Raw genomic sequence first — 72,089 nt, forward strand, 5'->3', positions numbered from 1 at the left:
AGTTAATTTACTGTATTATGAAGTAGCCCTAGCATTAGGTTTTCTTTTGGTTTTGGAATTCCTTCTGTTCCAGGCCACTTTTTTTGATTTGCCCTAATGTTTTGTTTTATGATTATTTACAGTCGTTTCAGTTTAAACCATTGCTTGTCCCTCATAATGAGCCTTCCAATGCTAGCTGGAATGGGCGCATCCCTGGAGTGATGGATTTAATCATTAAACCTCCACCCCTTTCAGAGATATTGTGGCAAGGTGTCCTCGTTTTATTGGATATTTCAGGCAATTCACAACACAGCGAAGCTGAACGTTTTCTCACCGTGATGATATTTCGCACAGCCACCTGGTGAACCCTTCCAGATTTACGTAACGTACGCGCACAAGTATAAACAGTACACCGCTCGTGTAACAGTAGCATCTGCTGGAGCACGCGTCACGTCACGTGAAGTATAAACCTGCCCTAACAGGGCCTGCTGTGGTGTCTGGCCAGAAGCAGACATGGGGGTTGGTATGTTTGATCAGTGAATGGAAAACGTAAGTACTGTTGTTTTAGTGGACTTTAATAAAATAGTTAAGAATTACACACGTGTGACCAGCTTCTTTCTTAATAATAATTCTTTGCCTTTATATAGCGCTTTTCTCACTACTCAAAGTGCTCAGCATTTGCAGGTTAAGGGCCTTGCTCAAGGGCCCAACAGAGCAGAGTCCCTTTTGGCATTTACAGGATTCAAACTGGCAACCTTCCGATTGCCAGTGCAGATCCCCAGCCTCAGAGCCACCACTCCACCAGTACTTGCCAGTACCAGGTGAAGTGCTAGTTTCCTGGAGCTGCTGGTTAGTGCTGGGCGGTATACTAGTTCATACTGAAAAACATTTTTTTTTGTTATGATATGGATTTTTCTTATATCACAACACCGGCTTAAATTGCCTAAACAACGTTCGGAATGTAGCGCAGCGGGAAACTGGGGGACCTTTTTCACTGCTATACTACTACAAACGTATGCAACAGAGTACATGTGGTAGAGGAGATATTGCGTTGTGAAAATGGACAGAGAACATTCCGAAACTGAAGCTGTAGCAAACGATAAAGTTGAACATGATGACACAGAAGAACTTTTGCTAAAAAAAAAAGGAGTCACGTCCGGTGCCTGGAGATACTTTGGTTTTAAAAGGTCGGCTGTGGACCATTATGTTCAAATCTGTGAATACTGTTTCTATACTACTGGTTAATATTGCAAGCCAAGTTGTACTTCTTATATTTTTTTTCAATACTGTGTAATGTACCTGGGTACTGTGTAATAGTGTGACGACATGTTGACTTTATTCTCGATATTTCCACTTTAATCTCGACGGTTACAACGAGAATAAAGTCTGCATGTTGACTTCATTCTCGACATTTCTACGTTACTTTCACCGTTTATGTCAAGATTAAAGTTGACATGTTGACTTTTATTATCGTAATTTGTCATTAAAGTACAGTAGAACATTGTAGACTAAACTTTATCTTAAAATGAATATTTAATTCACTAGATTTTCTCAAACCCCACATTAAATGCTTTGTGTTAAGTGTTCCCCGAGCCATGTTAATTGCTACATGTTTCTTAAATTGACTTTCTCTTGCACTAAGAGGAGGCAGGCGCAGGCAGCACACACAATAAATTCATTTCATGATATTTCTGCTCCCTGAACATTTAGAATGCTAAGATAAATACTTGATATAATTTTCATGATGAAATGCATTAAAGCATGTATTAATCATGTGCAGGCTTGGTGGTTGCACTGCTGCCTCGCAGCAAAGGGGTCTCTGGTGTTCCATGCCTTGAATTTGCATGTTTTTCTGGTGGGTTTACTCGGCGTGCTTCAGTTTCCTTTCAAAGTCATGTAGGATGTGGGGTTTTGTTATGTATTATTGACCCTGCTAGTGTATGTGTTGCTCGTATTCACCCTGAGATGTGCTGGCATTTGCACACAATGCTTGCTGGGATGGCCGCAACCCTGAATGGATGGCATAATTAAAATTGTATAACAAAGATTTTTTTAAAAGATCTGAACACTCCATGGTCTAAATTTATAACTAGTTTTAATTTCACAAAGATGTTTATCGTGTGGTGATTGGTTATATGGAGAAAGAAAAAGGAAGGATAGGAACTGGGGGTTTGGTACGTCAGACAGAGACAATGCAATAAAGAAAACCTGCTCAGAAGAACATCCATTGAATTCTGTGTTTGTGTCTCCGACCACCAAATCACGAACCCAACATTTACACAATATTTATGTTAAACCTGTGCGATAGCCATTCATACATCCAGTTTTTTGGAGCCTCGCCACACCTGCCATAAAGTTCTCTACACTGAACATACACCTGGGGACCCCTTACTAAGAGGGAGCAGCACTACTGCCTCACTACTGTGCATGTTTAATACCTGCTTTAGTGCATTTCATCCTGAAAATGATATCAAGTATCTTAGCATTCTAAATTTTCAGAGAGCAGGAATATCATGAAGTGAATGGATTATGTGTGCCTCCTCTTAGTGTAGAGGAAGTCAGGTTAAGAAGCGCGTAGCGATTAACAGGGCTCGGGGAACACTTAACACAAAGCAATTAATGTGCCACATTAACTTATGACAGGGTTTGAGAAAATCTAGTAAATTAAACATTGATTTTAGGATGAAGTTTAGTTTATGACATTCTACTTTAATTATAAAATAAACTATGAGAATAAAGTGGAAATGTCAACTTTAATCTCGACATAAACGGCGAGAATAAAGTCAACATGTCGACTTTACTCTTGACATACAGTTGCCCTAATACACTTACGTAGGGCTATACCTAGAAGATCTCTCTCCTGGTTCAAGGAATATGTTACCAACCAAGCCTTAATTTTAAAATGGGTGAGGCCTAATATGGTGTCTAGCCAGAAATGGATGTGGGTATGTTGGAACAGAGAAGGAAAATGGAAAAATTGTTGTTTTGATGGATGTTAATAAGTAGTGACGCCCAGGAGGACCGGAGGGCGGTTTGTGCCTCCTCCAGACCGCAAGGGGGCGTCCGCCCTGGTTATGTTGGGGGCCTCGGGTGAAGTGCTTGGAAGCCCAGCCCTGTAGGGACCCGTGGCCACCGCCAGGCGGCTCCCCAGTGCCTGAATATCCCGGGAGCCCAACACTTCCACCACACCAGAAAGTGCTGGGAGGTAGACGACAGGGGACACCCGGGTGGCTTCCGGGTGTGCAGCCGGCACTTCCGCCACACTGGGGTGTGGCTATGGAGGAATGCCGGGAAGCAGCTGGAGCCCATCCGGGTTCCCATTTAAGGGGCCGTCTCCCTCCAGTCATCGGCAGAAGTCGGGTGGAAGAGGACGGAGCTGGAGGGAGGACTAGAGGCGGCCAGGAGAAAGGCAGTGGAACTGTGTGGCCTGGACATTGGGGGAATCAGTGCTGGAGGCACTGGGGTTTGTGAGTGCATGAACATTGTAAATATTGTAAATAAATGGGTGTGTTGGGTGAGAAACCGTTGTCCGTCTGTGTGTGTCTGGGCCAGCGTCACACCTGCAAATTTGTATCCATCTGTCCTTTTATTTTCTAAATCTACCTATAGGATCAGTGGAGCTGGAATCCATCCTTGTGCCTTAAGATTCAATGCTAGTCCATTGTAGATCATAATCATTCATAGAGTCCCCATTTAACCTATTCCAAATATCTTAGGGTTGTGGTATAAAAGCACCTGTCAATGTGAGCAGATCAAAGACACACTTAAACACTTTCTCACATTGCACCAAACTTGAGTGAACATCGAAGTGGGCTTACAAATTTATGGGAGCAAATCAGGGTAAGTGAAGAAAAAACAAAATGGAGTTACTGTATATGCAAACTCCACAACACTGGTGAGTAGGCTAGGATCTGAGCCCAGACACTGGCACTGTGATTTAACAGCACTAGCCACTGTGCCACGTGTCTACTAAGGATTAAATCCAAATGTCAAGAAGACAGAAAATGATGCTGTACAAGAGAAGAAAGGGCTCCAAGAATCCAGAAGAATTCCTTTAACGAAATGGTGAATCAAATACTCGAGAGGACACCAATGGAAATTAAGGGGAAGTGCATTTAAGACTGAAGCTAGAAAGTGCTTCTTTATGAAAAGAGTTCTGGGAATCCGGAACAAACAACATCCTTGACAACCTTTATGAAGTAACTGGATGAGATACTGGGACAGCTTAACTGTTAGCTAAACAAACAAGCTTAATAGATTGAATGGTGTGCACTCGTTTGTCAAATTTCTTATCTTCATAGGTTTGTGTGTTCCTTCTTTAAATGTATCTTCCAAATGATTGGTAAAGGGAAGAAGATTATGAATGGCTGTCCAAGCAAAAGCATTAAAAATCCAAGAGAGGGCTCGCAAAATAGTGTTAAGTGATGGAAAAGGAGGAGACTTGTGAGCAGATATCAACCAAGGAGTTTTAAACAGGGAGAAAGTAGACCGTGTCAGTCAGACTTAAGGAACAGAGGCATTGATTGAAGTGCCAGTCCCATAAAGGGAATATATACTATGTACTGTATGGCCAGAAGTGTATATGGACCCTCCTCCACGTGATTGAGTTAAGGTGTTTCAACCTCACCCATTGTTAACAGCCAAGCAATCTCCATTGACAAACATTGGCAGTAGAATGAAGAGCTCAGTGGCTTTAAATGTGGTACAGTCATAGGATGCCACCATTGCCAAAAGTCAGTATGTGAAAGTTATGCCTTGCTAGGTCTGCCCCAGTAAACGGTAAGTGTCATTATTGTGAAGTGTAAATCTCAGAATCGGAAGGTCAGTTGGAAGAGCAACAACATCTCAGCCAGCCATGAAGGTCTCACAGCACTAGAACAGGGGTTCTCAAACTCGGTCCTGGGGGACCCCTGTAACTGCAGGTTTTTGTTCCAACCAGATTCCTAATCAGTGACAACACTTGATAGCACTGATCTCATTTAATTAGCTGGTATTATTTATCTTTTATTCTACATTCAGAAAAGCACAGCAGCATGATTTTTACATTTATAAGAAACTTAGAAATATTTCTGGTTTTGCTATAGATTTAAATGCTTAACTCTCTTTTTATTATATTTCGCCCTTTCTCTGTGCAGTTTTCTCCCTTCATTGAATCTTAATAATGACAATTAAAAACAAGCAGAGCAGAAACCCAAGGAAACAACACTCAATTGTGAAAGGACGCGACTACTTTAGCGTCAGCCCCACAAAGTAGTAAATAACAGATTAATTAAACAATTAGAACACCTAGAAAAGTAGAATGACAATCAAGATGAAAATACTGTTAGAAAGAAAAAAATACATATAACTGTTTAGTACATTATAATACTTTTTTTTAACCAAACTTAGCTTTCTAATTTGTATATTGTTCCCAAAACAGGGAATCTGGGAAACAACAATTCGCTTAATTAGCCCAGGAGTCCAATTAAAAACAGAAGCTGGTTGGAACAAAAACCTGCAGCCACAGGCGTCCACCAGGACCAAGTTTGAGAACCCCTGCTTTAGAACACTCTAGGCGAGAAAAGGCCATTCAGCCCACCAAAGCTTGCCAATCTTATCCACTTATTTATTTCTATTATAAAAAAATCTTGGGGAGGCAGACTAGGGAGACGAGACGTGATTTTCTCAGAAGACAATTTGAAGTCCTGCAAGAGACACTTTAACTTGCTCCCAGCTCTTAAAACAAGCGACAAGCAAAGCACGCAGCGTGCAGAAGATGATCCGACCACTTCTCCTTGTGTACGTTCAGCCACCCTTACAACTTCACAATGCGAGCAGCAGAGACATGAAGTGGCAAAAAGCACAGCGGCTGTACAAGCTTTAAAATGATTGATGGGCAGAACGACAATAGCTGCCCCCCCTTCACAACGTGAGCAGCGTTATACGTCCTGCGAGAAAGAGATTTAACCACACTCAGGGTCAGAAATAAAGGACAAGTATTGTTTTTACAATGTCACGTGAGACAAGACAGTGAGCCATTATTTAGCAGTTGTTGGATTGCTTTTGGAAGACACACATCAGTTGCTCCCAGCTATTAAAACAATGACATGCGACAAGCAGAACATACAGCTCGCCAGCAGCAGAAAGACAGCAGATGATCCGAGGGCATCTCCTTAGCGCGCGTTCAGCCGCCCCCCCTTCACAGCTTGAACAGCGTTATACGTCCTGCGAGAAAGAGATGTAACCACGCCCAGGGTCGGAAATAAAGGACAATTATTGTTTTTACAAAAGTTTTTAGAGTAAAAGTGAAAATAATGCATATGTAACAATTCCTGGCTCTTCTCTGGACCTTTTCTAGTTCTGCTATGTCCTTTTTGTAGCCTGGAGACCAAAACTGCACACAGTACTCAGGATGAGGCCTCACCAGTGCATTATAAAGGTTGATCATAACCTCCTTGGACTTGTACTCCACACATCGTGCTATATAACCTGACATTCTGTTAGCCTTCTTAATGGCTTCTGAACACTGTCTGGAAGTCGATAGCTTAGAGTCCACTATGATTCCTAAATCCGTCTCATAAGATGTACTCTCAATTTTCTGACCACCCATTGTGTATTCAGTCCTAACATTTTTACTTCCTATGTGTACTATATGATGTTGTATGGTGTAGACCATATAAACTCACAGAGCGTGGCTGCCAAGTCCTAAACCGCAGAGCACTTTAGAATCACCTATTCTCTTTTTCTCATCATTCAGAAGTCAAAACTGTTGCTGGAAGCAATTTCAATACAAGAACTGTGTCTGGAGCTTCAAGAAATTGGTATCCATGGCCAAACAGTTGCACACAAGCCTTAGATCACTAAATGCAGTGCCAGGTGTCAATTGGAGTGGTACAAAGCACACCTCCATTGGACTTTGGGGCAGTGAAAACTTGTTCTCTGGAATGATAAATCACGCTTCACTATTTGGAAATCTAATGGATGAATATGGGTTTGATGGATGCGAGGAGAGCACAGCTTTTTGGACTACATAGTACCTACTATAAAGCTTGGTGGAGGTGGGATAATGGTCTAGGGTTGTTTTCTAGGGTTTTGGATAGGCCACTTGGTTCCAATGAAGGGTACTGTTAATGTAACAGCATATAAAGACATTTTAGACAACTGTGTGGCAACAGATTGAGAAAGATCCCTTTCTGTTCCAGCGTGACTATGCCCCTGTGCACAAAGTCAGGTCCATAAAGACATAGAGGAACTTAAATGGCTTGCAGTGAGCCCTGGTCTCATCCCTATTGAAAGCCATTGGGATGAACTGAAACGCCGATTGTGAGCCAGGTGGTCTTGTCCAGCATCAGTACCTGACCTCATAAATGCCCTTTTGGCTGAAAGGGCACAAATTCCCACAGACACACTCCAAAATCTTGTGGAAAGCCATCTCAGAAAAATGCCCATAACTTTGGAATGGAATGTCCAACTATATATTTCATTTTACTATGTCCACGTTGTATTATGTACATAGGACAATAAACTTAAACATACATACTCACACCAGGGAAATTTAAAGTCATCAGTTAGCCAATCATAACAATCCACAGGATGCAGGATGAAAACTGCCACATGTAGAACGTTCAGACTTCACACAGATGGCAGTTACACCTGGGGACCAAAGCCAGGACTTTCATAACAACAACAACAACATTTATTTCTATAGCACATTTTCATACAAATAATGCAGCTCAAAGTGCTTTACATGATGAAGAAAGAGAAAAAAGACAAAATAAATAAGGGAACACTAATTAACATAGAATAAAAGTAAGGTCCGATGGCCAGGGAGGACAGAAAAAACAAAAAAAAAACTCCAAACAGCTGGAGAATAAAAAATAAAACCTGCAGGGGTTTCAGGCCACGAGGCTGCTCAGCCCCCTCTAGGCATTCTACCTAACATAAATGACCTCACAATCAGTCCTCATGGTATTCAGGGCTGTCATGGAAGAACTTGATGATGACGGTCATGTGGATTTCTGGCCTTTAATACATCATTGTAAGGACATCACAGTGTTTTCATTAGGTGGTGGTGGTGGTGCAGATCACCACCACAGAAAAAAGAGCAGAAGAGAAAGTAGGGGTCAGTACGAATTTTGAATATGAATGCCATGAATAGTAATGATAATTAATTGAACATACAGAGTATCAGTATTAAGTTAAAGTGAAGTTATAAAAAGGCCATGTTAAAGTAATGTGTTTTCAGCAGAGTTTTAAAGTGCTCCACTGTATTAGCCTGGCAAATTCCTATTGGCAGGCTATTCCAGATTTTAGGTACATAACAGCAGAAGGCCGCCTCACCACTTCTTTTAAGTTTAGCTCTTGGAATTGTAAGCAGACACTCATTTGAAGATCTAAGGTTACGATTTGGAGTGTAAAGTGTAAGACATTCCAAAATATAAGATGGAGTGAGATTATTTTAGGCTTTGTAAACCATACGCAGTATTTTAAAGTCAATTCTAAATGACACAGGTAACCAGTGTAGTGACATCAAAACTGGAGAGATGTGCTCGGATTTTCTTTTCCTAGTAAAGATTCTAGCAACTGCATTCTGCACTACTTGCAATCGACTTATGTCTTTTTTTGGTGGTCCTGAGAGGAGAGCATTACAGTAATCTAGTCGACTGAAAGCAAAAGCATGGATTAATTTCTCAGCATCTTGCAATGTTATAAGGGGTCTAACTTTTACTATATTTCTTAAGTGGAAAAACTGCTGTCCTAGTAATTTGATTAATATGTGATTTAAAATTCAGGTCAGAGTCAATAGTTACCCCTAAATTCTTTACCTCTGTCTTGACTTTTAATCCTAATGAATCAAGTTTATTTCTAATACCCTCATTATATCCATTATTGCCACTAAAATTTCTGTTTTCTCTTTATTTAGTTGAAACTAAATAGCGTACAACAGCAGCAATGCGGCACTGTTCTGCACCCTAAAGGCATCATTCTGTCTCTGGTATGTCTGAAATGAGTAGACATCTAACTTAACAAAGATTTTAAAAGTAGGCAGCTACCTAGAGAGGTAATGGCTCAGATACAGTACAGGGAGAATGTATACACCCCATAAAATATTGATGACATGTGGTAAGACAGACTTTGGCTCAATAAATATTACATATGTAAATGTATTGATATTAGCAGGATGGAAGAATGGATGATATCACTTAATGTCTTTGATTGATTTAAAGAAAAAGTGAAAGAGTAGGAAATGTGAAACATTTGCAAAATCACAGAAGTAAGGAATAGCTTAAACCAAAGTAACCTAAAATACCTTGATGTTATAAGTGATCCAAGGCTTGAATTTGTGCCTGCCACTGATGGTCACACAGTTGTCTTTGGTAATCACATGTGCCCTAAGTCAATGTGGAGCCTGGCAACACCAATCACCCCCAATGGTTTGGACAAGATGGTAGAGTCCGATACCTCATAAGTCTTGAGCAGCTCTTCATTTCAGTCTGTGGCCACATGGAACTGGTAAGTTTCTGCTGTTTCATTCATTGCATGGTTCATACTGTTTTGAAAATGACATTTGGATAAGTTAATATTTTTATTTAAAGTAAGTTTTCTGGTTAACTATACAATATACAATTTACATGTTTAACCTAAGATTCCTTTAATGTGTTATTTTCAAATGTGCCAATGCATTATGGCTTGCCTGATGAGGGTAAGTGATCATGCGTCCTTGTGCTTCATACTTTTTTGTTGGTTTTAGTTATTGAATTAATTGGGTTTAATACATACATTTGTGGATTTAGTCATATGTTATACCCTATTGGTTTAAGAATTCATCATGCATAAAGATAATTGGAGGTATTTGACCATCTGACCATAACTAAAAAGTTTTTGAAACAAATGAGTGAAAAAAGTAGTGGTGCTCTATGAATTATGAATGCATTGAGCTGGAAAGATGGATTTCAAGTAGTACAGGACATTCTCTCAATACGTGTGTTAGGCTGACTGGTGACTCTGAAGTGTCAGAAGGTATGAGAGTTGCCCCCTGACCAGGTCTGGTTTTCACCTTAAACCCAGTTTGGCCAGGGAGGAGGCAGACACCAGCTCTGTGTGACCCTAAACTAAATGCGCAGGTTAGAAAATGTGTGGCTGGAACAATAATAGGCATGAGTTTGCCTAAAACATTAATTTACATGTAAACGGCCTTCTTTTGCTATTGATCAACTCAAAAAACTATAATGTTAACAATTAAATGCAAGCATCCTTGGATCCCCCTAAATAAATATACAAAAAGAAAATTGTTGATTGTCATAAGTTTTAATCAGCCTTATTGTAATAACAGCCTTAAAGCCTTCTCAGTTCATTTCAGAGCAAGCCTTACCACAGTCTCATCAGGTGTTACACAGAAACCAACCCTGGACAAGGTGCCACACCATTACAGAGCCAACTTACACAACATCTACTCTTCCTGAGCTGCTAGGCAAAAAGCAGACATTCAGCCGCAACTAATCAGCATTACAAAGTAGGAAGTTAAATGTAGGAATCTCACAGTGAGGTTGTTCCAACTGATACAAACATTGAATTGTGCAGTCTGATATTAGAAAAGCATGCCTGCTATAGATGATCTCTTTAAAAAGAAATCAAATCTCCATGACATTACCAGGACTCATTATTTTTTAAAGAACCATTTTAATTCAAAGGTGGGTTGATAGCGTTTACACATAGCACACCTCAGTACAGACAGTGTATGGTGCTGAAAGGGCATGTGTTCAGATGCTACTTTTCACTGATTGTTATTACAATAGTGACATATTAATGAAAATTTAAAGCAGTATATGCAAAAACAAAGTATCTAAAATACAAAGTTCACTCTTTCCAAAAGTACATTGAACCTGGCTTCCACTGAACAACTGGTCTTCCAGCGCTACTTCAGTACCGTGCACTTGTTTCAGCAGCCATTTCTAAGCATGGAAGAGGCAATGAAGTTAGAAAATTTCCTTGTCTCTTAGCTTAGTTGTCTCTTTCAGGTTTTGCCCAGTTTCAAGATGTTGTTTTAAGATTATGGACCTTACAAACTTACCTAAAACCTTACAGCTAGTCTCAGAGCAGTATTTTGTTATTGTCAGAATGTGTGTTGTGTATACCATGATGTTGTTTGTGTATGCTTGACCTGTTAATTTCATGGCATACTTCATACATACACTACAGGTCAAAGCTTTAGAACACCTCCATTTTTTCTGGAAATGCACACAGTTTTTAATGTCTTGATGTTTCATGAAATCGAGGCATAGAACAAATAAAAAAGGAATCATTAAGTGTACAAAATGTTATTCAAAATTTCGATTAATCAAAGTAGACACCTTTTGCTGATATAACAGCCAAACTGTGGTAACCCTTTTGATTCTGAATGCCAGTTAACTGTGCAAGTCACCAACTCTGTCTCCAGCAAAAGAACCCTAGACCAATACACTTCTTCTTCCATGTTTGACAGCTGGTGTTACACACTGAGAACCATCCTTTCACCAACTCAACAGCATACAAACAACCCTGCATGATGAACCAAAGATTTCAAATTTTGATTCCTCGGTCCATAAGACTTTCTTCTCTTCTGCAATAGTCCACAGCTGGTATTTCAAGGCCCTATTTTGACCTTTAAGGAATGGCCTTCTTACTGCCATTCATCTTGTCAAACCTGCAGCACAAAGTTTCCTTTTCCTAGTAGAAATTGAGACTTGCTTTTTTCGACCACCATTGAGCTGTGCTTGAAGCTGTTGTGCTCTGAGGTGCCTGTCAAGCAAGCTGGAGACCCTCAGAAACTTCTCTTCTGATTGGGTTGTGACTTTGGATCTGCCAGATCTCTTGATCCAGTTTTTAGTTGCCTTAGGATTGTGTAGGACACCATGTTCACTGACACGTTGAATTTTTTAATAATGTCCCTAAATGAAAAGGCTACACTACGGGTAATAATGCTTTGTGCGGTTTCATTTTTTTAATTGCCATTATCACTGTTACTTCAGAGGGTGTAGTAACACATTCTGTTTCAACTCTGCTTTAAGACAGACTGTGGGTTTGCAGTCATAAACAGAAGTTGGGACACCTGTGCAAACTAGAAAGGCTTAATTTATATTAATTGCTGCAGAACATCTGAAGGTTGTAACCTAATAGTTGTTCCCTGAAGAAAGCCCATTTGCCATATTCCGAAATTTCCCTTTTTTTGATTTTTGCTAACCTAGACTTTAAATGTAAACCGCTGGAAGTTTACTATATACCTTTTCACCATTTAGCTCATTCATTGCATTTTAACTGATTAAATCTGAAGAAAAACCGAGGTGTTCTAAAACTTTTGACTGGTAGTGTAACACCGCATTAGGTAATAGATTTCAAGGAATCCTGTAATTCCCTAGAGGTTTAAGAATTCATCATGCCCTGGAAATTTACTAAATCTTTCAGGATGTCCACTCTGGCATTCAGTCATACATGAGTTTCAAATGGTAATTCCCTGGTGTATACATGTAATGTTATGCAAAAGTACATCAAAAAGACAATGAAACATTTTCGCATCAAACTAAGAAATGAGGTCATTAAACAACACCAAATATTAAAAGGCCATAAGGAAGTTAAACAAACACAGCAAGTTAGCATTTTGAGTGTCTTTACTGGATAGTGCCTTTCTTTCCATATGTATACTTTGACAGTTACTTTAACACTATAAGATTTGATTTAACACTGGAGATTTTTCAGTTAAATGAAAAGATAATGGCAAATCTGTGTTGTGTGTGTGAACAGTGTATTCCAAAACTGACACTTTGGTTGACACATGCACTTTTTTGGACTGCTAACATGTTGGAACTCCGAACGAGTTGATCTTTCAGGGCTGAGGTGACAGTTGTCTCAATGCCACTGAAATCTAGTCTTTATGAGAAAATAGCCAATCTAGACCAACCATTAAAAAGTATAAAGTTTGCCAAAAGGCATGTGGGAAACTCTTGAGAGGAAATGGCAGCAAATCCAGTAGTCTGATGGGGCCGGTTTGATTTCTTGCCCTCCAAAGTAAGTGCTATTTTTGGTGTATATCAGCTTAAATGATCCTCTAAAGACATCGGTGTGATTCCATTCTCATCTAGGACCTGACAGAACAGAGAAGCTGTTAGGATTTGAGTTTCTTTTTCATTTTTCTTAGACTTAGGCTAGAAAATATACTTGTACTCATTTCGGGTTTTAATGTCCAAGGATTTCAACTATAGTCAATATATAGCTTAGAATTTCCATTTTGAAGTCAAATATTTTATTACTATCTTTTCTGGCGCTATTTTGGTTTGATGACGGGCACCTCTATTTTGTCTCTTGCATTGCCCATTTCCGTGAGGTTTCTCAGAGGTTGCACCAGGGCTGGTACCGGGGCACCACTATAAAGATTGCCCAAAAATAATCACCTTCTGGCGTCAAAGCTCTTCTGGTCTCTCAACATAAAGTAGGCCTGACCCGGAAACTAATGAAACTGGGCATGTGGCCCACACTCACAAAAACGGGGAAGATTTTACAAATATCAAAAGGGCAAGGGGGACTGTTAAAACCCCTGACCTATTAATGTTATTAACACATTATTACAATAATAATATAAATAGTATAAAGAAACAGAAAGTCCAGACTGGAGTATTCAGAAACCTGAATATTCACAAGCAAAAGTACTTATAAAATCGAAAAAAAAAAAAAAACAGATCCAAATTTCAGTTTTGAAGATGTGCCAAACAAGCATACATAAAAGCACATTTTTCAGTTATAGCGCCGAGGTTTCTTATGTTAAATAGGCCAGGGGTCCCTATCCATTAGGCTCAACATGCAGACACCAAGGAACCACATAGAAATAACTAGTAAGAGATACATAATTAAAATAATACATTAATACAAAATAATAAATAACAAAGCAATATTCACTAAAATAATAAAGTACAAATATACAATTAGTATAATTTACAAGAAAATGAAAAGAATAAATAAAAGGTAAGGACAGGACACTTTAGCCAGAGATGAAACCCTAGATGTCCCATTATTTGGATAGCATGTGTGTTATATCCAACAACACATAACACATCATAACAAATAATGGATCAGACAAGAAAATTCCTTAAGTGCAGACACTGATGCCAACTCAGTTAGTGAACCTATAGCCTGGAACTTAAGTGTAAGATTTCCAACCAGAAACCCACCGTACACAAGCCCACCCTAATTTACTGACTCACAGTAGACAATAAAATAGATGATATTATTCAGGAGGTAAGCATGTTCCAAAAAAAAAAAACAAAATAAGGTCAGAACCAAAAATCAAGTCAGTCATTCATCAGTACCAGAAACACTGGTTAAAATGAAAAATTAGAGGCCAGAGCAAAAATTAATTAACTGGAAAGTCAATAGCAAAAGGTATTTTAGAATGCTGCAAAGGTTTTAATGTCTAATCTGCAAGATCAGATATCCCAGAAATGCCCATGTCGGCCTTTAAACTGTCGTTCCCCTGACATGAACCCCACTTGGACCAGCTGCAACCTACCTGTAACATTTTCTGAACATTTGTTCAACCATTTTTGCATGATAGTGAACAAACAGCAAACAGGATGCAATATGAAAGCTGAAATGAGGTCCATGTTACAAAACAGATAAATATTGTCAAACAAAGCTGAAAAGTTTAAAAGACAGAAAAAGTTTTACAATTATAGTTATTTATTTAGAAATACCCAATTCACTAATAACACTGGTTTTATAGTTTTGTACTCTTGTTTAAACACATTAATACTTTACATTGTCCGTCTATGCATCAGATTGTTTTCTGAACTTGTTTATCCCAATGATGTGTGTTGTACTCCTTCAGCACTAGGTGTCAATTATCATTAGTCATCATAGGTCACACTCACACATAACGGGCTGGTCAGATTTTCTCTTTTAACCTTAAAAAAATATTTTTGAAAGGAGAATGAAGTACCTACAGAAAGATATGAGCAGGTCATTCTAAATCCTGAACAGGCTGAGTTTTGAATCTAGTGTCCAGGAGTTGTGAGAAGACTCTGAGCTGTCCACTCCATACTGAAAGACCATCTAATCAGGAAAGCAGGCAGATCTTTATTATGAGCACTCTTAAGATTGTGGCAGTATCAGATCTTATGTAGTTTGACATACGGCATCTTCAACTGTAAATGTGGAACAGTTAAAAGTTTATAAAACAAATGCTCTCAAGTCTGTCACAGTTTCTGTGAAAACGCAAAGTATTACTGAGAGAATTCCAATCATCAGGTTTCTTTCATTATTCTACATTTGAATTTTTTTGTGCTTTACTTTATTCAGGTAAAAATAAGGCAAAGCTTTTCCTCATCTGATTATGTCTGAATGTCTCTTTAAGAAAGAGAAGTCTGAGAGGAAGGACAACCTCGACCCTGGTCAATTTGCTTCTGCTGGCAAGAAGCCTAACCTCTCCCTCCTTCCCAACGTTCACCACCCATGCATGTTGCTTCATCCAGTTCTTCATTCACACAAATCCTTGATCTCCCACTGACCACCTTGACTCATGGATTTGCATTATGATAACCCACACCATGATTTCTTTCAAGAAATGTGTAATCTGCAGTCACCCAAACCCCTATCTCCAATCTGTATTGCTATGAATACTCCCAAACGAAAATACCGACGCTCAGCTGTAGTCACTCCATCAACGTCCAATGCAAAACCAATCCATTGCCTTCGGTCCAACTCTCGCTGTAGGCCAATTGACTCCTGCAGTCCACACACTATGCCTACCTCAAAATCAGCCCCGCCCAACATTAAAGAATGGACTGTAGCCCGTTTAAAACATGTCCTCCATGAAAGAGGTGTCTCCTTTGCTAAGTCATCTCCAAAACGAAAGTTGTTTTCTCTTTATCTATCCACTTTGCAAGGGAAGCAGAGAGCAGCTCCTCAACAGTTCTCCCAGTTATCATTTGATTCATCTTCTAATGAAACTCTTGTCTCCTTGCCTGATCCAGCTCCTGATCACAATCCTCCTGATGCCTACTCCAAAATCTCAAAGTCTACTGAATATGTTTCTTCCCCGCTTTCTGCTCCTAACCCTAGGTTATCTACTCTGTCATCTTTCCGATGTCCCATTAGAGTAAGGAGCCCCACACAATGCACAACATCCATGCAAGCCTCACCCACCTGCCCTTCGTAGCTCATTTCTAATCTTTCTCTGTTTTTTACGTCAATCACTAGTATGCAGCCGGACTTGTCAGGTTTGTTTCAGTTTATTTCAAACAAATTGTGATGTTTTTTCTATTCTTTACCATTCCTAAAACCAAAAGAAATTATATACACATTTAATTTGTATTGTGAAGGAGTTAAATGGGACCTCATTGATAAACTGTCTTCAAATATGCCAGACATATCCATATATTATTAAAAGACTGATGGTCCCCACAACTCAGAATTGTATTCAGAATGTTTGAGAAAATATCTATGTAAAGATAATTCTTCATCTTTATAAAAACTGCTTAATCCAGTTCAGAGTGTAGATGGGTGAAGATGGTCTTATCAGACTCCATGCAGGACCATTCCCAGAAGAAATATGGTGGTGTGGATTATACTGGAAAAAGCAACATGTGTATTTACAACTCCAAAGATGACCAATGCAAAAAGTGAGGATGCCATCATGACATTTAAAACAAAGCTGGGAAAGAGAAGCTATAACAATTTCATATTGAATCTCGTTTCCAGCACTGCTCTCCTAATAGTTCACAAAAGCTATGTCAGGACACTTGCTGACACTTGAACTGGAAAACTGGGATGGCTGAACTCAAAGCTGTTGTTGTTTTAGTAGCTATATTTATGAGATTCAGATGCAAACTCTTCCTAGCTACATGGTCACTACAAGATGGGTTAAACATGGGACTGAAAAATGCAATGCAAAAATGAATAAACAGCATCGTGAGAAATGGGAATGCCAGTGGGAGCAGTATGAGAGCAGACTAAAGAGCCACATCATACTTGATCAGAGATGCGGCATTTGAAAATGCTGATATACACAATAGTCTGAGTCTACCGAGGAATGGTGCTGACTGAGAAGCCAAAGTTCAAAAGAGCAGAGGCAATCATTTTTATATTAAGGCACCGAAATACACAAAGCCAACAGTCAAGGGGCTAATGGTTTCCCTGTCTTGACCAAGTTAAATTATTGGTCAGATTGCAGAGGCACAATGCTGTGATCACCTTTATGCTAAGTGTGTAGTGGTGTTCAAAATGTGAGTCTGATATATGTGTACCAAATAAAATAAAACTGTACACAGGATTACTTTTTTGATTACTAAACATTTTCTTAATATAAAATCACAATTTAATGTGCACACACACACCTGGTCAGCTAGACATGGTCAGCTAGACAAGAACCCTGATGCTCTGTTGTAGGGAAGGCCAGTTAAAAAAAAACAACAAAAGGACCAAGACTAAATGACAGGATTGAGAGTAGGAGTGCTTAAAACTCTCAGTTTCTCCACATACACTACAGCCCGGGCATCCACTAGTTGGATTATGAGGTTTCAGCAAAAAGGATCCTTAAGACAGTCAGTGGTTTTTATTTTTATGACCACCTTTTGCTGAGGTTTCAGATTAGGCTCCAAAACACCATGTTTATGTTCACATTTTTTAGTCCTAAAATTGCTGAAATAAAACAAAGTTCTCAACCCCGTTTAATCCAGTTCAGGGTTGCAGATGGGAAAAGATAAATCTCCTCACCTTTAAGCACAAGGCAAGGAACCAACCCTGGAGAGGATGTCAGTCGATCACAGTGCTCCCTCTCACACACACATAAACTCTGAGACTCACATATTCCAATCTGTTATTGCCGATTAGTCAGACATGCACATGTTTGGGATGGAGGATGAAAAATGGAGTATGTGAAGAAAACCCTACACTAACATTGGGTATAAGTGCAAATTTTACAGAGAGAATGGCTGAGCAAGGGACTGAAGCTCAGGATGCTGGAACTCTTAAGAATCACGTTATACTGAGCAGAGGAATAATTACTTACAAACCAGGCTTTAAATAAGTAGTGTATGTCCCTGTTGTTATCATTGACATGAATGTTATATTTGTTTTCTCTATTTACATGGACTTCCTCCTAATGTCCAAGACAGACCATTAGATCTACTGTGCTAATCCGAGAATATCGCTGTGTCCAGTTGCCATGCAATTGAGTGACTTTCTGTACTGAGCCACCTCCTGCCTTGTAACCATTGCCAATGTGACAACATGAAGCTTTCTGAGACACTGACCTCTAGGTACAGAGAGCAAAAATGTATAGATTGACATTTGAAGGAAATGAAAATAAAAGGAGAGAATGCTGACCCAGACAGTTTTATGTTGCTCTTTAGGATTTCTGTTTAATTTCACTGCTATCTGAGTCCTAAAATGGGAAGTTATTAAGAGTTCCTAATTGATCCCTCTCTCTTCTGCCTCTACTTTGTGCCTGTTTACTCCTTGTTTGAGCTTGCTTGTGGTTTCTGTAAGTCCACTCCTTTGACAACTGTACAGTAGTAAGGACTTGGAGGTGAGCTGTGGTTGAGAGTCCAGACAGCTGCTCATGAGACCTTACCTAAAAATGTCTTTGCCTTTAGCAACATAGCAATAGTTGCAAGAAAATACATCAGTAGTCTTAACAGAAGAAATACTATCATTGCCACAAATAAGATTATTATAATTTGTCTTTTACTAATCTTTGTATATTTTAAAACACTGCAAAAGTTTTAAAACCATATTTTATACAAGTTTAATTAGAGTTGACACATTTAAAAGTGACCTCTAACTAGACTTTGCTTTGACATATCAACCACAACCTTTTCTGCCACCTTTAGACAAAAGAATGATAAATAACATTTGAAAGACATCATAAAAATGCCTTGTATCAGAGTCTGACATCACTAGGAGTCTTCTAAACTGTGGTTGGCTTTACACTGGCACACTGGTTCATTCCGATAACTACCAGATGAGGCTTCCTTGATGCTCTTCCTCAAAGTCTCAGCACACTGGGGAAATTCCTAAGGACCGGAAAATAGCAAAAATGACCCCGTTAAAAAAAACAGGCAGATCCAAGTAACTGTTGGACGATAAGGTTTACATGCAACATGAGTAAATTAAGACAGTGAAGGTGGTGTGTAACTAACATGCTGGAATACTGTGAGGGCGCAGGAAAAGGATACAAACAGAGGGATGCATATGATATTGTTTTTATTAACTAGGGGGGTTTGCCCCCTGCTTGCTTCGCTCGCCAACCCCTGGGCTGGCGCCACGCACTAGCCACTTTGTGGTTCAGCCGCTCGCGTATGGGGCTGCTGATGTACAATTTAAACAGATTGTTATTTTCATGGGAATTGTTACATACAGTATGCATAATATAACTAACTATTTTACATTACAGTGAGTAATTAACCATATTAAAAATAGTAAAATGTAATAATTTGAAAGTAAATTATGTTTCATGTTGCATTAGAGTTATTTGTTGCGTTATATAATTTTGTTCTGTTTGGATTTAAATTAACACACAAATACTTTTTCAACTTACACTTCAGTAAAAACAATTTTTTGAGTTCAATTTTCATCAATACCGCATTGCATTTTGATTCTGTGTTTGGACTTACATCATGACAACGCAACGTGTATCTCTGCCCGTGAGTGAATTTTGTTTCTTTCTCTCTAATAAATAAACTGACTTGTTTGAATGTTTTGCCTCTGTAATTTTTTAATTGTCTTTGCAAAAGCTATTCTAACGAGAAACTGTTAACTTTTTAATATGAATGGCATATCAAGATCTCCTTTGGTTATTTGTGGAAGATGTACTACATTACCTTTCTTGCATACATCCTTCTTTCAAAAGTAATGAGGGCAGTGAAAGACTGTACAGTGTTAACAATTGTATATATTGTACAGGATATTGTAATTTGATGTTTTCACCTTCTGCACCACCAACTGTTTCAGCATAGTCTATTGATACGCATTTAACCAATTTGCCATGTAACCAATCAACAACTTTTGCGTAAATTCATTTGACTAAATCATTTCTCGGTGCTAGGATTGCCCTTGTACTCATTTCTTCTATTGATAACCTTTACGGATGAAATTCTTCAATAAGTACATAGTAAGTCTTCTTTTCTTGGGAACTTAAAGTGCGGAAAACGTTCAAATTTATAAGAGCTGAGAGAGCAGGAACGGTGGCTGGCAAAAGCATTCACACAAATGAGAGGTGAGAGGGCTGTGTGCATGGTTGAATATGGTTGAGAAGAAGGCGTGACTTAAAAAAATCTTATGGCCAAAGTCTCATCTCACGGGACTTGAAATTATCTCTTTGAAAAAGTCTTGTCTCAGGATTTGCTTTTATAAAAGAGAGATTTATTTGATAAGATCCCACATGAGATGTTGGGCATCAAAGTTTAAGAAGTGAGAGTTCAGGGTATTGTATGTAGAATGGTACAAAACTGGCTGAAAGACAGGAAGCCACATTACTGTCTGGTTTGGATACTGCAGTGCCTCTGATTGTAAGGTCCTACAACTGAAAGTGCACATAGCAGAAAAGATCATTGGGACCTCTCTGCTCTCCATTAAATGCGTCTTTATAAAACTTTGCATCCACTAAGCCTATAGCATTGTTAACCCCTCCCATGGTCTCTTTGTCCCACTTCAATCTGACAGAAGGTACTGTAGCATCCAAACCAGTTTTGCCAGGCTCCACAGCAACAGCTTCTACTCCTTGGCTGACTCTGAACTCTGTGCTCCCCTCCTGCCCTCAGATCTTCTCCTAGTAGCTTATTCCTGTACAGTATATTTGTTAAAACACTTGTTACTACAGCTGTTTTTTATTATTGCTTTATTTTTATGTATTACTATGTATTTCAAATTATTACAATCTATTCACTTAACTATTTTTTTTTCTATTCAATAAAATAATTATAATATATTTTTTCGTAGGCACTTTTCTAAACACTCAAGGACACCAAACAATAGATTAAACACACATTATAAACAAAACTAAAATACAAAATAAAAACATTTACCGGCGAGCAGTGGTGACCAGTCCTGCCAGCGTTCGCTCAACCAGAAGTCAGTTTCAGCCTGATTTAATTTTCTATTACTAGTGGTGCTATCCATCCAAGAGACGTTGAAAGTAATCAGCTTAGACCTCAGTGTTGGCATTTGTAGTGCAGTGTGTCTGTCCAGTTGCTATGGCTCTGTTGTATAGAATTTGGTACAGGATTCATAAAACCAGTGCTAATGTTTGTAATCCATTGGATCGCAGAGACACAAGACACTTTTTTCATTAAGGTGGATAGTATAATGTAGTTCTTTACCTGTCATGCACTTGTCTTGTGTTAAAGTATATGTTGCACTACGGTCCTGGGGATTTTTATTTCTTGCCAGTGTACGCTGCAATATAGTGTATGGGTGATATGACAATAAAGACACTTAACTTGACTTTGACTTGACTTGATTTGCAAAGGGTAATGGTGTGAGGAACTTTATCAGAATTGAGTGATGTTAAAACTGATGTCCCTCAGGGGTCAATGCTGGGGTTTTTGCTTTTTTCAATATACATAAATACTTTGGATAGAAATGTAAATAATAACCCAGTAGTACACTTGGTAGTCCAACAATACTACACCACATTCTTCTTTTTATCTTTGTTATACTTTATTTTTAATATTTGTTCTTTTTCTTCTTCCATATGAACAAACTGTTACTAGAATCAAGCTTATTTTTTAAAGTAAGGGTTAATTAATAATTTTAGGAATACTCTGAAATAGAAATAAAAATTTTGGGAGAATATTTATTTTGACTATGTGTGGCCGAGTGCAGGAATGACAAGTTGCAGAAGGATGAAAAGTTAGGGCACCAACCGAGTCATCCCTTTCAATTGAATAAAGTCCAACAAAAACCACACCTCTTGGAGTTTATACGAGGAGCCCTTTGGGTAAATAATATCAAAAGCATTCGGCTCTTCACCGCAGAATTAATGGTCATTTACTGGAGCTCCATCTGGTAGGTCCATCTGATCACAAAAGGCACCTCTTTCCAGGCTCCTTCCAGGTTTCTTATAATGCACAAACTAAAGAGGCAGGGCTGTGTGCCCTCAATGGGTGGTTTCATGGAGCTGCAAGAAGAGAAGGAGAAGAGAACGTTAGCACATTCCTTGATCAAGCCCATGAGGTGAACTCTGACACGCATATGCATGATATAGTTAAACTGTTCTGACTCATTCAGCAAAAAGGCTTCTAACATAAGATATTATTGTTTTTGTTTTTAACCAATCAGTTTTTAACTAGAATCTTATCTCTGTTCAGAATAAACCAACCTTCTTAATCAGTTTATTTAGTCTGTTTGTGTCACCCCACACTAATGGCTTTTCCTGAGCCCACTACAGTGTAAAAAAATCACTGACCACTGCAAACTGGTAGAACACACGTAAGAACGGGACAAATACACCAAACGACCTCTTCCTCCTTAGGAAACATAGGTGAATCTGACTTTCTTGAAAACAGCGTCTGTGTTAGTAATCTACTCAAGCTTGTCGCTCAGATATATACTGTAGTGAGATACTTGTATGTCCTAACCTCCTCCACATTTTCACCATCAATGAGAATCAAGGGCAGACCAGGGGTAACACTCCTGAAACCTACAATTATCTTCTCTGCTTTGCTGATTTTGAGCATCAGGCGGTTCAGTTTCCACCAATCAACAAAGTCCTTCACTAGTGTCCTGTAGTCACTTTTCTTCACACCCCTGATACCCAACTATGGCTGTGTCATCGGAGCATTTCTGCAGATGATGTTGAATCCAGTATTGTATCAAAAGCCTGAGATGAACTGGGTAAACAGGAGGGGAGTCAGTATAGTACCCTATGGGAAGTGTATAGTATTCATGAACATGTCCCAATACACACTTATTAAGCCACACAACTGTAGTCTACCAGTTAAGTAGTCCGTCATCCAGAACACATCAACCTTCATTAAATAGAACTTCCAAGCAGTTTGGAATCTTTTCTGGGAATAGGCTCAATTCAGCAGATAAATTACGACATTGTCAACACCTCTGTAACTTGGTAAGCAAACTGCAGAAGGTCCATTACTATCCTGACCAGAGGTCACATGTGAGTGAATAGTAACCTTTGTAAGATCTGCATAATATGTTAAGTCAGAATCACTACTTGGTAGTCTTTTGGCTAGATTATTAGGGGATCTGATACCATACAAAATGTTTTCCATATAGCAGGGATACTTTGTAGGATCATACTCAGATTGAGGAGACTCTGAAAAAATTCACACAATGGCCCAGCACACTCTTTGAATACAATCAGGCTGACTCCACCAGATTCAGCAACTTTGCCTTGCCTGGGTTCCCTTAGTTATTTTACTAAATAACATTTTTGATTTTGTTTAAATAACTAAGCCTTTTCTCCTGAATCTTTTCAATTCTTGCTGTTATTGTTTTCATCCCTACAATAAATAGCAAAAATCTCCAAAGCAGCTACAAACGTTGTCTCCTAAAACAGGCAAACCAAAAGAGGAAAATCAAATCCTCAAATCTAAAAATCAATAACCGAACAAAGTTAAAATATCGAAAAACTAGTAATCCAAGCAAAGAGGTGAAAAGTCAAAAACGGGAGGGGGGGGGGGGGTCAAACAATACAAGCGTGGAACTGCTAATAAATCTGCACAGAACTGACGCCACAGGTGGTTCATATAGGCCTCCTTAGGTGACATCTGAAGCCCTCTTTAATGCATTAATAGCTGGGAAAAGTGCCAGGGTGGAATTATAAAAAAAACAAGCAAAGAAGGAATTGGGGGAAAATTTCAACATGAGCAAAAAAATGAAACATATAAAAAAGGCAAAATTGCACTCCCAACAGTTACATACTTTGCCCCCAGATCACCTCACATATTTTGTTAATCCATGCACAAGGTAACTGGTGGGCTGCACCTCCTGGTGCAGGACATCCTACTAAATAATAAACAGTGTTGTCTTCTTTTCAGTAGAACAAAAGGAGCTGCTCTTCCAAGTCAAACTCCGATGGATCCACAGATATATGCATGACATGGATGGGGAAAAATTCCCTTTTCAGCAGATGCTTCCCGAGGATAGCTGCACTTTAGCTGATGGAGTCTCAGAGGAGAGGGGCAGTCACCAGATAATGATGGCTGCAGAACTGGAGGCAAACTTCCTTGACTTTAACACACAAATGGAATTTTTCAATATGAAAACGCCCAGCCATGAACATATCGGCACTTTTATGGAAGACACCTGTCGACTGGATTCATATGAAAAAGAATCAGATGATTTATGGTCCTCTCCAAAGATGCAGTTTCCTCAGTTGCACAGTTTAAATGTAAAGACACTACAATTGGAGTCATTGCAGCCAGGACCCGACAATGATTCTTACTTCAGGAAGGCTGGAGGAGATCCAACATTTTCAACATCTGCCAGCAACTTTGGGACAAGTAAGTGTTTCTGAAATATTGGGAATAGATCTTGGAAAAATCTAGGGTTGTGTCTATGTAAGATCTATGTTTAATTTCTAGGTATCAGTGTGCAGCTCCACTACGTGTCCGATGGAGGAGGATACAAATGACAAAAAGCTGGTGGCACAGGTGTTAACTGATCTCTAAAACTTGTCTCTAAAAGTTCTGCTTCAATTTTAGTCCACTCATTGACTTCATGAAGCTTGCAAGCTCTCCCTATTTCAGATTGGGTTTTCTTTTGAGTTTCCAGGAACCACTTCCTGTAGATTTGCTGGTTAGGTTAATTGATGGCTCTGAATAGTCATGGTAAAAATGATCATGGGGTTAAAACAGTGTACCCTGAAAGGAACTGGAATCTCATACAGAGATGTCCATCCTAACTTCTGTAATGGAAGGACAGGCAACACTTTAGGAAGTATTGGGTTCACAATAATTGTTGGAGGCATATTGTTAAAATGGTCTCCTTCTTTCCAAAATGATGTGCTCACTCATTACAACTTCTCAATTCTGAAGGTGGTAGTGGAAAGTGTTACAATGAATATGCCACACATCCTTTCTTCCTAATGTAAATTCTTAAACCAGTCCCCAGACACTCAGCTAACCCGCATATCTGACACCTTTCATGTCATTAAAATTGTAAAAAGTATATAAAGAACATTAAAAGACATTTTACAAGGGAGACCATTCAGTTCAAATATTTTCAAATGCTGCCAGGGGCATAGCTCATAGCTTGCTCAAAATATTCTCACAACCCTTTGTCTTTAGAAGTACCTTCATAATGTCTGACTCCAAAACAGTCCTTGTGATCCACTGTTTAACTTAGAAAGGATTTGGCCCGTCACATTAGGACATTGACTTTTTCGATAATGATTAATGGAAAAGTACTCTTAAGTGTCAAACTGAAAACACATCTCTGCAAAGTGGTCTAAATTAATTACACATATAAAACACAATAATTGATCCCAGGTAGTTTTAGAAGCCGTAGAATTACTTCAATGAAGGTCACTTGCCTGAGGCTTCAATTGATTGCAGTATAAATGCACCTGAATGTGGAAGGTCCAAATTGTGGTCAGTCAGTTTGGTGGCCTCAACTACACAAAGAAAACCATGGAACACTTGAAGCAACTGCATAAAAGGTGATTGAAAAGCACAAGTCAGGGGATGGAGACAAGAAAATATCCAAAACACAGAATATCCCTTGGAGTCCAGTTGACAGCTCAGCTGTTATCTGCCAAGAGCAGTCCGATTCCAAAAGTGAGTGTTCCTGTAAGAAAATGACTAGTGAGGGAGGACACCCAAAGAACTACTAGAATTCTGAAAAAATTGCAAGCAACAGTATCTGAGATTGGAGAGACAGTGCAAAACACAGCTGTATCTGGTTGCTTCAGCAGTTGCAGTTTTATGGGAGAGTGGCAAAGAGAACAGCCACTGTTTAAACAAAATGCATGTGATATCTCTAGATATTACCACAAGGCCTGGAAGAAGGTTCTATGGTCAGATGAGACAAAAATTGACTTTTTTGCCATTAGACTAAACACCATGTTTGAACACAGAACACTATCAAAAAATCACCATGCCACAGTTATGCATGGTCATGGCAGCATCAAGCTATGCAGGCGCTTCTCTACAGCCAGCCCTAAAAGGAGTGGAGGGCAAACCAAATGCAGAAAAATGCCGGAGGAAAACTTGATACAGTCTGCAAGAAAACTGCACCTTGGAAGAAGACTTGTTTTCCAGCAAGACAGTTACCTCAACTATAAAGCCAAATCTACTAAAGAATGGCTGACAACAATGTGCACATTTCAATCCAATTAATAAGTCATGGATGCACTTGAAAAAAACTATTCATTCATGGTCTCCATGCAACCTGACAGAGCTTGAGCAGTTTTGCAAAGAAGAATATGAAGAAATTGCAGTGTCCCAATGTGCAAAGCTGAAATAGAGAAACACAGATTCAAGACTGTCATGGCTACCTAAGGTGCATCTACTAAATACTGACCTGGTGGGGTGAATACACATGCAGTTAATTATTTTGTACTTGATATTTGTAGTTACTTTAGACCACTCTGCAGAGATCTATTTTCACATTGATATTAGAGTATTTCTGTTGGTCAATGTCACAAAAGCTATCTTAAATCCACTGTGATTCAATGTTGTGAAACAACAAAATACGAGAACTTCCAAATTATTTTGGCACTGCATGCATTTCATTGCTCTCTATTCCTCTGTTTCAAGTTCTTCCATGTCTTTTTAATCACCTTTGGCCTCATGTATAAACGGTGTGTACTCACAAAAATGTTGCGTAAAAACGTTTCCACATTCAAATCGCGATGTATAAAACCTAAACTTGGTGTAAAGCCACGCATATTTCCACGGTAGCTCATACCCTGTCGTTTGCAAGTTCTTTGCTCGGTTTTGCAGACTGGCAGCACCCAGCGTCAGTGTAGTGTTACTGTTCCTGTGTGGTTATCCTTTATTTTTTAGATCCACATCCCTGACACAGCTTTATAAATACACTGAAATGAACTGCATATTGTTTATTGGTTTAATGCATGTAATTGTAATTAACCTGTAACAATATAATGGTCCACGGAATGGTCAAACTATTCCAAATACCATAGCTGCTTTAGCGTTGTTACTCTCACTGCACCTTGGATCCCACATCAGATCATCTTTTTCCATATTACTCTCACTGCACCACTCTGAGTATTTATATCACAGCTGTACAACAGCTGATCGGAAAGAGAATTATCGGTATACAGCATCAAGCACACACTGCCTCTGCCATGCTGTCTATTGAACTGCTCCCATACGGCAAACGCTTCAGAGCCTTTCCTGTACGGACCTCGTGGTTCAGAAACAGTTTCATCCCAAGAACTCTAAACGCACTCCATCAGTCCATCAAGTGCTCCTTGTAGAACTGTTTGTATTTAGAAGTACAAATAAACCTCACTGTAAACTTGCACTACAGTTATAATATTGCACAACCTGAGCCACTTTATAAAGCACGTATTTACATATGATGATGATATCATTTTTAAGATGAAATGCAGCAAAATATGTTTATTATATTATACAGATAAAACTTTAACTACACGGTGCCGCAGCACTAGCAAGCCACTGGCGCTCCGTTTACGGATTGTTCCTGTGTCGCACTGTATTCTTCCTGGGGGAAGGATAGATGGATAGAATAATTAAATGCGTACAAAAAGATATTTTGATGTTCCTTAAAAGTTTTGAAGAATCAGCGTTCTAAGCTTACAGATGGCTTAACGTCTATTACAGAGCTGATTGTGTGGCAATTGGGTATTTGGAGAAAGAAAAGGAAGGACAGGAATTGGAGGTTAGTACGTTTGAAAGAGACAGTACTGCTACAATAAAGTATTTCATCAAAGGTCACGCATGGCGCAGCAAGCATCTTGCATGAAACATGAACACTCACTGTGCCACCGTGTTCCCATGTTTAATAACATGCTTTAACTCCTGTCATCATGAAAATGATATCATGTATACATCTCGGTATTTTAATTATTCAGAGAGCTGTAATATCACAAATGTAATGGATTCTGTGTCCTGTCGGAGGAAGAGAAAGCCTGGAAGCACGTACTGATTCACACACATAGAGCACATAGAAAAATCAAATGCAAAAGAAAGCATTTAACATGCTACTTTAGTTACAATGGGATTGAGAAACTAGTAAATGAAAAGATTTTAAGATTAAGTTTATGATGTTCTACTTTAATGACAAAAACAACTACATGATTAAAGCGGACATTTAGAGATTAAAGTTGACATTTCATGCTTTTTCCCCACTGTGTGCCTTTTTTTTTCTCTGCACCCTAAGCTTTCATATGACACTCAGACGGTGGGCTACGACTCGCCTTTTCATGGTGACTTTGATATCTGACAACTTCTTTTTTATTTCGGGCATTGTGTGACTTTGTGAATGTGAGCTTTCGAGTTTCTCCGACACTCTATGTTACTCGATCAACTTCCTTTTGTTTATACTACTGTTTAAACCAACAAATAGTACATTTTTCTTTGCCTCCACTTGGTGTTCGCTGAAATTCTTCGATTTTCCCTCTTGCTTTTGCCATTGCCTTTTCACAGAACGCTGAGCTTAAGGGCTATTTATATTTAGATTTGCGTATTCAAAGAGGTGTAATTCTGGGAGGAGTTGGAGCGGGACAGCAGGTGCGTGCATGTGCGTTACTTTTCACGCTGACCGGGATTTATGTAGCGAATGAACGTGGAATTTGGCGAATGCACAGATTTATGCATCTGGATTTTTTTGTGCTTAAGCACATTTCCGCTTATGTCCGTATGCCATGTTATAGTGTGAATTCTACGCACGGTGTTATACATGAGGCCCCTGGTGACCACAACTGCATATAGGGCTTTACATGCAGTCTCAATAGCATGAATGTCTCTGGTGACTATTCCTATGAAGTCAGTAAAAAGAGAATGGAGGGTCACGAGGTTGCTGGAAAGGGGTGTGTGGCGCTCTCAATATCTTTGCAAAAAGGACAAAGCTCCAAGTCTTTAGATTCCTGGTGCTTCCTGTTTTGCAATATGGTTGAGAGACATGTATGCAATCCAGTGGCCTGAGATGGAGACTGGACTCCTTCGTTACTGTGTCTCTTTGGAGAATCCTTGGGTACCCCTGGTTTGACTTTGTGTAGAACAAGTGTTTACTCTTGGAGTCCCAAATGAGGCACATTACCTGCATTGTGAGGGAGAGTTCGTTATTTCTTGTGGGTGATCCAGCTCACAGGATCCTCATTGCTGAGGACCCGAGCGGCTAGACCAGATCAGGTGGACGCCCATGTAACACCTGTCTGCAGCATTTAGATGGCCATTTCTGGAAAGTGGGACTGGAGCACATGTCTGCCTGGGGGTTTGGCAAATGGGATCCAAAGCCCTTTTGTCATGTGGTGGATGCGACAACAAGCTGTACCAGTGCATGCTCCCCGGCCTGACCTGACGTCACTCGCATATTATACTATGCACATCTGTTTACAATATGAGTTTTACACACCAATGTCTAGCTCGAACATTTTTTAAACTAGAGGGCTTTGCCCCTGCTCGCTTCGCTCGCCAACCCCCATTTTTGTTTTTCCGGATACACACTTTTTATGATTTTTTTTTCTTTGAATTGTTGCTATTTCATTAGTTTCTCTTTTATTTCAGAACTTCTGTAAAAACAATATTTGGAATCTTTCGAGTCCCAATGTGCTGAATCTTTTTAATGAGGTCAGTGAGACATGTGTTTAATGACTTTGTACCATAATTCAGGATAGGTTTCTCTATTTGGAATTTCAGCACAGACAAAACGATCAATATCATCAGCAGTTAATAATTTTTTTTGCAAAGTAACCAATAAATGCATGTGAGTTAAACCCCGTTTTTGAAATTCTCTGACTTAAATTTCAAAGCCTTACAATATTTGCATACTTCTAACATATCACCTATGTCCATATATTCGATCTCTATTCGCCTTTTAATAATTTCTCTTTGTTTGCACTTAAGCGATGTTTACTTTCTTTGTTTTGACAATGTCGTTTTTTTCTCCTTTTATATTCTTTATCTTGCTCTTCATGTGTTTCGCACCTACGTTTTTTTTTGAGTCTTTTGAATTCCAGTTTTCATTATCTCTAACCTGCTCTGCATGCGTTTGGCCAACTTGTTTTTTAACCTTTTTATGACGTTTTACTTTGTTTTCTACTCTGTCTTTTATTTCTGACCTCGCTTTGTCCTGCTTTTGTTTCAATTACACCTAGTCCTTGGTGATTACTTTCCCTTTTTCGAGGAATAATTTCCATTTGATTGTGCTACTGTGATCTTTACTTTCTTTTTTTATACTTTCTAATTTTCCTACTTTCATATTCTCTAACTTTGTCCACATGTGTATCGCGCCAATGTTTTTTTTTTGAGCCTTTCGAATTCCACTGCTTTCATAATCTCTAACCTGCTCTGCATGTGCATAGCACCAACATCCGGATTGGATGTGCTTTTTTTCAATTCCACTTGTTCTGGGCTGATAATTACTTTCCTTATTTTCTGAATTTGCACCTAAATTATTCTTTTTCTTTTTTCTCTTTTTCTCTCCAATGCTTTTGAGTCTCTTTTCTCTGCACCGCCTTCTTCTTCGCTTAGTCGTCTATGTTTCATTTATAACGTATTGTCCTTATATGCTTTATATGTGCTGAGAGCCCTGGATCTGCGTGTGCTCAAAGCCAAAACACGACTGAGTGTGTTGCTGCCCATGCTCTTATTTGGATGTAAGTAGGGAGTGTCTTACAGGAATCTCATATTCTACGTCATCGCAAGACAGTCCTGGGTCAATCTCATGACCCAAAGTCTCATGTTTAAGATCCCCGTGAGACGCTCCGTGGCCAATCTCTTTAGTCTTGCGGGTCTTTTAAGTGTCTTCCGTGATCTTAATGTGAAGATCATGTCTTGTCACCCTGCTGTTTCTCTCCAGGATTTTTTTTTTTTATAACAGAGATGTTTTCTGAATATCTTTTTCTTTCAACAGGTTTACAGGAACAAGACAGCTTATTCCTCTCACCAGACAACCAGGAGTCTATTGAAAGTATGTGCTTTTGGGAAAAACAGGAAACCTCTGTGCAGAATGCAGATGTGAGAAGTTCACCTCCTGATCTTTTGGACATGAGGGCAGAGTCTTCAAGACTGTCAAAATCAGATGACATTGAGACATCACACAATTCAGCACAAAGTCAGGTGGGCCTGCTACTCTGCCAAGTTTGTAAAAAGAGTTTTAAAACAAGATTGCAATATGATGAGCACCAGAAAATTCACACTGAAGAAAAGCCTTATTCTTGCACTGAGTGTGGCAAAAAATACACATTGAAAAATCATCTTCAGATTCACACAAGGATTCACACTGGGGAGAGGCCGTATTGCTGTGATGAATGTGGCAAAAGGTTCACAGTGAAAGATCATCTTCGAAGACATGAGAGAATTCACACTGGAGAGAAGCCATATTGCTGTACTGAATGTGGCAAACAATTCAGGGCCAAAAGTCATCTTCAGCGGCACAATAGAACCCACACCGGAGAGAAGCCATACTGTTGTACAGAATGTAATAAGAGATTTACAATGAAAAGTCATCTCCAGACACACGAAAGAGTTCATACCGGTGAGAAACCATATTGCTGTGTGGAATGTGGTGAGAAGTTCACACAGAAAAGTAACCTTCAGACACATGAAAAAATTCACACTGGGGAGAAACCATTTTGTTGTACTGTGTGTGGGCGGAAGTTTGCCCGAAAAAGTAATTATCAGAGGCATGCCCGAATTCACACTGGCGAAAAGCTGTACTGTTGCACAGAGTGTGGCAAGACGTTCACGCGGACAAACTCTCTTCATACCCATGAGAGGATTCACACTGGAGAGAAGCCTTATTGTTGTACTGAGTGTGGCAAGCGGTTCGTAAGGAAAAGCACACTTCAGCGACACAACAGAATTCATACTGACAGAAATCTATACCAGATGGACTGAAACATGGAGTATGGAATTACCATATCGGAGTTGTCAAGTTTATACTTGATTGTGTGATAGAAAGGTCATGTGATTTATCCAGTTGAGAATGGCTACTTTATGCTTTTCATGTCAAGGAAACATAACAGCAGTTGATACATCTGTGTATGAACTTAAATAAATGACCTCTTTACGCTAACCCAACCTCTGCTCTTTCTAGGTAATGGAAATTATTCTGATATCAAAGTACCTCAGTCGTCTCATTTGTTTGGCCCTTGTGCTAAATAATATGTTTACTAGTCTAGTGCTGAAGCATCCATCTGATATTCCACTGGTCACTTTCTTATTTTTTACACTTAATTCCCATTAAAGTCTTCAAATATTCCAGTTGTTTGAACCTCACACATATTGCCACCAACATTACTAAAAGATTTTATTTGAAATTTTATACAAGGAATTATACTCTTGTTGTGTTACTGAATTAATTTCTGTTGTGAATTAGCTACTTATAATTATTCCAATATCAATCAGTTGAAGTTATGCATGGGAATAGTAACTTAGTGTGTTACATAATACCGGGGAACAGTCAGAACTTGGAAAGTTCCACTTGTAGCTGCAGATTGCAGAACAGAATATCATTGCTCTCCTTTCTGTTACTTAATTGGCTTCTGCAATTGAATTTATGCTCAGTAGAGCCATGTTACCTTCTCAATTAGTCTGCCCATACAGTTTCCTGTTAGAAAGATGCAAACCCCAATAAATTCGAAGGTTGAAGCAAACCAGCATGTACCTCATCATAAGTTTTCAGTTTAGACCAAGATCAAGGCTTTAGTAAAGCCCAGTGGGTCCTTGAATAATTGTGTGACAGACTGACTAGCAAAAACTGAATTTCTTATTATCATGTCATTTAAACCTATGTAATACCATTTTGGTTTCTCATGGGTGCCACTATTTCATGGGTTCTGTTACTAGGACCTTGTTTCTAGTTGCTGGGGGGCTCTGTTTTGTACATTACGATATCTGGTGTCACCTACACAATAAATTAAAACCTGCATAACACTCCATTCACAACATTTTTGACTGCCATGTTGATTTAGTTTCTTTTTGACGATCTCTGTTTTTGTGGTAGAGTTCTATGGTAACCCTTTTTTGCTTTTAGATACTTGACCTTAAACAGATTACCCTCATATGTTTATACTTAACCTCAGCCAATAAGATATGAAGAAAAAAGTTGTTTTTATTTATTGATTAATTTTATATCTCCAATTCTGCCCTAAATATAAGCAGAGCAAAATATGAGTGTGAAAAAAATATCAATACAATCTTGACAATAAGCAGTTTATCTTGTGTGCAATATACTTGGTACCAGGTGGCTCTCAATCTTAGTATGTTGATTTGGTTTTAAGTCCAAGTCCGGCGTAGTCTTCTCCTCGCAGAGACAGCAACATGGTGTCTGAACAAAGGGACCAGTAGAGAGAGAGAGAAAGCATGTCTCTGTAAGCCTCAACTTACGCTCTTCCTAATCCCTTCCATGATTCCTGGTGAGGGAAGGGGGTGTGCTTACCCACCTTCCAGAGGCTCCAGATTTTACCTGTGCCTTGCACTCCAGACTTTCTTCCTGTGATGAAAGGATCATAGATCTAAAGTGACCCTGCACTGTCACACTGGCCCACTCTCTCCCTCCCCATCACAGATGGCTTAAAGTACTTAAAAGAAATTCTTGTCAGTGATCACATTCCTAGAACTCAAAAATTCCTAAAATGGCTTACGTTCAGAAGGAGTTTTTTTTTCAAGCAACCAATTCAAACTCTTCAGTGGCATTTACAACTAAAATTAAAAGTATGACTCAAATGTATTCAAATAAAGACAATGTAACGTGTTTTTTCCCCTCACCATATATGTTACTGATTGTTTTTCTCGCCACTGTACTCAGTTAAAACCCATTTTTCTGAACCTAACTGACTCAATTCCCAATCCATTTATTAATTCATGCTGCTCACAGTATGATTTTGGGCATTTATTTTTAGTTTTGAACTCATATATTTTGCATCTTTTCCAGTGCCTATTTATTTTTCTTGGGAGGCAGCATTTTGTAGGTTCTTTGATACTATTGACTATTTCTTCTCAGAGAGTCAAGGCTGGGGGGCTGTCAAAAGGCAGGGCCTGTTAAAGCCCATTGCGGCACTTCCTGTGTGATTTTGGGCTACACAAAAATAAACTGTATTGTATTGTATTGATTGGTAGTTTCCACCAAAGAATGACAGAAGGTTTTGACCTATGATGTTGTCAGATCAGCAATATAAAGGTCTGTGCCATTCACTACTTGGTTATGCAAGATTGTTGTGGATGTGTGCTTTGCTTCTTAATAGCCCTTAAATAACAGACCTCTGAGATTTATTTTTTGACCACCATTTTTGTTTAATGTTAGGGTTTTGGTGAAAGAGCACACCGATACTGAATTCAGACTTTAGCTTCCTGGTTCATTCACTCATAGTTACACTCACATGAAGTGGTTTGGCATAATCATAACCTCCATAACCTCCATGTCTTTTTGCATACAAACAACTGTAAACCTACTTTTGCCCACCCTTGTATATTATGGATTCAGTAGATACAGAACTTGTTTCAAGTTATGTTACGTTGCAGCCTTGTGCTAACGATCACATTCTTTTTTTTTCACACATTATTAACATTCACTACTCCAAACTGACAAAGCAGAAAACAGGATTTGAACATTTTTTGCAAATTTATTAAAAATTAAAACCTGAAATATCACATTGACTCAAGTATTCAGACCCATTACTTTGACACTTGGAATCTGGTCCAGGTATGTTCATTTCAGCTTCTCACCAAGATGTTTCTACATTGTGTTGGGAGTCATTCAGTTGTTTGGGCATGACAATCTATAGAAGGACCCCCAGTTTACAATATGCATCAAGCAAAAACCAAGCCAGGTGGTCAAGGAAGTATCTGCAGAAACAGGATTGTGTCTTAAGCACAGATCAGCAACATTGAAAGTTCCTAAGAGTCCAGCCCCCTCCATCATTCTTAAATGGAAAACATATGGAACAACTATGAAACTTCCAAGAGCAGGCCACCCTGCCAAACTATGGGAGAGAAGGACCATTGTAACATGTTTTGAGTCTCGATCCATCAATCTGCCGCTGTATACTGTAAATGGCTGTGCTGTTTGGTGATGTGGCTGATATGCAGTGTTACATGGAATGGTTTGCTGCTACGTCAGGAATAACCTGGACTCCAGATGTTAAACAAGCTTACAAACTACCCAATAGACACTCAAGACAACACAGCCTTTCCTTCTTTTATTTTAAATTTAATTTTTCAAAGTATTCAGTTCACATTTTATGATTTCTTTTCATTATGAGGATTGTATGTTACTTGTACAACTTTCACAAGATGGCCTTATAACTATGAAATGTACAAGCTGAAAAAATTCACATGATTTGTTAAAAAAAAAAATGGATCAAAGACCTCGGTGGACTGATTTCTTTCTATCTCTTCTAGTTGAAATAATCTCCAGCTATATTTTTCTAAGATATTATATCAGAAATATAAGCAACTTACTTTTACACAATTAATTAGAGAAACCCAGAAGTGGTGTGAAAAATCAAGTGGATGGCTCCTGAACCCTGAAAATCTCTGAGCCAGGTGTTAAACTCAAGGTGGGCTTCTTCATTATTCAAAACATGTCACATAAGGCCTGTGATGACCATTAGCTTTCCCCTTTAACAAGGTTTTCACACATACACATTACATCCAAGCGACTGACTGACTATCCATATATAACTAAGCCGGATTACATGCTTCTCCAATGTCCACATTGCACCTACTACTCTCTATTTAGAATGGACACTGCCTACTCATAATCATGACTCAAAAAACAAAGAGTCAAAAAAGGGTGACAGGCAACTCTGCCATAAAGAACTTTAGTGGAGGTGGAACCTTATGAATGCACAAGGGACTGCAGCACTGGCTCTTGGCTGGTCTCCTTTCCACAGCTTACCTAACAGCTACACAATTTTTTTATACATTTCTGCTGACTTCACTGTAGTATATGGCTGGAAGACATTTATATTTCCACGTTTTTTACTGTAATCTCGGTCTATTACTAACAAAACAGAATACATTGTGATGAGCAATGTGGTTCCTCTGTGTCTTTTTTGTGACGGAAATGTGTTGATAAATTCCAGACCACGTCAAGTATATTAATTGTTACCTTTGACCCTCAATAAAATTGCATGTGATACCCTTGCTCTAATCCCATAAGAACTTCTCCCCCTATTACTTTTCACCAAGATATTTACTAGTTTCTCTTTAGCCTGTAATGTTCCTTTTCTAAACGTTCCTCTCTTTATTTCAGTTTGCTCACTGACCTTTCACCATACTCAATTATATAAGCTAAAAAAATATAACCTGGTGAGCTAGAAATATGTTTGTGGTTGAATAGGGTTTGGAACGAAGTGATACACATTCATTGTTTAGTTTGCTTTTTATTATCACAAAAACAGTTTAATCTTTAATTCCTTGTTGTGTAGATCAAGTAACAAGTCAACAGCAACTTCGCATTTCTCGTAAGTGAGACCCGAAATTCACAGGTGGAACGACACAAGGCGGAACTTCAAACACTCTGATAGCTCGTGAATGCTGCATTACAGCAACATAACTGGTTGCTCCAATTAAATAAAATCCAGCAGCCTTGACTCATTTTTCATAATCACACAAAAAAGTCAGGTTAGGGTTGATGGGGAGAGATGAACCGCCTCGATTTTAACTCTTTCAGGGCTGATGTCAACTTTTGTCAAAAGGAGGAGTTGACGATGGTAATCAACTGTAAACTGTGACAGAATCAACCATTACATTTTAGTTGGACTCTCGTTGCTAGAAGTAAAGTTAGATTCATTGGTTTGACCGAAATTCCCTGCACTCTCGTGAGTAGCAAGGCGCACACAACAGCAAAAATGGCACTGACATCTGGCGAGAGATCAAAATGAATGCGTAAAGCAAACTACTGTGTGGATGACGTTTTGCCTGTTATTTCTGACCTGGACTATGAGTTGTAGGACTCGGTTTCTGATACAAGTGATCGAAAACGAATGTGAGGTTCCAGCTTTAGCTGATCGGTCCCCAGCTAGTAGTGGTACTGACAATGTTCGCCAGGGAGGACTGCCACTTAACAATGATAAGAGGTAGAAACCAGAATGTAATGCACTACGACCATGACGCGAAGACAGCCTGGCAGCAAGCCTGCCGCACATTCTTGGCAAACTGGCAGCCACAGCATGCAGCAACAGATGTTTTAGGTTGATTTCTGAGTGAAACCATTGTTTTTTGGAAAAAAATATTCAGCCCTCAAAGAGTTAATCAAGCTTGTGAGAGTGCAATTGCGTGTACCTAGCGTTTCAACGGCTTGGCTGTTTACGTGGCAAAAGTAACTGAAAACAACGGAGGACTGCCATTGCACGGAACAACCTAAGTAAGAAAGTCTCTCCTGAATGATTCAAAATTGTTGTGTCATCCGTTTAGTGTTGAATTTTGTACCTGTGCACTTACCATACTTTGTGTCTTGGTGCTTGAAGAAGCGGCCGTGCATTGTTTCTCGTGTAACGTTTCCCAGGTTGTGTGCATCAATGATTACACGCAAGTACAGATAGAAGTGAAACCGCAAACCTGTTCTAAAATATTAGATCATGCAAATACAAGGTTTACCTTTAGTTATAAATGGCCTTTTTGCCTACTGTCCATTGTCAGCTTTCTACATGATATAAATGCAACAGATTTTGAGATATGGCATTTCTTTGTGCCTATAGATAAATGAGGATTATTTCACAGCAGGTCCTGTTAACTGTTTGATTTGCTTTGTATTTCTGTTCAAATGAATGATTGACAACTTTATCAAAACTGGTTTAACTTGAGCTGTCAACAGCGCTGTCAAGATATTGCATTGTATTTCTCATTTGGTGTTGTTTAACTGTTTCGTTATTTATTTTAGACCACACATACAAATAAATGTTACCAGACTGATGAACTGGATTTCTTTAGATCTAGAAAATTGGCAATAAAAGGATAAGATAAACTTGCCCGTGTGCTCTCTCTGTTCTAGGACTCTGACTGGAGTCTCCGTGTCTGAGGACTATCGAACCACCAACTTCCAGGGGTCACCCCTCTATTCTCTGTTACTCTGTGGAGGTTGAGGGTGGGATTGGCGAGACAGCTTTTGACAGGGCTGGTTTTTGTCACACTGTCCATGTTAATAAACATTTCAAATACAGGAGAACCATAACAAGGGATACACAGTTTGTATTTTAAGTCACTTCCACATATAAATATCAGATCCTTGCTCAGTTAACTTCCAGCGCTCCCGGCTGATTTCTCCTTTCTCACTCTTGTATCCCATTGCGACACAGGCTCGGTTTTTACTAGCAATTCAACTTGTGTTCACTCATAACCCCTTCCAGATAAAATATTTGCAAATGAACTTGCATGTTTGAGTGGGGATTCAACTAAATAGCCCGGGAGTGAAGTCATTCATTTTCCATTCATTCATTTATGTTGACTCCCTCAGACTAAAGACAAGCAGCTACTGTAAACAAATGCTTGCGTGTATCAATGCCTCTTTGGTTTAAAACACATTTCAAGGAAAAAAAAATGTCTATAAAATACTGCACCACTAGTCTAATCACATCATCTTAGCCAATTTTAGATACCATTACAAGCCATGTGAACAGTTCCATAACGCACCACCCTAGGGAGGTGGGCACTATGATGCCCTGCTTTGACGACACAGTAGTCCGGTTACCACCTCCGCTGCTCTCAAGAAGTGCCAGAATTTCCAATCCCCATTCCAAAAAAAAAAACACCTTTCCACGTTCACTTTTATCATTATCTTTTTTCAAACTTGATATCCTGTTAAATGATTTTGGCCTTCCTTACTTTTTACAACTACAACTAATATTTTTAAACTTGAAACCAAAGCTTCTTAAATACACTAAAATACAGTATTTACACTGGAACCCTGTCCAGGGATTTTTCCTGCTTTGGGCTCAATGCTTGCTGGGACAGGCATGAGCTTTTCTACGCTCCTGCTCTGGATAATCACATTTTGAAAAGCCGATGTATGGATAGACATGTCACTTTGTGCCAATCTGAATTGAACTGTCAAATACATGAGCCATTTGAGTAAAGTGTAAAATAATAAAGAGCCAGGCTCAATGTAAAAAGTAATCCAATTAATGAAATTCCAGGCAGGCCACCACCTTTGGGCAGTTTACATGGACTCTCTCTGTCTATTCTAGTTTATTCTTTGGCTCTCCTGTGTCCTCCCATATCTCAAAGATGGATTAGCAACTCTAAATTGAGTGCCCGATGATGCCTGACCCTCTCCAGGTTGTTACATTGGAATAAGTAGGTTCAGAAATTGGATGGACTGTTGAAAATGATGGAACCTGTACAAATCTTTAGATATTTTATGTATGGTCGTTTCTTCATAAATGAATGGATGAATGAAGTGAGACCCCCTCACACATATTGACATTTCAACCACACTCAGTATACATGCCCTCCTTAAAAATATTTTAAAATGTGCCAATCCCAGCAGATGTTGCTGTCCTGACCAACTGTCCAACTAATCAGCTCCCACTCCACCTCCTTTTATATGACCTCAATCCTACCTCCTCCATGTTGACTTCTTGCCACACTACTGTGCCCCTTGTTTTCTGTGCCCATCACCTTTTTTATTTCCATCCATTTTTGTCCTAATTTGTCCTGTTAAGGACCATAGATCCTAAGACAAAGGCAGATTGAAATCCTTCATTTAACAAGATGGCAAGCCACACAAGAAGTTTGTTACACCAAAGCAGAGTGCTGAAGTTTAGGAAGGGGTGAGAAGTATAAAGGGATGGATGGGGCACATGGCACATGACAGCAAGAAAAACCTAAAGGAGCCGAGGCAGCAGCCCATCTGCAGCTCGGCTCTGAGCATGTTGTACAGATGCCCGGTTGACTCATATTTGTCCAGGGTATCATTGGACTCATTAGTCCTGTTTAATTATGTCACTACGTCAGGGTGGGATCGAGTGGTGTTCCTGATGATATCTAATGACAAACGGATTTACGTTACTGCATGCAGACATTCATAGAGTGCCCTCCCAGTGTCAAGGTGACAACTGCCTACAGCAAGTGCCACACCAGACAGGGCAGCCTGTGGTCAAATGGGGCAGACACTCATTTTAGGTAATGAAGCAGTTGAAGGGAATGAATTGAGAGTGAGAGAAAGGGTGCAAGTCGGTCAATGAGAGTGTACAGTGAGGCTAAGCAGTTACAAAGATGGCTGTCAACGCCATTTGCAAGCCAACCAATGCAGACATGCGTGCAGACCAATGAGTAGCAGCCACACTGGAATGCAGAATACGGTGTCAGTTCAGTGGCAGACATTCTAGAAGTGTCCATGCCTCAGTTAAAAAATTCGACTTGTTTTTTTCTTTTTCTTATATCTGCTTCAGCTGTAGCAGCCAGATGGCACAGCAGTTAGCATGGTTGCTTCAGAACTCCAAAGTCCCGGGTTCAAATGCCAGTTCGGTTGCCGTATGTGATATCTGCATGTTCTCCTTGTGTCTCTGTGGGCTTTTTATGACCAATGTGGCTTTTCTCCCACATGCCAAACGTGTGCATGTTGTTAACTGGCCACCCGAGACGTATGTGAACGTGTCCGGAGATGCTAGGGTCACTAGTACTCTGAAATGACTGAGTGGGTGAAAAAATGGATAATTCAGTTGTGCACAGTGTAAAAATAAATAACTTTTGTCATGTGGTTCAGTGGCCTAGTGGAGTTAAACAGCAAGGCTGCCAGTTCACCCAGCACATGACCCTCCCTGAGTATCGTGTCGAGCTTTATGTGAGCTTTTCCAGGTTAACCACTGGGTGCAGCCGTGTGGCCTTGCCAACTCTGAGACCTGGCATCATTTTTTTTTGTACCAGTCTCTGTTTGTTGTAAATTTGCGCATCATCTGTACATTTTTTGTGCTATTTTTTTCTTTGCTAGTCTGATGTTATCCCACATTCTAAAATCTTCAAGTTAACCCAGTATAATTTGCTTTGGCAGTTTGGCAGTGGGGGTGCCCAGGAGAAGACTGGCATTTCATCCAGATTGGATTAATGCCTCGAGTGTGATGTTGCACCACTGTAAAGGAGAAAGTGACTTCAGAAGTGATGAATGGTGGCGATGGGACACTTCCTGGCATATGCTATACATTATGCCCACTTGCTCTTCAGTGAGGGCTTTGATCCAGTTTAAACACAATGATCTTTATTGTTGTGCCTGATAAGGGCATCAATCATCTAGCTATTTAAACATGTCTGATTCATTAATTCAATTCCTGTAATGGATAAAGGACAGACATCTGTGCTATGTAACTCTTGGATGGGTGTTCACTAAAGGAAGGCGCTATATAAACTATGACTTTTTCTTTTACATATATACATACAGAAGCAATCATGTGTTCACCCCACTGCATTCCTCCCTGTTCTTCAAGGCACATGCACACACAGCCAATCTGGCAGAACTGGCATCATTCCTCAGTGAAATCACTGGGTGACAGGGCAGCTTGATGACGGGGTGGAATGGCAGACACGGGACCTGAGGGAACAGAAACTGAACGGCATTAGCGCATCTGACTGCTGGAGGAAGTGAGCCTTCAGAGTATGGCAAGCAGACAAAAAGTTCAGGTGCTACCAATACTGGGCAGACCAAACATTCAAGTGCTGCCAGTGCTTGAGCTGCCAGTTACTCAGATGTCCAGTGTGGTCACTTCTGTCCACTTCTCCCAGCAGTCGCTCATGTCTTTTGTTTCATTAAACTGTCATGTTACTTTTCTTTGTCCCTTTTTGAAAATCACCTAGCATCACAAATGAAAGATTTTTGATTTGAAGGAGAGGGAAACTTATTGACTGAAGTAAAAACCCAGCAGACACATAAGAGCTGTGCAGTGGCTAAAACAGTCCTGCCTGGCGTGTTAAATAAGGAGTTTTGAGAGAAAGAACAGCAAAAACTGGGGATGCAACTGGACAAGCCCTTATGTAAAAAATGACTATCCTAAGAAGACAATTCAGTCCTGGCAAAGCAGCCAAGTGCAACTGGAAGACCGTTCAGAACAGTGACAAGTCATCCTGCTGAAAGAGGAGCAAAATTAAAAGTTATCTTAGGGCAGAAATGTCAAAAAGGAAAGAAAAACTGCAAGATTGAGAAAATTTGGGGAGGAAAGCAACAAAAACAAGATAACTGATTGAGAGAACTGAACAAATGAATAAAAAGAAGACCTGCATTAGAAATGAAGCAAACTAGAATGAAGTTCACCGCCAGGATGAAATAGTCTGAAAAAGGAGAGTGGGGTGGAGTGGAGTGGGGTGGGTCATGGAGGGAAAGAAGCACAAGGAGGGGATGGAATGAGGGATTTGGGATGGAGAATCGAAAATCTGCCAGGACCTCCACTCCTTCTACCCACAATGGAAACGCTGCCCTCAGTTATTTCGATAGCGGCTCCGCAAGAAGTGTCCACCTGCACAGAAGACAGAGACATTAAATTGAATGGTCACTTCATTTAGTAAGCAGGCATAATTTTCATCTGACTCGTACTACAACTACATGGAACACAGCCCAGGATATTCTGGTCTTCATATCATTGAATTAAGTTGTCCAACTTGTCAGCCTGCTTTGCTGAAAATGGATCAGGGAAAGCAATTTTTCTGGCACGAGCATCTTTGAAAGGGGCACAGATATAAAAATAGTGAGGTGAGTCCAAGCTGCAATCCACACTGCGATCACCCCAAAGCAATTGTTGGGCAGGCCTGCTCTGGTGAACAAATCACCAAATCCTGCAGGCATTCTCAGCTGGAGGACCAGATGCTACATTTGGCATGCTTGATCCATAATGTGGTCTTCAAGCTAGGACTTCTTTAAGAAGGTGGCCAGGAATTTCTTATTATCAGGTGGGCTTTGATTCCACTGACAATGGTGGATGACACAAGAGAGTTTACAAGATTTTGCCAGCTATCATTAGATGCTACCATGTCCAATGAGCTGGTTACAATCTGACATGCCCATGATCCACTTATAGCAGGTATTAATGTCTTAAAATTAAGAATTGTACACACTGATGAGTGTAGACTCCATTAAGAAAGATCTGCATCTTTTTTGTGAGAGACTTCCATCTTGATCCTTGTTTTCATAACAATTTTGCTTAGAGAAAACCAATTAACTATTAAAAAGATAGCATTGAAGTCAAATTTGATGTACCACAGTCATCTGAAAAAGTTAAATTCATCAAATAGGGCAGCAGGGTTGGTCCTCAAACCAGGCTGACTTCCACCTTGTCCAAAGCCACCTGTGGTGACTCCCATTAAAACTTTAAACAATACTTTAAGTGGATTACTTGGGTAGTGGTTGAGGGAACAAGTGCCATGAAGTGCCAAACTTCTCTTTTGCTTAAACAATGATAAGAGCTGTTATTTTGTGAGAAGGAAGTATTTTCTTGAAAAACACTAGGGAGCTTCACCCCCTGCTTGCTTTGCTCGCCATCCCCAGCGCCTGTGCTACACGCTAGGAACTTCACGTTTCTGCCACTTGTGTATATGAATTTCACTTTCACCAAACAACAAAACTTTCAATTCTCACGGATATGCCTCTCCATTGAGAAGAAACACTACTTTTCCCTGATGGCAACACGAATTAGATGATCTACAAGTCTTCGACTTAAAGTTTAAAGCCAAACAATATCTACATACTTCTGTCATATCACCTATGTCCATATATTCAATCTCTTTTCGCTTTGACCTTTTTGTTAATATCGCATTAAATTTTCATTCCATGTTTGGAATTATATCATGACAACACAACGTATAACTGTCCGTGAGTGAATATCGTTTCTTTCTCTCTACAAGAAATGTGCCTGACAATAGCATTCACACAAATGAGAAATGATTGAACTGTGTGCGTGGTTATGAGGGCAGGACTTTAAAAAATCTCTTTGCATAAGCTCTTGTCTAGCGGGGCTTGAAATTTTCTTTCATGGGATTTCATTTTCACCAATCAACAAATCTTTTAATTCTCGCATCCTCTTCATTGGGAAGAAACACTACTTTTCCCTAATGGCAACATGAATTAGACGATCTACAAGTCTCAGACTTCGCTGTTTTCGCTGTTCCGTTATTTCGCAAAGTAATAATTTCTGTTTGTTTGCGCTAATGCGATCTTTACTATAATTTTTATTAAACTTTTGAATTTTCATACTTCCATTATCCCTGACCTGCTCTGCATGTGTACCGTGTAACGTTTTTGAATTCTATATGACGTTCTACTTTGTCATCTACTTTTTGTCTTTTATTTCTGGGCCCGGGCATGGTTAAATCTCTTGGCAAAAAGTCTCGTCTTGTGGGACGTGAAAGTCTCTCTCTGAGAAAGTCACATCTCATCTCTCCTTCCAAGATTTTTTTTTTCATATTAGAGAGATAACAAAAATTAATACTTTTATTACATGGGTGTCAGTTTCTCAGATTTCTTAACTTCTTATATGTTTGGGTATAATTTTTTTCTGAACATTATAAAGAAACTGCACCCCAAAAAACAGTCCAAGTAGGAACTGCTTAATTTGGACCTAAAGATTTACATAGTTACAACACAGGCAATAATAATAACAGTAATACATTTCATTGTATAGAACTTGTTCCATGGTCAGAGAACTCAAACTGATTTGTTGTAGTGTTTTTCTCAGATAGAGCTTTGGATGATGATGTTATTTAAGCAACATGGCATTGAAAACAGCCAGCAAGACAGATAGCGTTATGATGAATACAGAATAGTTAGACATAAACAATTATATTTCTATATATATATAAAATTTGTCACATATACATGTTGGGGGCTCTCCTCACGGGCTCAGTTCAAAGTATGTAATAACCTGCAGGGGCAAGAGAGCACACAGTCACCAACATTCTCTTCTCTCACTGCAAAGCCAAGAAACTTCCCAGTTCGGGCACTTAGCTGCAACCTTTCTGGTTCATCAGCAATAAGAAACCCATCTTCCTGGAAGGAGGCATTTTTTGCGACCAAAGCAACCCACCAGACGGAGCTTCTGTGATTGACCCCAAATTCCGAAGCTAGAGCCAAATCAGTTTTTGTTTGCATTGTGCTTAAGGGCCAGAAGCATAATGCCAAGAGGTGTTCCTTTAGTTCTGTCATTAAACAGGACAACATGGATGGTGCCCTAAAGCTGTCATTTCTGCACCTGCACTGTGTGTGTGTGTGTGTGTATATATATATATACAGTATATGTTACATAGTTTACTGTCAAATAATGCAAACCGTACATGACACGAGTTTCACCCTTATTTGGGCTCATCAGGCGTACACACTCCACTGCACCCCTCGCGGGGATCGAACCTCAGACATCAGCGTCAGAGACAAAGTCCCTTTATGCTGCACCACGGCATGTGATAGATAGATAGAAGACTACTAATGTAATCTTACACACTAACTCTTTCAACTAAGTAAAGCCTATAGAGTAGTATAGTAGTATAGGCTTTGTTTTAGGCTTCATTTCCTGTTCAGTCACACTGACTCAGAACCACCAACTACCACATCTTTGCAATGTGGGAGGAAGCCGTCCAAATTTGAGGAAAGCAGGCAAACTCCATACAGACAGAAACCACCAGCTGATCCCAGGTCTCTGGAGCTAGGAGATGGTAGCACCATGAAGCAGCATATCCTCCCAACCCAGCTAAATTACCAGAGACACAGCAAGGTGTTACAAGGAGGTGTTGCTAATGAAATAAACTAAACCCATGGAGTCATTTCTTGTTTTACTCAAAGGAACACTTGATTTGCAGAAATGCTGTGTATCGTCTATGTGAATCTTGTTCATATAACAGAAACATCATCTAAATAAAAGCATAACTCAAAAAACATTGTGTCCACTCACTCTTACCACCTACAATTCTGAACAGCAGCTGCACCCCTGTGCCTCCAAAGGACTCCCTCTTTAAGGCTAAAACTGCTGATGTTTAGTCCTTTGGCATCAATGGAAATTAGTTATTGCCCAAACAAGAACAAGACAGGGATGGCCATGGAGTTATTTACAAACCTGCTTTAATGCCTGCTTAATACATTGTATTTTAGCGTCTGTGAAAAATGCTCCAGTGCTTTTATTTGGTGAAGCTGTTGCTTTTCTGTTTTGTTGTTATTATTAATTAGTTTTTTGAAAACTAATATTTGCGTTCAGGCTGGTACTTGTCTTGGGCCAAGGTGAAGGTTCCATTCTCTGCAATGGCAGAGTTGATTAAGTTTCACTAATCGATGGCCATTAAAATGGAGAACATTTATGTAATATACTGTACATTCCTGGTTAATCATCACTTTGCAGGTGTAGCACATGATGAGCACTGTGGTCCAGTGCCAAAGGAGAGTTGTAGTTCTTCAGAGTTGCACTTTCTTTCAATGAATTACCCCAAAAAAGCCTACCCTGTGCTCACCACACTCTTTTAAATGCTACTGACAGTAACTTTTAATTCCCACCGATTCATTTTTAATCATCTTTGTAACATTATTGATGCTAAGTGTCAGGTGCTGTGCCCTCGACTAGAGGGTCCTGCAATCATCACCTGCCACCTCCTTATTTATATTGCTAGCTATTTCAGCTTCATTTCTTCTATTCTGCCTGAATTATTTCACAGTCGCCTGATCTGAGACACTGCAGTGGACTTCACAAGTATGTTGTATGAACTCAATCTGGACTTGGATTGAAAAGAAATGTAAATGTCAAGACTACTGGAGAAAATGGCCAGTCTTGAACCATCATCGTACACCAAACAATTATGTCCATATGTGGCACTGGACTGTTTTGGTAACTTTAAAAGCAACAAGCTGCAGATAGGGAGGACATCCTTGTAATATATGAGAGTTTTTGTGATGGGCTGACTGACGCCCATTGAAGCACTGCTTATATTCATTTCGCATGTGTGTGTCATTTCAGTCCTGCTTGTTTAACAAAGGTTTTCAGTTCTCGAAAGACACTACCAATTCCTTATAAAAAGTAGAAGAGTTGAAAGGTTGTATTAAGCAATACCCCATCATCATTTGAATACTACCATTTTTTTAAGAGGTCTGTTAACTTTTCAGAAAGATGGTATCCCATCCTATCTCAGCCAATTAGGACACATTAAACTAGAAGGCGGAGCCCGATTTATGTTTCTTATAGATTCCGGGCCTAACCGATTCCACACACCAATGTCTAGTCAAATGTTTGGTAAAGTTACACCCAGTATAATTTTCATGGTCGGCGATTAGTGTTACCTTTTTTCCGTTCTCCATTGGTTTTACCGGGTCCTCCTGCTGAGTTTGTCTTCTTCTTCTTCTTGCGCCGGAAACCCCTGCTTTCCACTGAATCTTTCTCCTCTGTCTCTGCAGAGTCCATGATTCCTTTCTGCATAGTCTCGTTGGTCAGGATATCTTCCTTGTGTTCCTGTTCTTGGAGGATGTCCTCCTGATGATCCCTGGTGATCATTATCGCTTCATTCTCTCTGAGTTCCCATAGCCTTTCCTCTTCTTTAGGCATTCTCATCTCAAAAGTGTATTCTCCCGAGCCTGCTTCCTGGATCACTTCAATTGGCTTTGACAATGCAACTTCAGTACCTAATGGATGGCTTGTTGTTTGAGGTATCGTTTCAGGTTTTGGCAAAACCTGGGCATCCAAAGCACTGTGTCTTCTGTGGCTCCACAGGCGTCCTGAAAAGAGGTAACTGAACAGCTGGGGCAGTCCAGTCCAGGCAGTGATTGTGGCCAGGAAGTTGAGGACTGCGCGGAAAAACCTCAGCATGGTGTGGATTTCACAGAGGCTCCAGTAGAAAATCACCAGTATCGCACACACACAGAGAAAGCTGATCGTCTCAGATAAATCGGTGTGTATCAGAAGGAAGCTCTGCCAAGAGTGAGGTGATGCATACTCTCACAGAACTTTTATGCCGGTTGGTTTGCTAGGCAACCAGCACAGAAAAAACGTGAGATGTGATGTGTATCCAGAGACACATTTAAGCAGCCTAGTAAACTCATGAACTAGATTATGGGCTTCCTACTGTAAAGGAAGGAAGGAAAAGGCAGGCAGACAGGTAATCTACCCTTTGGTGCAGACATAGCCTACTGATTCTGGGCTTGGCCTCAAGGGTGACAACCCTAACCCTCATTTTACTTTAAAGACACAGCAATGACCAAGTAAAGAACATTGAGGCTGAGACCAGTACCATAAGAACCCATCCTCATTGCAACCCGCACCTTACCATTCTTTACAGTCCAAGTAGAAGAATCCTTACTCCTCATCAGATGGTACAGCAACTAGAATATTACATTTGTACCAGATGATAATGATATTCAGTTTGTGAGATCTCTTTTGGGATACACTTCAAAAAGCCTTGGACTCCATGTGTTCAAATTGGATCCTCACTGTCCAGGTTAAGACTTGACCATGGGAATTTGGAGACTATGTCCCTCACTCAAAATCAATCCTCTTGTTCAACGTTTTCAATTTTCAGACCCCTAATCTGGCATCTCATAGTGAAGTGAATTCCCAGACCCATGATGACTTCCACATAATGAAGTTGAGGTTAGATAGTGAAACCCACTAATCAGAGAGTGGCGACATGCTGCACACTGATTAGCACAAATGTAAGTAAGAATTTCACTCTGTTCATGTAACAATAATGATCCTATACAAGTACATAATACAAAATGTTACCCACCAGTCAAGAACATGATGACGTTCTTAATTAACAATTGGCCTTTATTTTATACAGGGCTTTTCATAACGTTCATTATTATCTATGATGCCATAAATTTCTAAAAACAACATAGCAGTTTAAAGGGAATCAAATCATGGAAAGAGACAAAGCATCCTAAAATTAGCTATAAAAAGGTAAACTCAGATTGTACTAAGAAAGACAGCACAACACATGGCTGACAAAGCTTGGTTTTCAAAGCAAAGTGTAGAATGTTCTGTGTGAACCTGAAAGAGGATCCAGCTAAGGTTTAACAAATAAGGTTTAATTCTCTGGGGCTGTGTGTAATCTACAACAAGATCCATATTTAAAAGAATGATTGATTTGAGTTGAATTAGACTTGCAAGTTAGGGTGATTAGTAACTGCAAACTGGCCTTGTTTTGGGTGTTAGTTGAGTGCCTGATTGACTGGTGCCCAGTCCAGGGTTGGTTCCAGGCCTTGTTAAGACAGGACAGGCTCAGCCTTGCCCACCTTCAGCCATGAACTGGATGAAGTAGTTCTGATAATGTTCTGTTACTTTACTTTGAGCTCAATGGGCCTTTAAACTAAACCTAAGAACCACGTTTAGGGTAAAGACGTCCCCATATTATTTTTGAATTTCTGAATCACGATGCTCTGGCAATGTCAGGACTACCTGCCCTTTATGATCAGGTCAATGTGGGAACGCTCTACTGACACCTAATCACCTGGAGGAAGTCTTCTAGTCTTCTGCCCTCTCCCACTTAATGGTCCATATGTTTAATTACCCAGTGGGCAGTTTGCAAGCTCATCACCCCTGGTGGCGATTTATTGTCTCTGAAGCTTTGAATTGATGCCCAGTTACCAATGTTAGCCCTTCCCAGGCCTGTCCTCTATTGTGTCTTTTTGTCCTGAGACCTGACAGAGTACACTCATGCTGTTGCATCTGGTGGCCTTGTCATTTTAGATCTTTGGTTGTGCTCGTTTTCTCCCTCTGAATTGCATACACACAGTCTGTTTAGAGCAGCGAACATGTTTTAAATAGTAAGGTCTTTTTGTTCAGTGTTGCCACCGATTAAGCAGTTGACCTAAAAAACGACTAAAACCAAGCATCTACATGTCCTCTGATAGAAACATAAGGGGAATGGAGGCACTGCAAGATGACTAAGGGACTGGGCTTATGTGTCCGGTGCTCAGACTAGGGATGCACAATTAATTGTATTACAGTCACAATCTCCATTTATCTTTCAATGCAATTGGAATAAAGAACATGATCCATTCTGCAGTGTTTGTATTCAGACAATCAATAGATACAACCATCCATCCATCCATCCATTATCCAACCCACTATATCCTAACTACAGGGTCACGGGGTCTGCTGGAGCCAATCCCAGCTAGCACAGTGTGCAAGGCAGGAAACAAACTCCGGCCAGGGTGCCAGCTCACCACATGGGTGTAAATAAAACCTTCAGTAATAATATTGGAGTGCCTCAGACTGGATGCCTGGGTGACTGTTATTTGCAATAACCAATGAATGAATACAGCAGCGTTTCTCAACCTTTAAGTTTTCATAACAGTTTTAATTGCGCCCCCCTAACGATTTTTTGAAACCCTAATAAAATGTATTCCTATATTTTTAAGTTTTATTATCGACATTTATCTAACTCTACATTTATTTTTCTAGTATCAGAATGTATGAATGAAGTTCATTTGTTTTGGTTTCAATAGATGTATTTTTCATATTTTCGATTCTTGTTTTCTTTTTTTCACATCTTTGCGCCCCTTTTTAGTTAGGGGGCGCGCCCCACAGTTTGAGAACCACTGGTATAAAGTATGTGCCACTTAACCTCAAGGACAAGGTGATACGTTAGTAGAAGAATGAGGAGGTCAAACAACCTCGCAAGTGCATAAAAAAATGCTGCCCTCTCATGTAAATGATGAAAAAAACGTCTAGGTACTAAAAAAGTCACCTCTATTATTGTATGAAACGTTTTTTTGATTATAGATGATAATATCATTCAACAGTCTGTACTGTACACAATTTTCTGCACAAAGGAACAACATGAATGTACAGAAGAACAAGAACATAAGAAATCTGTCAAACGAAAGGAGACCATTCAACCCATCAAGCCCATTTGTTTAGCTAAGCTGTCCCAAAATCTCATCTAGATTTTTCTATAGGATTGTCAACGTTTCTATTTCCACTCCATGTCTTGGTAGTTTTTTCCACATTCCCACAGCTCTTTGCATAAAGAAGTGCTTCTTGACTTCAGTTTTAAATGCACTTTCCCCTTAATTTCCTCTGATGTCCTTGAGTATGAGATTCTCCCTTAAGCTGAAAGAATGTTGCTGGGCCTACTTTATCAGTGCCTTTGAGGATTTGAAATACCTGGATTAGATCCCCACGCAGTCTCCTCTGCTCGAGACTAAAACAGGTTTAACATCTTTTTATTTCCTGGCATGCACCTGGTTGTTCAACTCCGTACAGCCACAAGTACTGGTAGGTCTTCCTTGTACTGTTGTGACCAGAGCTGCACACAATACTCCAGATGTGGTCCAACTAGTGCATTAGTATAGAGAAGCTACTTTTTCCAAAATGAAAATGGCCGAGAGCTACTCATGTTTTCTAACGTTTATTGTCATAGCTTATTTCAACCCAAACAAACTGAATAATCTTGTTTTGCCTGAACAGTTACAAAATGTTGGTGTCCACAACTCACATTTTGCATTAAAACATCACAAAATAATATTTGGTTCACCTGCAAGTGCATTTTGTATGTCTGTACGTATTTTCTAGTGTATCTCACACTATTGAATTAAAACATGAATGCTGTCAAAACAAAACAATGCAATTCCAAATACACAGATATTACTTATTCATTTGTCATTTTGTTCTGAACTTTGACTTCATGACATTCATGTCAGACTCACAGAGGTATGGAGACCCAAACAAAGCAGACATTTTCAGAGCTGCTTGGTTAAGATTCTTCTAGTTATCTGGCTCTACTAAGCTCCAGAAGTGCCGAGAATGCTGTTGAGACTTTTACTAGGTTTACTAATATATAATATATAAAATCCAATGTCTGTCTGTGTTTATGTCTGTCTGCTTTTCAAGACAGAACTACTTAACAGATTTAGGTTGGGTTTTTTTCTATAATTTGCTGGAACATTCCGGTTGATTTTGTGACTTCTCTCATTTCGCTAAGAGTCAGAGTTCGCTTGTGGTACAGATTTATTTGCGTGAATTCGAGAAAAAGGCAGTGGGCCGAGGGAAGGGGCCTCCTCACTCACTCGCCAGCTTTGGGGTGTGTTCCTTAACTCCGCTTAGCTAGCGAACGAGAGAAGAACTGAATTCAACTTTGCTTGATATTTAAAATAAAGTGTTACTTAGGTCTTGATGAGTTTGAGTCCGGATATTCTCTTGAGTGTATGCCATATTGAAAAGATAGATTGCAATTCAGATTTTGGATTGTGATTTTGTGTTAAAAAGATCGTGATATGATTTTTTTGGAAAGATCGCCCACCCCTAATTTGACTAATCAATTTTCAAATTTATGTCGGATTCATTAAGCATTTGGCAAGCTACTTGGATAGGGGTTGTGAGCTACGTGTTAGAGACCCCTGGTATACAGCCATCTGTAGTGCCACTATAAAATATGAGGATGCTATGAAGTCTAAGAGATCTCAAACCACTTTACTAACCTCCATAGTAAGTGAGTGCATCTCCATATTAGTCATTCAAACAGAAGCAAGAAATTGCAGACATGATCGCTCTTGCTATTACTGTAATGAGAAAAATGATTAACGTCCCTGATGGACACTACACAATCCCATCTTGCAATTATTTCTTGATTATGCTTATTTATGCTCAATTAGCACAGTAGTCGTTTCCTTCCTACACTTCATGTGCATAAAAGCACAACCATCCATTGCTTATGTTGGATGTATTCAATGCATGAATGACATTTTCTTTGGAGTTCAAGCTTACGATGGAAAAACCCAGAGAGAATCAACTCTTAACTTTGCTCTGATCCCTGCTGTTTATAACAGAAACATATTTCTACTCTCATGAAATTACCGGTAAATAGAAATCATTTTGATCAATGAAATTATGCCAAGTATGCTTAACCGGAGACACACCTAAAGAGTTTAAAGCTCCTTTTTGCATTCCTTTTTAGACTTCCAGAGCCACATCAGTGATAGAGCATCCACCGAGTTAAACTGCTGGAATCGCAGCAAGGAAAGACACCCTTTAGGGTAGCCAGGACATCATGGAAGACTTGTCACCCTGGCTTGCTGATGGCCCAGTGAAAAGTGGAAAAAAGGATGAATCCCCTGACTGGTGGTTAGGTAAGAAAATAGGAGGTCATCTGTGGAAAACCCTTCCATCCTATTGTACATGGTGTGGATGCAGGCCAACCAAGTACATCAAGTGAAACCATTTGTGAATTCTATCTATCTATCTATCTATCTATCTATCTATCTATCTATCTATCTATCTATCTATCTATCTATCTATCTATCTATCTATCTATCTATCTATCTATCATATAGTGCCTTTCACTCTCTATCTATCTATCTATCTATCTATCTATCTATCTATCTATCTATCTATCATATAGTGCCTTTCACTCTATCTATCTATCTATCTATCTATCTATCTATCTATCTATCTATCTACAGTATCTATCTATCTATCTATCTATCTATCTATCTATCTATCTATGTCTGATGAGAGGGGCCTTTAATAAAATCATGCTTTTTGCCTGCTCTTCCTTGGTCATATGTTGCAGTCGCCATTGCTACAGTGCCTATAATAAGTATTCACTGCCTCGGAGGTTTTCAAATTTTATTGTTATACAATGCTGAATTACAGTGGATTCATTTTGGTTTCCTGACACTAATCATTGGAAGAAGTCTTGTCTATGCTTACAAATATAAAAGTATTCAGCTCTTTAATATGACATACTTAAATTATCACAGGTGTAGCTATTTGGTTTTAAAGGTCACCTGTCTGTACCTGGATTATTTTCAGTTGTTTTGTGTATAAATGCCGCCGTATCTAGAAGGTCTAACTTGTGGTGAGACAGTATGTTGGCAAAATCTACACAATGAAGACAAAAGAACATTGCAACCAACCCTGTGAAAAGGTGATTGAAAAGCACACAGAAAAAATATGACGGAGCTGTAAATCTGGTAGCAAAGGCCACCCACAAAAACACTGAATTATTGTGCAAGAAGAAGACTAGTGAAATGGGCCACTAAGAGACCTCTGATAACCCTGAAAGAATGAAATGCTACTGCATCTGAGATTGGAGAGACTGTGCACAGTCACAGCATTATTGGAGAAAGACAAAGAGAACACCATTGTTACAGCAAATGCACATGGCCTCATGGCTAGAGTTTGCCAAATGTACAAAGGAGACTCTTAAGGCAGCTGAAAGAAGGTTCTATGGTCTGATGAGACCAAAACTGACCCTTTTTTGGCCATCAGACTTAGCACCATGTTTGAAAACTGTCACTATCAAAAACAGATCCTCCCTAACCAGAAGCATCTTGGTGGCAGCATCAGGCTGTTTTGATACTTCTCTGCAACTGGTTGGAGAAGGCTAGTGAGGATGAAGGGTAAAAGTGAACACAGTAAAATACAGTGCAATCATAGAGGAAGACCTGATGCATACTGCAGGAAACCTGCACCTTGGAGATGGTTTGTTTTACAGTAAGACAACGACCCCGAGCCTAAAGCCAAAGCTACAGATGAAAGGCTCTGGAGTGGCCAAGTCAGCATCTAGAGCTTATATTTTTCAAGCGTCTCAGAATTACTCCTATCAATTGCACTAAAGGTCTGACTAGGATATGAATTTGTCCTACTGTACAGTAGGACGTGAGAAGTTTTTACAAAGCATCCTGCACTTAGTTCCAGCAAGGAGTGGGAGTCAACTTCTAAGGATAAGTGAAGTCACAATTTTTTGCCACTCCCTTGCTGTAAGTTGCCACTCAAGATGATGTTTTGTAGTTTTATTAATTCTAACGCTTGGGCTTCACCGCAAAGATGATGATGATAATAATAATAATCAAATTAATAGAAGAAGAAGAAGGAGGAATACATAATAAGGTAGGATTCTGCACTAAGCTGCATGTAATTGTTGCCACTTCACAACAAAATCATGAATAATACTGTAAAGAGTGCCAAATGGAAAGACCAAGACACACACACACACACTGAATGAGGGTTAAGTTGAATAAACGACACGTTTATTTAACAATGGCTGATCCAAAGACGTATTTTCAGAAGAATAACTTTCCTGATATTATGGCCACAGGAGGCACCTCATGAAATGAAAGGTACTGAACAGAAATGGCTGTAAGTTATGTTCACTCTTTCAGTGTCTCCAATCATCTTCCAGAGTTGCGTGCTGTGTCTCTTTCTGTGATTCCCCCTTTATCTCCTGTGAAGTTCTATTACTCCAATGCCCTGGGAGACTCCACCTGCCTTCTTGAGCCTTCCCAGGCTTGTAAAGTGTAACAGAAATATTCCAGGGTGTTCATGGATATGAGAGCTCAGTGTGCCTGTGTGATATTTCACTGTCAGTCACCCATCTTGGTTTTGCAACTCTCTTCCATATTCGATAATCCACCAATATAATTTATACAATGAAAGGTAAAACATAAAAACCTAAAACTATCAACATTATTGATACTTCATTAGGATAAGCATGCGAGTGCACTTTTGGATTGTGAACTTGCTAAATACTGACATTAGAATTAATCATACTCCCAAATTTTTAGGATTCTGTTACATTAAAATGTTTAACCACTCTTTTTTGTTTAAGCAGAACTCCAAGAGCTTTTAGATCCCTTGACACCTTCAATTTGCCATGAACCTATTCAGCATGAACTCCAACAGGACAACTATGAAACGTCAACAGTTCCTCAGGATGAAAATTTAACAAGATTGTCTGAGATAGAAAGTATAAAAGCCTCACTGGAATACTGTCTGTTACCAATGACGGGGACAATGAAAACAGATAGTACTTTAGGACCTCCGGCAATCCAGAATACAGTAGGTCGGCATTTCTGTAAAGTGTGTGGGAAGATGTTTAAGCACCGGCTTAAGTGTGAAGATCACCAGAGAATCCACACAGGGGAGAAACCATACTGCTGTTCTGAATGTGGTAGAGAATTTGCAACTAAAGGTTCTTTTTACCGGCATACGAGAGTTCATTCTGGCACAAAGAGGCATCCCTGTGCAGAGTGTGGCAAAGCATTCACACAGAAAAGTGACCTCCGGAAGCATACTAGAATACACACGGAGGAAAAGCCTTATAGCTGCCTTGAATGTGGCAAACGGTGCAGCCAGAAAAGTGACCTTCGGAAACATCAGGCTATTCACACAGGGGAAAAGCCTTTTCAGTGCAATGAATGTGAAAAGAGATTCACACAGAAATGCCATCTACAGCGCCACCAGAGAAACCACACAGGAGAAAAGCTGCATTGTTGCAACGAATGTAGCAAGAGGTTTCAGGAAAAAAGTGATCTTCAGAGACACAAGCGAATTCACAACCCAGAGAAGCGTCACTGTTGCCCAGCCTGTGGCAAGAAGTTCATTGCAAAACATGAGCTTTGGATTCACCAAAGAATTCATATCAATGGGCATGACGACTGGAAACAGAAAAGTCCATTATTGTTGATTTGTGGGCATACATTCTGGTTTCAAAATACTCAAAACACCCCAAACACCCAAACAACTAAAATCTCTAACAATATAAAGAAGAAATCAAAGAATACAAATTCTGTAATAAATGCTGGATATAAATAAATGTTTGAAAAACCAAGCCAATTAAGAAGAAAGAAATATCTAACTTATAGAAATGGCTGGAAATCACTGCTCACTGGAAGTAAACCGATGGACAAGGAACTGTAGAGCAGCCAGGGGAACTCTGATGGGATACTGCTGTCCAGATGACAGCTCCGATCTCAACGAATACCCCCCGGGTGGAATTGAAGAGTCACATAGTGTGTGGGAGGAACGATCTCCTCAGTCTGTCAGTGGAGCAGGACGGTGACAGCAGTCTGTCGCTGAAGCTGCTCCTCTGTCTGGAGATGATCCTGTTCAGTGGATGCAGTGGATTCTCCATGATTGACAGGAGCCTGCTCAGCGCCCATCGCTCTGCCACGGATGTCAAACTGTCCAGCTCCGTGCCTACAATAGAACCTGCCTTCCTCAAATAGTCACAAAACAAAGGCTTACACCAAGCCAGACACACCATGTTAGTAATGACGAGAGTGGTCCAAACTGATACTCATTGGCAGAATAGAAAATGAACAGGACATACAAAGCTGGGAAGCCACTGTAGCACCAGTTCGTCACTCTGATTTTAAGCAGAGTCAGTGTGGCTACACAGATTTCTCTTGCAGGGCACTGGAGGAGCGTACATACAGATGTGATTTTCAGCACACTCTACAATAGACAGCTGAATTCAAGGCTTCAGTTTCTTTATGATATCATTGGATGAATATATGTGGGTGAAGTGGTGTGACTGGAAATGAAAAATGATATTAAAGAATTGGAGCAGTTGTGATAGCTGGTCGATGAATATCCATGTATGGCTCCACAATCCTGGGCTTGGGCCTAAGGTTCTCCCAAGACCTTCTTGATATGTCCTAAATCCCAGGCCTGCTCGTTGCTAGAGTGGGATATATTCATTCTTCTATGGCTGTGGAGGGTGTTTCTTACACATTTCATTGACCTGACCTGATGTTAGGCTAACTGAGCACTCTAAATGAGCTCAGCATGACTGAGCACGGTCATGTGTTTGAATGTGCCTTCTAATAGACTAGAGAATATTCACAGTGGGTTCCCAGTTCTGTATTGAAAGGTACCAGTCCCCTGCAACTCTAAAGGCGCTTTTCCACTGCATAGTACGGCACAGCACGGTTCAGTACAGCTCACCTTGGTTCGGCTCAGTTCGGCTCGGTTTGCGTTTCGACTGCAGTTTAGTACCGCTTTAGAGTGGGCGGGATTATTCACGTGTCGTTATAGTTGCGCCGCCTCTACTGCCGTGACACCATGGGACTTTTACAACAACACGCAGACGACAACACTTTAGCTCGACGACGCGCAAGGGTAAGCATCTAAAAAAAGCACATCACTAGCTAACTTTTATCACTGTTGCAAAGCATAAAATGAACTTAACTGCCAGTGTAACATTAAAATGCTGATTCTGTATATTACAGATCTTCCACATTTTGCAAAAAAATCGCCGCAACAGACCATCTGTTTGGACATTTAACCGTGCTTCAGAGTGGTGGGATGTGATTGTTCCCGGTTTTACAAACACTCAGTGGCTGGAGAACTTTCGAATGTCAGAAGAAACATTCATCCACTTATGCAACAAACTGCGTCCAGCGATGGAGAGACGGGACACAAACTTCCGCGTGTGTGTACCTTGAAAGAAAAGAATAGCCAGTGATGCAGTAATGACGATTTTCTCCGGCCAATCAGTGACCAGCAGAGTTTACACGACATGTTTTGGTAACGGTTCGGCGCGCTTGGAACCTCGGCTGAGGTGGTACTAAAAAAAGGACCAGGTACCAGGTACTGTTACCAGTGGAAAACCCCCCACCATAAGACCCGCCATAAGACTGAGTGAGTGGTTTGCTGGCCACAAGTTGACACAGAACCCAGGAGGTCAAAAGAAACACCATAGAATTATTTGTGAACCAAATATTTGAATAGAAAAAAAACCATTAAGTACAAAAGGAACAATGCACTTGTCCTCTTGGCCTAACTACACCAGATTTTGATCCCCTGGGGTTAACCTGTGAGGGTGTCTAACACACTATCCCACTCCACTACACACCACCTGCTTCTCCTTCTACTGTCATTCAACTGCTTTTCTTCTTCTCTCCACACTCTAACTAAGGCTCATCAGGTGGGTCTTCTAGGCCTGCACGTGAAATCCCTGGAGGGCACTTGTAGTATCATGCCTGCTGTACAGAAGCCCTCTGACAACATCAAGTGCTGTTGAAGTTTGAGCCCTACACAGAAACACTCAGCTACTCGACTGGTTAAGATGCTCACTGGGTAAGAGGAGGCGTGCATAGCACATCATATCACCCTGTCGTATCCTTACAGGCCGAGGGGCCATAACGTCAACAGGGTGAGCATTTATACAATCATGGAGTATAACAGCCTCTATAGACTGCAGCCTGTTCTCTTTAATCCGTCGCCCACAGTCTTGGTTATTGAATGGACGGCTAGTTATTGAAACTATTTTGTGATTGAGATGGACCATAGCCCTTAGGGTAAAACATTTTGCAGACAACCCAGTCACTAAGGGCACAATCAACATAAATCTTCCTGTAGCACCCATACTTCCATCCATTTTCTCAGGTTAGGTTAGTTGAGATAGATTATCACAGAGGGAAATTTATCAAAAAAAACATTGTAAGCCAAGATACAACAGCTGACATCCAATGTTACTATAAGTTCACCAAATCAAGCTTAATATAAGAAAAATAATTACCTGTAGCAGTACACTAAATAAGGGCAGTGGTTTCCTCCCACGGTCCAAAGACATGTGGGTTATGTGCATTGGTGGTCCTGAATTGGCCCTACTGTGTGTTTGGGGTGTGTGTGTGTGTGTGTCCTGTGCGGTGGGCTGGCACCCTGCCCGGGGTTTGTTCCTGCCTTAAGCCCTGTGCTGGCTGGGATTGGCTCCAGCGGACCCCCGTGACCCTGTGTTAGGATATAGCGGGTTGGACAATGGCTGGCTGACTCAGTACACTAAATAACAGTCTAGAATTCAGCAGGATCCCATCAAGTAACAGAAGTCAACATGCTTATAGCTCTGGAAATAAAAACACTTCTTCAACCTGTTGCTCTTTACCCTTTTATACCTTCAGCCTAATGCCAACAAGTGAAATTTAGGAAAAAGAGGAAGACAATTGACTGATAGAACTGAGTTGGCCTTCTTTTTAACCTGTTTTCAATACAAATCAGTAACAGAGCTCGCTGCAGATGAATAATTTTACTGCAAATTTTGGCAATGTTTTCAAGATACTTTGTATTTATTAATGGTGAGGTTTGCCAAGTCATCATATAAAATCAAATGCAACAACAGATTCAATAAAAGACTTATAAAGAAGCATCATTATGGTTGTCTCCACTTCAAAACTATTAAATTCCCCAAGAAAAAATATCCCTGTCTACCCCTTCTAACAAATGTATTCTGTGTTGAGATTGAAGGACATCATCAATAGATGTGTGTAGATATTTGTAGTGCTCCACAATGTCGACTGTCTCCCCTTTTAATTATTGCTGACAAAGGAGGAGGATGGAATCACCTAAAACCTACAGCCATATCTTTGGACTTAGAGAGATATTGGCTGTATGATGGAAGTATCACACCACTGAGCAACTTCATCACAACAGGTCAGTGCATGTCCTCTGTAACTTGTAGAAGACACACAATGACTTAGTCACCTGCAGATTTCAGGATATGCTTGTCCTTGTGTGGACTCGTGTATAGAGAACTCATGGATGTGTTAAGGGTAACAGAAAAAGTTCTATTAACACTCACTCTTTGTGCTCTCTTAGTTAAAATGGCTAGAATCCAACCCACCAAGTTAGCATCTAAATAGAATTTATCAATCAGCTTTGTCAACTAAAACGTAGGACTAAAACGTCATGACTGTCCTCTGAAAATTTAGAAGAGAGTGGATCAAGGATTCCTAATCTTTTTTTAAGCCAAGGAGACTTTGTGCTGCATGTTTGACAGGGCCAGTGGCAGTAGGACATTTGAAATATAGGCTTTGGACTACTTCAGACTGGACAAAGTCTTCTCTTCATAGTAGAACCGGTGACTTGCTTTTTTCTCCCTGCACTGTTAAGCTGTGTTTGAAGCTGTTGTGCTGTGAGGCGCCTATCACACAAGCTGGTGACCCTCAGAAACTTGTCTCCTGACCTGTCTGCCAGATCTCTTCCTATCAGAGTTTCTTCGAGTTTCCAATTGCCTTTGGATTGTGTAGGACAACACGGTACTCACTGACACTTTGATTTTTTTTTTTTGCAATCTCGCTAAATGAAACGGCGACACTTCTAAGGGTAATAATGTTCTGTCTCATTACACTTGTCAATTGCCATATTCCTGCCATTGTCACTGGAATTTACAACTTTCTACAGCGTAATAATGTCTGATTTATAGTCCAGAGGGTGTACAGTAGTAACATAGTCTACTCTAACTCTGCTTTAAGACAGACAGAGGGGTTTTTAAGTAATCAACAGAAGTCGGGACACCTGTGCAAATTGTTTACTTCAACTAGCAAGGCTTAATTTACTTTAACTGCTGCATAACATCTGTAGGTTGTAGTCTATTAGTTGTTCCCTGAAGAAGGCCCATTTATTTTTTGGTATTTTATTATTAAGTAGATACACTTTTTTGTAATGTTGTAATATTTTATGTATTGTGTAGTATTAGGTTAAGGTTATAAGTAACTGCAATTAGAAAGGCTTGAAAATTATGCCAAGAAGGGAAGTAATAATTAAAGCAATACATTATGGTATAGTTTTCATTTTTAGGTTTCTGAATCATCTACAGTATTTGTTCATAAGGTCTATATGTACATCTCCTCCAGACGTATTTACCAGTCAGGAATGTTCTTGCATATCATACTGTATACTTTCATCATGAATTTATTTACTTGCATTGATGGTTAAAAGCCTTGTAATTGGATTTTGGTATTACCTCTTTCAGTTATAAAAAAACTACAAATGCTATCAACGAGGCGTACATTCAGTATAGTGACTTGTGCTCTCTGTACAAGTAATTTAATAAATAGTGCTCTGACATCTGCTGTTACTCTCATAATTATTTCCCAACACAGCCATGACAGCCTTGACTCTGTGTGCACTAGTCTTCAACTGCTTTGCATGTCTGTTATTTATCCCCATTCTTTTTTTGCAGGTTTTCATCCAGGATTACCCAATGTTTTGTGGCATTCATTTTCCCCTACCATGTAGTGTTGAACAGTATACCACTACTGAAAACTTTCGGGACTAACCAATTTGTAAAACAGTACTATAGCAGCACTACACAAAATTCAGTAACCTTACTACACAAAAATGTGAGTGAAATTACTTTACACTGAAAAGCCAGATCTGCGTCTTTCAAAAAAGGCGCTTCGACTTTCGCGGCTTCACTCTATCGCGGATTTTAAATGTAAGCACATCCAAATATATATCACGGATTTTTCGCTGGTTCGCCGCTTTCTGCGGACAATGGGTCTTTTAATTTAGGTTACCTGCTTCCTCAGTTTGATTGCCCAGTTGATTTCATACAAGGGACGCTATTGGCGGATGGCTTAGAAGCTACCCAATCAGAGCACGTATTACATATTAACTAAAACTCCTCAATGATATAAGATATGCTTCCCGCGTGGCGCTTGTTTTGTTTGCTTCTCTCTCTCTCTCTCTGCCTGAAGGACGGGGTGTGAGCAGAGGGGGCTGTTTACACAGTGGCTGTTTGCCTAGAAGATAGGACGCTCCTCTACAAAATGCCGCTTTATCGCGGTGCTTCTGTATACTTAACAGCAAGTATTGGTTTTTTGATTGTTTGCTTTTCTTAGCGAGCGCTCTCTCTGACATTATCTGCTCTTCACGGTGCTCCTTTGAAGATAAGATATGTTTGCATTCTTTAATTGTGAGAAAGAACTGCCATCTCTGTCTTGTAATGAAGCACAGTTTAAGCGTTTGATTAAAGGGTGTTATTTCATGTCTAGAGGGCTCTAATAATGTTAACAGTGTGGGAGAGTTTATAAGGGCTTAAAATATTGTAGCGACCCGTGGAGGAGTCTTTTAAGATTTCGAGCCGAACTCTGCCGTGCACCTCTCCGAAGCTGTCGGCTAGCGGCTTGCCAGCGTCATGCACGCAACTGCACCCAGCTCTTTAAGAAAGAGAACACTCGTGCCCCATACACCGCACGACTCCGAGTGTCTCGGTAGTTTGCTTAGATAACATCTTAGCAAATAAACAGCTCTGTCCTGTTGTATCTTTTATTACAGAAGATAGTCAGAAACAAAAGCTCAACATTATTGTGCGGCCATTGCCAAGGTCAAGCACGAAGACACATTTCAATAAATTGGTACTTTTTACAAAATAAATAACCCCCGGACGGCGATAACCCAAACCCACCCAACCAATTAAATACAAACACACCATTATTTACAACACAAATGACAATACGTAAATTCCGACATACAATAAGCTTTTTATAAATTACCCATAATTTCCCCGCAAACTATTTACATAAATTACCCATGAGGCGTCACTCCGCCAGCGCTTGCTGCCGGGTTGTTACACAGCCCCTCCTAAGAGGGTTAGTGTCCCCACAACCCTACTCATCACAGATAAAATCACGTAAATGTCCTGGCCGTCGACGGACACGCTTTGTCCTGCCGGAGGTGCCATCACTGGTGTCGGGCTCAGTCCTGTCACTGTCTGACTCGGTGCCGGGGGTGGAGGTTGGAGAACCGCTTATATTTTCGAGTTGTTGTTGCTCTGGGGCCAGTGGGTGGTATGGTGCTAAACGGTCCTTGTGCAGCACCACCCGTCTGCCTCGTCCAGGCATTCGGACTCGGAAAACTACCTCCGATATTTTGTCCAATATTTCTCCCGGTCCTTGCCAATGGTGGGCTAGTTTTGGGGACAATCCCCGTTTCCGTTGCGGGCAAAATACCCACACTTTGTCCCCTGGCTTCAGCGCCGGGCCATGAGCCCGCGAGTCATAAGCCCGTTTTTGGCGTGCTCCAGCTCCCTCCAGGGCCTCCCTGGCCAGTCGATGAACGGTGTCCAGCCGCTCTTTTAGCCGTCTAAAATAATCCATTTCGGGCCCACCAATAATCTCAGGCTCAGGGGGTGAGCCAAACACTAAATCCACCGGCGTGCGAAGTTCCCTTCCAAACATCAGCCCCGCTGGCGTGCATTGGCTCGACTCCTGCACTGCTGTCCGATATGCCCATAGGACCAAAGGCAGATGTTGGTCCCAGTCCCGCTGGTGTTGACTGGTCAGAATTGCCAGTTGAGTGGCCAGGGTGCGATTAAATCGCCGACCAATCCATCACTTTGTGGGTGAAGGGGTGGTCCGGTCTTTTCACCCCAGTCGCTGACACACCTCTCTGAACAAACGGCTCTCAAAGTTCCGCCCTGATCGCTGTGGAGCTCGTCCGAACTCCAAATCGAGTGAACATTTCATCCACGAGTTTTGGGCAGCTGTGGGGGCACTCTGATCCGGAACTGCATACGCCTCTGGCCATTTGGTAAAGTAGTCCATTGCTACCAAAACGTAGCGATTTCCGGCTTCCGTTACAGGAAAAGGACCCAGTATGTCCACGCCAATTCTCTCCATGGGTGCCCCACCAGGTATCGTTGCAATGGCGCGTGAGAACGTTGACCAGGTCCTTTTTGTGCAGTGCAGACGTCACAGCAGTGGACGTGTAGCTCTGCGTCTTGCCGACACCCGGGCCAATAAAACCGCTGCCGTAGTCGACGCACTGTCTTAGCGTTCCCGTAATGTCCGGATCCAGCCGCTCCGTGGACCCATCGGAGGACCTCGGCGCAAAGCCTGGGGAACCAGTAGTTGTAGCCGGTCAATTCCTCCCGGTGCGTGCCACCGCCTGTAGATTACGCCATCGCAACTCCAAGTTGCCCAACTGAGAGTGGAGTATTTTGAGTTCAGGCCCCTGTGACGACACGGTTTGCCAGTCGGGACGTTCTTGTGTCTCCAACCAGCCCTTTACCTTTTCTAGTGCTTGATCGTTCGCCTGTAACTGCCTCAATTGGTCAATAGTGTACGGCTCCCCTACTCCAACAGTGTCATCTATCCTTGCGGATGCGGACGATGGCCCCAGCCCCCTTTCTTCCTGTCGGCGGCAATATCGACATTCATTGCTGAGGCATGGACGCCTGGAGAGGGCATCAGCGTTGGCATGCTGCCGTCCCGGTCGGTGCTGTATCTCAAAGTCATATTCTTGTAGAATCTCCATCCACCTTGCCACCTGGCCCTCTGGTTGCCTGAAATTCAACATCCAGGTGAGGCTAGCATGGTCAGTCCGCAGTGTGAACCTAGTGCCCAATAGGTAGGGCCGAAAGTGCCGTACCGCTAGGATCACTGCCAACAGTTCCCGCCGAGTGACACAGTAATTCCTCTCCGGTCGACTGAGGCTGCAGCTGTAATAAGCTATCACTCTTTCTCCAGCCTCCCCCTTCTGTGAGAGCACGGCCCCAATCCCCACATTGCTAGCGTCAGTGTCCACCACAAAAGGTTGGTTGGGGTCAGGGTACGCCAGGACCGCGCGCTGACGAGGGCAGCCTTTAACTGTTGGAAGGCGGCTGTGCAATCCTCCGTCCACCCAAACTGTTGGCCCTTACTCGTTAGTCGGTGCAAAGGGCTGGCAATGGTCGCAAAGTTTTTTACGAATCTTCGGTAGTAGGAGGCTAAACCCAAAAAGCTCCGCAGTTCAGTGATATTGGCTGGTGGGGCCAGTTGCTCACGGCAGTCACCTTCGCGGGTCTGTAGCCACCCCACTCTCGCTGATTACGTGCCCTAGAAACTGAGTCTGTCGGGAGAAGATTGCATTTCTCAGGGTTTAACCGCAACCCGGCGCTCTGAATGGCGGTCAGGACCTCCCTTAAATTGTGCACCGCCTGGTCAAAGTCTCTGGCATGAATCAGCAGGTCATCTAAATAGACCACACAACGGGTTCGGGGAATGTCTTTTAGGACCCGCTCCATTAGTCTTTCAAAGCGTGGCGGCATTACAAAGTCCAAACGGCATTACCTTAAACTGCCACAGCCCTTGTCCGATGGTGAATGCAGTTTTGGGTCGGTCCTCTGCTGCCAGTTCTACCTGCCAATATCCACTGCGCAAGTCCAAAGTGCTGAACCAACGGGATCCAGCCACATAGTCCAATGCATCATCGATGCGAGGCAATGGGTAAGAGTCTTTTCGAGTGACTGCATTTAATTTACGAAAGTCCACACAAGGGCGCCAACCCCCCGTTTTCTTCCGCACCATGACCATGGGTGCGGCCCAGGGACTGTCAGAAGGCTCAATGATGTCGTTGGTTACCATCTCGAATCAATTCTTCGCAGCTTGGCGCTTTGCAAGAGGCAATCTGTGGGGCGCAACCGAATGGGGCGGCGTGGCCAGTGTCAATGTGGTGTTTGACTAACGAGGTTCTGGTGCAGTCCTCTTCTCGAGCCGCAAAATGTCCACAAAGTCGTTCAATACTTTCTGGAGTTGCTCCTGCTGTGGCGTGCTCAGCTGTTCACCACTTCGATGGCCCAATTCTTCCACAGCAGCAACCGCCTCAGTGGATGGGTGGTCGTGTGAGGAAAACCGTTGGGGAGCACTGGTCTGAGCTGCAATACTCTCCTGGGGGTCTTCTTCAGTCCCTGCATCTTCCGAACAACGGTCGGGAGCCGGTGAGCCGTGGTGTCCAGGCAAATCCAAGCTAACAGCCCTTCCAGGATGATTCCAGCCCGATTGGAGCGACACAGTCTCATTACCTACGCGGAGGATGGCCCTGGACACATCAACACATGCTCCCCAGTGGGCCAGCAAGTCTAACCCAATTATGCATTTGTCTTTAATGTCCATGAGCCAGAATTCGTGGCTGGTCTGGCTCGTCCCTACTACTACAGTCAATAGTTTCTTTCCGGCATTTTTGTCCGCTCACCCGTAACCGCGCAGTTCGATGTTAGAAGGAGTCCAGTCTTTTGGAAGAGGACCAGCTGTTTCGGCAACACTCCTCTCTGTAATAGACAAATAGTGGACCCGTGTCCACTAAGGCACTGCATGGCCGTCCGTCTATAATGCAGTCTAGGTACAGTCCACCTGAAAACCCACAGCGCCCACTTTAGGGCAGTCATTGCGGAGGGATGATGATGGCTGGGCGCGACTGACCTCCACACCCTCAGGTTGGTCCCTTTCTACCACTCGCTCAACTGCTCTCGTTAGCCGGCTTGGGCGTGATGATTGACGTGCCGGAGACCCAAGCTGTAGTACCTCTTCAGCCCGTTCAGCCTCCCGTAGTGCCTCACTCAAATGTCTGGGCGACAGCAGACAGACGTGCTGACGGAGACGCTCTGGTGTAAGGCCCCGCAGGAAAGCATGAACACTGAGTTCTTCCCTTGCTGCTGTCGAGAAAGTAGGGTAACCTTTCCGTACATAGACCCTGATGTCAGCTGCAAATGCTCCCACACTCTCACCTTCACGCCGATGTCGGTTTGTCAGCTCCTCCCTGTTGTGTTCCGCTGAGGTTCTCTGTCCAAAACGACGGGTGAGAGCATCGGTGAGGGCCTGAAGATCACGACACTCCTCAGGCGGCAGGTCGATGAGTACCTGAAGTGCGGGACCCTCCAAGGCAAGGGCCAAGTGTGTTGCAGCTTCCTCGCAGCTCCAACCATTGTGAAGAGCAGCCAGATCCACTTGTGCAAGGTATGGCTCTAGGGCGCCAACCCGCTGTATCGTGGCAGCTTAGCGGGTGACCGTGTGGGGAGGACCGGCCGACTGGTGATTTGGGGTGTCGTTGCGGCAGCTACAGGTTCATTCCGGCCGTGCCTAGAAGATCGCAACACTGTCCGGGGAATACTGGCACCCTCAGGCCAGTTTGTCCTTATTCTCCGTGCAGTTCTGCTGATCAGGCGCTCCAACATAACGCTATTTTCCGAGATGGCACGCTCTATTTCTTCAAGACTCTGTTCCATGACGGCGTCTTCTTAACAGCCTGGTCTCCCACTTCTGACACCAATGTAGCGACCCGTGGAGGAGTCTTTTAAGATTTCGAGCCGAACTCTGCCGTGCACCTCTCCGAAGCTGTCGGCTAGCGGCTTGCCAGCGTCATGCACGCAACTGCACCCAGCTCTTTAAGAAAGAGAACACTCGTGCCCCATACACCGCCGACTCGAGTGTCTCGGTAGTTTGCTTAGATAACATCTTAGCAAATAAACAGCTCTGTCCTGTTGTATCTTTTTATTACAGAAGATAGTCAGAAACAAAAGCTCAACATTATTGCGCGGCCATTGCCAAGGTCAAGCACGAAGACACATTTCAATAAATTGGTACTTTTTACAAAATAAATAACCCCCGGACGGCGATAACCCAAACCCACCCAACCAATTAAATACAAACACACCATTATTTACAACACAAATGACAATACGTAAATTCCGACATACAATAAGCTTTTTATAAATTACCCATAATTTCCCGCAAACTATTTACATAAATTACCCATGAGGCGTCACTCCGCCAGCGCTTGCTGCCGGGTTGTTACAATATATAAAAATAACCATACAAACATATGGTTTCTACTTCGCGGATTTTCACCTATCGCGGTGTCTGGAACGCAACCCCCGCGATCGAGGAGGGATTACTGTAATGGGTGTATTTTGTTAGATGCTTTCAATATGCGTGGAGCTCGCTTATGAACCTTTGAAGTCTAACTCCATAGCAGTGCTGCATCTGTGTGAGTAGCAGAAAACCAAATCACGCTAGCTGAGCTTTCTTACATAAGTCGTCATTTCAGTTACAAGAAAAGAGAAGCCTATGATAATGCTAGTCGTCCTCAACTTGTTCGAAATACAAAGCAGTCAAGGTTAAGATTTGGCAATAATCTGATCCTGGAGATTTCACAGTGCCTGTTGTAAAACGATGATCGTGTGTAACTAATTGCTCCATTCCCCCCATTAGTGTTCTGTGGCCACACATTTATCCAGCATACACATACTGTACACCCGCATGTACAGGCTGCACTATTTTAATACAAAAATGCCTGCACCGCCATGGACCCCTGATGTGCTTCATCACATGCTGAGATCTGTTTTCACTTTGATATTAAAGAATCGCTTTTTGTTGATCAATGTCAAAAAAGCCAAATTCAATCTGCTGAGTGAGTTTCAATATGTTATAATAATAAAATGTGAAAACTTTGAAAAAGGTGAACCATTTTTATAGACACTGTACTTATACCATATTTCATTTCTATTCATTATGTTACACTGCTCGCTTTTCCTGCGGTGGGCTGGCGCCCTGTGTTTGCTGGGATTGTTTTTAGCAGACTCCGTGACCCTGTAGTTAGGATATAACGGGTTGGATAATGGATGGATGGATGCTTGCTTTTCCTTTATTATATGTTCTTGCACTTCCTTTTTATTTTTATATTTTGTTAGTCTGTGAGAAATTAGTTCTTGGGCTTTGCCAGTAGAAACCCTGAGAAAGGTATTCTTGTTTCCAGTGGTTTCTCACTAAAGGAGCAGTAAGCTTGATAATTGTGTATTATCTCACAATTCCAAACAAGTTTTACCACCTCCTGATATTTCGAGGCCCCACGTCTGCAGTAAACCAGACATGCTGGAGCACCACAACCTGGGACTTTTGAAGTGCAGCTCTCCATGACCTTCCAAACTTCTGCACGCTTTGATAACATTTGGAGAAGGCAACTACTGGAGCAGCGAGAGCACCACAGCAAACGGACTTTAATCCTGGCTTTCCTGCCAGAGCCTGACTGTGGATTTGTAGGCTGAAAAATTCTTTAATACAAGTCAAGTACAAACTCATATTTATCCTGCGACTTCTTGTTGATGCTGAGGTTATTTTTTTCACTGTTGAGGCTTTAAGGTGGTACTGAAAGCTGAATGACATTTCCATAGTGTGTTTCTCAGCATTGAATTAGGTCTAGTCCAGGGCTGGATTAACCATTAAGCAAAATAAGCACGTGCTTAGGGCATCAAGGAAATGGGTGTACCTAAAAAAAATTTCCAAGGCCGGATTTACCATGGACCATATGGTACAAAACTGAAGACAGTGCAGCTGAAACTAGTTTCCACAAAAAAGGGCTTCCACATTAAATGAAAAAAATAAGATACTTTATTAATCCCATGGGGAAATTCACATAATCCAGCAGCAGTATACGGATACAAAAAAAAAAAACTATTAAATTAAATAGAAATAAAAATGCATGTAAAAAACAGACTAATAATAATAATAATAATAATAATCCCGCTAATAATGTTAGCATTTATCCCCCCAGGTGGAATTGAAGAGTCACATAGTGTGTGGGAGGAATGATCTCCTCAGTCTGTCAGTGGAACAGGACAGTGACAAAAGTCTGTCACTGAAGCTTCTCCTCTGTCTGGAGATGATACTATTTAGTGGATGCAGTGGATTCTTCATGATTGACAGGAGTCTGCTCAGCGCCAGTCGCTCTGCCACGGATGTCAAACTGTCCAGCTCCGTGTCTACAATAGAGCCTGCCTTCCTCACCAGTTTGTACAGGCGTGAGGCGTCCCTCTTCTTTATGCTGCCTCCCCAGCACACCACCGCGTAGAAGAGGGCGCTCGCCACAACCGCCTGGTAGAACATCTGCAGCATCTTATTGCAGACGTTGAAGGACGCCGACCTTCTAAGAATACATAAATACAGTACAATATATATATATACTCTTAATAAAAACTATAATAAAACAGCAATAATAGAGGGTAATGGTTTATATTAATCTTGAAAATACAACAAAATGAAAATCAGGTAACTGCCCCACGGTCCACCGAGGCTCATGTGATCGTTCTTGTCTTGGTCTTGTCGGCTGCCCCGTTCTCTCGTCCACTGACAGAGAGTGCAGCTCGCAGCTCATATATATGGAGGTACCAACATCTTATGAGTGCTTAGGGCATCTGAAGGTCTTAATCCGACCCTGGTCTAGTCATTGAGCTAACATCCCATGTTGGATACCATGTCCATTCATATATACACTGTAGATGCCACATGAGCTGGACGGACATCCTGGCCAGGAAAGGAAGCAGACCCAGAAGGAAGAAATGGACGGAAAGCCCCTGTAGAAACGGAGAGATTGCTAAGGAACTGTTATTTCCCCCAGTACACTAGATGGCAGCAGACCCAGTGGGAAGCCAGCAGGGTATGCCGGGAAATGTAGTCTGGCAGAGCAGCCCTGCTGGGGTCACGGGGTGCCGCAAGAGGGCGTTCCAGGGAAACAAGCTCCCTACTCAAATAATGGACTTCTGTGTGACCCGGCATTCGCCCTGGCACCGGATGTACTCCCAGGTCTGTAATGAAGTCGGAACTGGGTGGTAGAGCGGCAACACTCGACTGGAGGAAGGCAGTGCGGTGGTGAGAGAAAATATTTTGGAGAAAGACCAGTGTTTTGTGATTATTTGTAATACTTTTGGAACAAGTTTTTTAAATAAAACCTTCATTTATTTTTGATAACGGACTGTGCTTGTGATCGTGTTGGGGTTTGGGGCTCACTGACGCCCTCTGGGTTTATCACAACACATACTGATGAACTGGTAATTAGCCTGACACACATAGGAGGAACAACAGAATACCAGAAAGAAATCCCACACAGTCACAGGGAGAAAGTCAGCGACTGGGCATGGGAACCACACACTAAAATATTTTTCACATTTAGACCAGACATAGTGCCCTCCACTAATTTTGCCACCCTTGGAAAATAAAAGTGAAACAGGTAGTGAAAGAAAGTCTTTGCTTATCCTCTTGAACTTTCATTTTTAAATAGTAACAAAAATCTAACCTTAAACAGAAGTTATACAGTTCAAAGGAAAAAGACATTCTTACCATAACACAAATATTGTTATCAAATATGTGGGACACAACCATAGACAACATTTCAAGTAATTCTTTGTGCATTTAAAGATAACTTTACTTGATCAATCACAATCCTTACCCAGAGGTCACTTCTTAAAGTTGCATACGTAATGGTGCCATTGGAAAACCCCAGTTTCAAAGTGTCAGAGAACGTCACCTCCACCTTCTCATAGCAGCTGCCAAATCACGCATGTTGAACGTTTATCCCCGAGACTCCCAGAAGGACCGAGAAGAGCTAACTGGTGAGTCTGATGCACAAATACAAATTATTTGAGTTCCTGAAGCATTTTTGGCCATGTTGCACAAACCATTACCCTGCCTTTTGTGATGGGATCACATAAGGTGACCTTCTGATGGCTCTTCCATGAAGTCCAAGTCCGTGTAAATAATGATGCAGGGCTGAGGGGTGGACCACCACTCTTTTCTCAGCTAAACCCCCCTGCACGTTTCTTGCAGTCATATGGGGGGTTTTGTGTTTGCCTTCCTGCACAGTACACGAGTTGTCTTATCTGTCAGCTGTCTTGGTCTTCTGGATCTTGTCTTGACCTCCACAGTTCCCCTTAACTCCCATTTCTTAATGATATTTGGACCATGGAAATTGCTATCTGAAAGCACTTTTCTATCCTTTTATAGTCGTGCCC

At 40.9% G+C, this 72,089-nt stretch overlaps 1 pseudogene; it reads left to right on the plus strand.

Moving 5' to 3' along the window:
- Positions 1-24,043: 24,043 nt before the first annotated feature.
- LOC120538244 lies at positions 24,044-59,033 on the plus strand (annotated as a pseudogene).
- The last annotated feature ends 13,056 nt before the right edge of the window (positions 59,034-72,089 follow it).

This window comes from Polypterus senegalus, chromosome 10, assembly GCF_016835505.1.
Source record: "Polypterus senegalus isolate Bchr_013 chromosome 10, ASM1683550v1, whole genome shotgun sequence".
NCBI lineage: Eukaryota > Metazoa > Chordata > Cladistia > Polypteriformes > Polypteridae > Polypterus > Polypterus senegalus.